The following is a 72,089-nucleotide window of genomic DNA, read 5'->3' on the forward strand; positions in this document are numbered from 1 at the left end:
AGGTTCAGGTTGGTGAGGCTCAACCTCAGCATCCACTGTTTCCTGAGCATCTACATATTCTTCCAGTTCCGGTGGAGAATCCACATCCAAGAGATAGAGCTTTTGCTAAACACATCTATGGCCCCGAGACCATTTCTCATCACAATTATAACAAAGCCCTTTGTCTCGCCTAACTCGCATCTCTGTTTCAGACAAGTGCTTGATCGGAGTAGTTCTGGGAGCTGGTATGACTGGAGGGTTGTGAGAACCTGTATTTCTGAATGGAACAAAATTAGATCTGGAGCGTTGTAGAGCACTAATCTTGTCTTCCGCTAACTTAGCCAACCCAAGGGCTTCCATCATTGTAGTAGGTCGAAACATTTTGACTTCTGAGCGAAGTGCATCCTTCAGACCACTGACAAAACAACTACGGAAGAATTCATCAGACAAGCCCTCTGTGTGATTAGCTAATTTTTCAAACTCTGTCTGGTATTCTCTTACAGTGCCTGTTTGACGCAGTTTAGTGAGTGCTCCTGTGAAATCATCAAAGGAACTAGGGCCAAAGCGCTCCAAAATGAGGGTGCACAATTCGCTCCACGTTGGGCCTACATTAGCCTTGATGTACCAACGGAACCATTGAAGAGCTTCATGTTCCAAATGAAAAGATGCAAGGGAGACTTTGTGGTTATCCAAAGTATTATGCAAGCTGAAATACTGCTCTGCCCTATAGATCCATCCAGTCGGATCAGAACCATCGAAGCGTGGAAAATCAAGCTTTGGTCCACGGAAATTGCCAGAAGAGGACCCAGTATCTCCTGAATGGTTTCGGCTCATGGCTGACTGCTGAAAGTTAAGACCCAGAATTTTGTCATCCAGATCTTGAAGTCTGGTTTTGAGGGATGCAATTTCCTCTTCCATGATTTTTGCTCCTATACGCGTAACAACCATAAAACAAGGTTGTTTTTTTTTTTTTTTTTTTGAAATGGGTAGAAGATGAGAAACAAAAACTTTTTTAGTTACGGCAAACTTGGATTTGGGTAAAACTCATATAGGAAATGGGTGTTCGACGGGTGGTGGGAGACTATCTGGGGACAAGGGAAAAAGAAAAATGAGGGTTTCAAGGGTAGGGAGGCGAAATGAGGCGAACAGTCCAAGAGGGATAAGGGAGCAAAATGAGGAATTGAATCTTGTGGCTCAGTTTGGTGGCGATTGGATGAGAGGTGAAAAAGATAGGGCAAACCCTAAAATTAGATAAATTTTACTCTTTTTTTTTTTTTTTTTTTTTTTTTTTTTTTCTGAACAGTCGACTTAGAAAAATTCACTCACAGACAGAACAACTGAAAAGAGTTATTGCAATAACAAGAGATATTAGAAGTGAGAGGAACCTGAAGGCCACGACAGAAAAAAATTTGATGTAATTTCCACCCAGCGAGCCCAAGAGAGTGCTCTGATACCAGATGAGAAGAACCTCCTTATAGCAATATCGTGAGAATGCTCGAAATAACAGAATACAAAGTGATAGCAGAACTCAGAATAAATCTACTGGTCGCAGGCCACTTCGAGGGGGTAACCTCCTTTGAGCAAGCTCAATACAATAAATTCGTCCGTACCCATCAAGGGCCTCAACCTATTCTTATATACTGGGTACGATCTAGAAAAGTAATACTACCTATAAAATAAAATAAAATAAAATACCTATATAATAATAAAATAAACTAAAATAAAATACCTATATAATAATAAAATATAATAATAAAATACCTATATATATAATAAAATAAACTCACGGGACGACTTACAAAGCATATGCGTCCAACAACTCTACTCTAACAAAATAAACAGAAGGAACACACAGGTTCCTAACAAAATTCTATATGCCTTTGAGGTCTCATTGTACCCAACAAAGTATCCCCTCTCTGCAGTCTGATCTAACTTTGTATGTGTATCTCTAGGAATATGGCAATATGCCAAACTCTCGAATATCCTGAAGTGACTAACATTTGGCTTCTTCCCTATGAAAGCCTCCTCTAGTGTCATCTTCCCTAGCACCTTGTGTGAAACTCTATTCTGAATGTAGATTGCTGAATTACACGCCTCTATCCATAAGTAACGAGGCATGTAGCATAGCTCTTGTTGCCTTCGATATAGAATGGTTCTTCCTCTCAGCAACTCCATTCTGCTCTGGATTGTAAGGAACAATCCATTCTCTCTTGATTCCTTCTTTGGTGCAGAACTCCTGGAAGACATTTCCTTTGTACTCGCCTCCATTGTCTGACCGAAGAACCTTTATCTTCTTTCCTGTCGAGTTCTCCACAAGAGCCTTGAACTCTTGGAATCAACTGAAAACCTCATCCTTAGTCTTCAAGAAGTATATCTAGGTCTTTCTAGAGAAATCATCAATAAAAGTAACATAGTACTCATATCCTTTGAGAGATTTCGTCGACATTGGTCCACAAACATTTGAATGTACTAGATCAAGAACACCCTTAGATCTGGTGTCACTCCTTGGAAAAGATGCTTTCGCAAACTTTCCCAACACACATCCCTTACATACATCGTCATGCTCTGTGCTTACCTCTGGAACACCTGTCACCGTCTCACGAAGCAATCTAAGTGCTCCATGATGAATATGGCCCATCCTCCTATGCCATAGCTCTCCAAGATCTTTAGGATTACTGTTGCTCATAAGTGCCTTAGGAGTATCAAACTGCAATCTATAAAGGTGATAGTTATGGGTGATTTCCAATCCTTGTGCTTAATCAACACATGTGTCCCTCTAAAGAGTACATTATACCCCCTATCCTGAACAAAAGATACAGAAATCAAATTCATACCTAAGCCTGGCACATATAACACATCATGAAGTGGAATTATCTTTCCATTCTCCCTCTGAAACTGAACAGTCCCTTTCCCAACAAGGTTGAGTTTGGACAAGTTTCCCATAGAAATCTGGATGTTTGTGTCCTCCTCCTTGTAACTAGAGAAGTACTCTCTAACTCCTGTCATATGAAATGACGCCCACTATCTATATACCAAACACACTATGAGGTTGAGCTAACCATACAAGCTATGAGTGCAAACTCATCTTCCATTCTACTGGAGAGTTCTTTCACACTTGCTGAAGCTGCCACCTGCTTCTTGCCCTTCTTCCTCTCTGGGCAATCACTGACATAGTGGCCAAACTCGTGACATCCAAAGCACTTGACCTTAGAAAGGTCCTTCTTCTTCTTCTCACTTTGTGAATTTGATTATTTGCTAGATCCCTTCTTTGCTTTCCCTTTACCCGCTAGGGCAATGTTCTCTTGTTCCACCTTATTTTTCTGACTCTTGTTGGCCCCATTGACAAAACTTAGTCTAAACTCCTCCTGAGTGAAATTAGTCCATAGTCGATCCCAACTCAGTAAAGTATCTCGTCCACTGATAACTTGAACAAAGACACTCCATTGTTTAGTAAACTCATTTAGGGCTATTCTCACTAGCTCGTCATCATTAGGGCTATCTCCAACAGCTGCTAACTCATCCTTGACAAGTCTAAGCCTAGTGAGGTAACTTGTGACGTCTTCTCCCTGATTCATCTGAGTATTCTTTAGCTTCTCTCTGAGAATCAACTTCCTGTTGGTGGTAGCATTCTGGTACAGATTCAGAATGGCGTCCCACATCTTCTTCGCTGTATCTAGCTCCGAGATATGTGAAACAATATGATCCTTGACACCATCAAGGATTATCCTCCTCTCCTTGGCATCGTCCTTCCTATCCGTTGATACAGGTACAACACTGGTAGCATAATCCTTGATACCATTCTCTTCCAACAATAAAGAAATTTTGGCCTTCCAGACACCAAAATTTGAGGCACCATCCAATCTATCCTGATCTCTCAAACCAGCTGAAGCCATCTCAAGGATTTAAAGCAATAATAAATCTAAAGAGATCAAAATTTCTTTCCTAGGGCAAAACTCTTCTACCCTTAACAATGCTCTGATACCATGTGAAAAATCGACTATTGCAGTCACTGATTATTAATCTCCTATCATAAACGATTATTAAACTGCTGAAAATAAATTCTCAGCTAATATCGAAAAATAACACAACTGCAACTTTACTTATAAAATATGGAAAAAAATAAACAACACAATGAACACAATATTTTCGGACAAATTGTTCCTGGAAAAACCCCTAAGGGAAAACCAGTTCTACAGATGAGGAATTATATTAAACTTCAGAAAATTAAGAGATACAAAATTTCTTGCCTTTCACTGGCAGAACTCCGACAACCTCCTAATTTCTCCCGTTGATATTCCCCACTGCTATCCCCACGCTAACACTGCACCCTTGTTAACACTGCAAGACAATTTGCTATCATTGCAAAATGCTTCTCCAAAACTTGTATCTCCAAATGACCCAATGACCCCTTTTTATACTACCTTATTGGAAAAACCAACGACTGAGATTAAATCAAACCAATGGCGGAGATTAAGACAACTCGATATCCAATAATAGAATTGGTTGCAAGGTGTCCAAAAGAGAATCACTAAAATTAGTAAATAATTATCCTTGCAATAACCATTTACTAATTCTCGGCAAGTGGACAAACAGTTGTCCAAACTACCCATAACTAATGCTGCTATACATAGATAAGGACGAACAGCTGTCCAAGCTACCCATAAATACTATTGCTATTTCTGGGTCAGAAATAACAGATGTCCAACTAACAATAATTAACATTATCAACATAAATAAACTTGCTGATACATACTCTCTATAGTGAAAGATCATGAGATCTCACTTACAAGGTTGAGGCCGTGGGTAGGGAGAAGATGTCAAGGCCCGTTATCTTCTATGACAGGCGGCTGTTGCAGCAGCCTACTATATTGCTCTGCCTGCTCATCATTGTGTGGTTCCCTGTGGGTTTTATATTGGCATGCCTCTGCATAGATGCGGGCTCCCTCCTCCCCATGTCCATTCAATTCCTTCGAAAGCAAAGCCCTCAATCAAACCTGCGGACACCAAAGTTAGCAATATGGACGTCAACATAATGTGGTCGGTTGGTCTTCCCAATATGCTTGTGTGGAGTATCTCGAAGCACTGCCCTTGAAACTGTACAGAATGTCAGAAAACCGCCAAATGGAGACCAAAGCCAAGAAGAAAATCCAAGCTCTAAAACTACGAACTTCACAGGCCCATAGCAACACCAGATCTGGTAGTTCTGAAAACTGCTTTAGGTTCCCTCAAAGCTCTCTGGAAAGATTTCTTATTCGGTACCAAACCTCTTCCAAGAGCCACAAAAATGCCGAAACAAAACCGTTTGGATAGAATCAATACTAGCGAAGAGGAAGAAGAATGAAAAGGCTTAAATGGAAACTTTGTTACAAGTGTCCCAAGAACAAACAGCTATGATACCACTGATCTGAATTATTTTAGCAATTCAGAGGACAATACCAAAAAAATAAATATTGGTATTGTAAATACATAATAAATCATATGAAGACTTCTATTCAGTCATAAAATTTCATACAATTGTGGACAATCTCGTAAGTGAGATGTATGCCTACAAATCAATCCAGATTGAACAAACTCGTGGACTCATGGAGGAGTTGTGTGTCTGACCTCATAAAAACTGGGCTATCCCATGAATGAGATGTATGCCCACTGCCCATGAACTCTGTATATAAGATCTGATAAAAATTGGCAATCTCAGCAAACAAGTTGTCTCTCCCTATCATTCTCTTGTTTAATTCATCTTAAGCCTCTTTATACATCTTCATGGAAGTTGGAAGGTTGTTACTTAATATTGGGCAATCCCGTGGTTGAGATGTTTGCCCATGAACTTCGTATATAAGATCTGATAAAAGTTGACAATCTCAGCAAACAAGTTGTCTCTCCCTATCATTCTCTTGTTTAATTCATCTTAAGCCTCTTTATACATCTTCATGGAAGTTAAAAGGTCTTTATTTAAATCCTCACTAGAAATTGAATGGACAATTCGAAAATTGAAAAGTTCTTACTTAATATATTATGTCAGCTTAATTCTGATCAATCCATCTTGTCATCTCCGGGTTACCCAAGATTAAAATATATCTTGTTTCGAGGACACATAGATCTTGTTGTGATATAACCTTAGGGGAACGTACAAACCAACATCTTATTTTCAGTTGTGACAGATCCGCTCATATAGATCAGTTAGGACTCTAATCTAAGATAATTGAAGTTAAAAAGAGATGAGATATAATGATGGTCAAGGACGATCAAATCTTGATAGTGGCATCAAAAAGCAGGATTTTCTTTTGCATTGAAACCAATTGTTACTGCTCATGCTCCCTACAAATGTAGATTAGTGCTCTCTACAGTGGAATCAAATGAATCTAGATTAGTTGTATATATATTCAAAGATTGGTGATGTATATATATCAATATTTGTCCACCGCCTATCAATATATTTCGCTGGTTGATTTGGCTATCGCTGGTACTTCCCTTTGGGAAGAATGACACTGATGCATGTGAGACATTCAAGACAGAGGAGTACCAAATGAAAGGTAACTCAGATCAAGACAACATAGAAAAGTTGGATAGTTTTAGGGGGTCTTCACCTGCTGACCATCTTCATCAAATTTTTAAACACGGCAGAATAAGATTAAATGGCCCCTCACCTTCCTCTAGACGCATCCTATGTAATAAGCAATTAAGAAACAACAACAGAGCTCTCCTCATTTACAAAACATAATGTGATGGAATTCATAGAAAACATTTTGACTCCTTATTTGGATCAATGAAAGCAATTATCACTTTTGAAGATAGAAGTTCCAATTTATAGTGCAAACATCACAGCTCCAACCATCTGTCGTTAGACTGGGATTGTCCTAGAGCAATGGATAGTTGATATTTCATTTCTCAAGCGATCAGATTACTAGGAAAAAGGGTGATTCAGCATCTATGATATTTAGACAATGTTTGGAGCACCAAAGAAGATATTTAAAATATTGATTGAAACATCTAGACATAACAAGTGATGGTCAATTCATAATTTCTGTCAGAATACAATAACATGACATAGAATAAAGATTCTCTTGAAACTGAGGAATAACATTGGGTAATTACAGGACGTTTTCACTTGATACTCAGGACGGTAAATCTAAATGTAGATAATTTTTGTATCTCTGGCCACATGGGTATGTCAAGAACAAACTTCGGGTTTGAAAGGTTGAATTAGAACAATGTGCGAGAATGCAGCACTATGCACTTTAAAAATAGATGCTAAGCATATAGAAGCAAGAGTACAAGCAGTCCAAGCATGGGCATAGGTAGTAGCAAAATGAAAAGAACCAAAACAATTTTAGTGGAATTAAATGAAGCTGAAAGGAAATATTTGTCTTAACTACATTACACTAGGACTATGGTAGAAAGCATAAATCCTCAAAGAAATTAACTGCAAGCACTCGAACATGAATTCATAATTCTATAATACAAACCAGTGTAGACATTGAGATCTTTCATCACAATCAATAGAGCATGAACCATTCCAATTAATGTAATGCACAACTCTGAATTCAAAAATACCTTAGGAGGGGAGAAAAGGGTGTACATACCTGAAGGCATTGACATCTTTCACTGCCTCCTTTCTACATAGCTTTAACAGTCGATCTGCATAGCTTCACCAACAACAACCTGCCCTGCTTCTTTATCGCCTTTCTCTGTTCTTCATTATTAACAATCTACAGCTGCTTCTATATCTTTATTCAAAACTACTTTAGGAGGGGAGAAAAGGGTGTACATACCTGAAGACATTGACGTCTTTCACTGCCTCCTTTCTAGCTGTAACAGTCGATCTGCGTAGCTTTAACAATCTCTCTTCCCCTGCTTATTTATTACCTTCCTCTGTTCTATCGGCCATCTACCACCTCCCTCTGTTCTTTATCATCAATTTTTACCCGAATTCAACATGTCAACAATTAAAAATCTGCCCAAACTTCTTTATCATGAACACCCTCTGTTCTGTGTGCACATGTCCTCTCTGAACCACAAATTCATCCCTCATATGTCTAGGTACTTTTCTTTCTTTCTACCACAAATTGAATTCAGCCACTCATTGTAAACAACAAATTCAATCTTAGAAAATTTGGTGGAACCTATTTTTAATTGTGGTTATAATTTGTATTGAATGATATGAAAATTGACAGGCTTAAGAGAAGCATTGTGTCTTTTATATATATTGACTGATCACTTGTGTTGGGGTTGAGGAATTTCTTCCTTGGATCTAGTGGAATACAACACCAGAACTGATTTTTTTTCAGGTTGATCAGAATTATCCTCTCAGCTCAATATCTAACAGTAGACTCCAATTGTATTATTACATTTACAATTCTTTCAAACAGGTTCTAAGAGGATCTAAGTCTTATGCAAACATATTTTATGGAAATGAAACTTATATAATTACATTACTAAAAGATCAAACATAAAGTAACAGTAATACACAAGAAGAATATTTATTTGAAAGAAACCTTTCTTTTGGTAATTATTTAGAAATCTAAACTTAGTTTGCAGATTCAAGTATACTTCCTCTTTTCTCTTCTCTCATGAGAAACATCCCCGTTATCTTCTCTTCCCATTGGAATCTTTATGCCAAAAAGAAACTGCTCTATGGAATAATTAGTACGTATATCACTGATAGGTTCAACCTCAAAATTTAGCATGTTACAATTATCCTCTTTCATTTTGTCCCGAAGACAAGATTTGACTTCAGACAATGGGACTTCCATAAGGCCATCAAGTTCTGTCCGACTGCAAAACTCGGAGGCAAGAGCCAAAATCACGACAATTGCTTGCCAAAGTATTGTTAGATTCCTCAATCTCATGATCATTATCTGTTACATCTTTATCCTCTGCAAAGATTTCCAAGAATTCCTTAGCCCTCACCTTAACATCATTGTTATCCACTAAGCTTTCTGTAATTTGAACACAAATGTATTTCTCAACATCAAGATCACAATCATCATCGCCAAATACTTCCATAATTTTATCAGCCCTCACCTTAACATCACATTTCTGCATTCTGATTATAATCATAAGAGCTACCCGCCATCTTATGGTTAATGCCCATAATATCAATCTGAATATCCTCAATGCTTGCAAAAATTTCCATAGATATACCAGACCCCATCTTTTATTTTTAATTTTTTCATTGTGATTCCATCATTCAGCCACCAATCCATCATCATCCAGCCTAGGATCATTCATCCTATTATTTCATTGTGACTCTATCAATCAGTATTCAGCCAACAACCCATCATCATAGTAGTATCACAGTCCACATCCAGCCTAGGATCATTCATCCTATTTGTTCCAAACCTCTGCTGCATCTCCTTCTCTTGTATTATATCGCACTATTGATGTCCAGAACACAAATCACTCATTGGGGTTCCAAGATTCAATGCATCAATTATCAGGGCAGTTTTCTCAAAGGCCATAAATATACATGTTATTGCGCCACTTGATGTACTATAGATCAATTCTGCCAATCAATCTAAGAGAACTTGATGAAACACATTTTGAATTGTGGGTTTATTTTTTTGTGACTAATATGAAAAATGACAGGCTTAAGAATTATTTCATATATACAGAATGATGAAACCAATGGTAGGGGTGTAGTCTGCGACTCCCATTTTTCCCAGCAGAACAAATACATTACAAGATTAGACATAAAAATTGAAAAGGTTGAAATCACTTTTTTCTCCAATGGTGAAATATTATCAGGCGTATTAATTTTCTTCACAACGGTAAAAAGATACGAAATTAAGAAGTTCTCGTTTCTCGTAGATTGCAATTTTCTTGAAAACATCCATTCATCTTTGCCTCCTTCAAAAGATAGAGGCTTCAAAAACCACTCCTTCCTCTCCACAAATTGAATCAACCACTCGATCTAACAATTCTCCATATAATTTGAGTGATGTGTTTCATAACCCAGAGAGGAATTTGAATTTGATTTTACCAAGAGAAGAGATTCAAAAATAGACATGCATCATATAAGTGGGCAAACATCTTGTTTTTCCAACGGTAATATATTCAAATAAGACCAATCAATTAAGTGCGTTGATTTTCAGTTTGAAAGTATGAATCAAACATGACATCAACCCTCACAATACTACTTTAGCTAACAAAATTTATGTAAGAATAATTGACCTTTTGATTAATAATCGTATCTTTTAAGCTTCTTTCTTTTAAATAAAATGGGTAATATTAGATTATATTTAGTCTTCTCTATCTTGTCTATGTTGTGATTAATATGTTTTTAGTATTTGGAGCACACTTTTTTTTTTCTTATCTTTGCCTCATTTATCATTATTTATTTCATTTATTTCACAAAATGAGTAGAATTGTGTGTCTCATATATGAACTTTAATTTGATAAAGAAATAAAATTGAGAACAAGTTTGAATGTGATACAGAAGTAAAACACAACGGAAGTAAACACAATAGCAATAGGAACCAACAACAGCAAGAGATAGATTATAAAATTCTTCTATTTAATTTATCAAATGAAAAGTACATACATTAGCTCTTCCTGCAAATTTCTTCTCTTCGTAACTTTGTATCCAGAAACTTTGTTTTCAAGCTTGACTTAAACCAAATCTAAAACTCTATTTATACTTGCTAAGACGGTCTACAAAAAATTCTAGATTATTACAAAATAGGAAAAACAACTTATAGAATACTCTAGATCAATATAGAATAGGGAAGAATGACCCCACAATGATCTGTACAAATTCCAAGAAAATTATCTTATCCTAATGACGAAATCAAGATAAATTTCTCAAGTCGGCTCATGCATAAAACTTGACCTAAATACATAAAACATGACCTAAATACTTTATATTAAACTTTGACCTAAATACTTTATGTGGGTGCTCCTGCACCATTGGCCTAAATATATAAAACTTGACCTAAATACTTTATACAAAACTTTGACCTAAATACTTTATGTGGGTGCTCCTGCACCATACTCCCCAGGAAATTTCATCTCAAGCCCACTTGAGATGAGCTCTTGTAGAGAGGTACCTTGCTTCTTGATATCTTGTTCAATCATCCACACAACATCTACATCCGAATAACCTTTGAGTTTTACCAAATACTAATTGGACTCCTTTCCTCTTCGCTGCTTAATGACTTTGGTGTCAAGTATCCTGTCAAGTTGTGGTGTCTGCTTAAATGGTAGACGTTGAATGTCTTCTGTAATAGCAATCTGTCCTATATCAATTTCTTCAATGGGTGCTTTGAATGGTGTGAGGTCTGCTATGTGGAAGATGGGAGAAATGTCAATCTCAGGTGGTAATTGAATCTCATAAGCATTTGGTCCAAACTTCTTTAATATTTGGCAAGGACCTAGTTTTCTCAACATAAGTTTGGTAGATTTACCTTTTGGTAGCCTCTCCTTCTTGAGATTTGCCCATACTAAATCTCCCACTTCAAATTCTGAGTGTCTGCATTTCTTATCTGCATGCTTCTTATACTTGTCAAAGGTTTTTTAAAGTTGTGCTTTGAGTTCATCATGGATTTCTTGTATGGCAGTAGCAAATTCTTCTCCTTGGCCACTAACTTGTTGCTATGAACTCATATTTCTTAACTCAAAAATCCCTCTAGGATGAATTCCATATACCACTTGAAATGGTGACTTTCCTGTACTTCTATTGATGGAGTCATTATATGCAAATTCAGCTTGGGGTAGGATTACATCCCATTTTGCTGCATGTTGTCTTGTGAGTGTTCTTAACAAATTGCCCAATGTTCTATTAACTACCTCTATTTGGCCATCAATTTGAGGATGGTAAGCTGATGAAAATGATAAATTGGTTCCAACCTTCCTCCATAAAGTTCTCCAAAAGTGTCCTATGAACTTCACATCCCTGTCTGAAACTATATTGAGGGGTAGCCCATGAATCCTTATGACTTCCTTGAAAAAGAGATTTTCTATATGAGAAGCATCATTGGTTGACTTATAGGGTAAGAAGTGAGCCATTTCGTTGAACCTATCTACTACAAAAAATACACTATCATACCCCTTTTGTGTCCATAGCAGCCCCATTACAAAATCCATCGTTATGCTTTCCCAAGGTCTAGATATTATTGGTAAAGGTTGATAAAGCCCAGCATTTGTAGTCCTTCCTTTGGCCCTTTGACAAATCATACATGTTGCCACAAAGTTTCTCACATCAGTCTGAAGTTTAGGCCAATAGTAGTACCTTCTAACCAATTCTAAGGTTTTATCCAAACCAAAATGTCCACCCATTGTTCCACTGTACTTCTCTTTGATAATGTTTTTCTTTATAGAGCACCTGGGTACACATAGTTGTCCTCCTTTGAAAAGAAGTCTGTCTTGTATCAAGAAATCAGGAAAATCAGCATGGTATCTCTCACCAAACTTCATACATACCTTGTAGATGTCATCAAAATTTAGATCTGCTACATACATGTCCTTGAGTGCTTCAATTCCCACACTTTCTAGCTGTATCTGGGAGACAATTAGATTCCTTCTACTAAGAGCATCGGCAACCTTACTTGATATACCCTTCTTATGCTTGATGGTGAAGGTAAAGGTCTGTAAATACTCCATCCATTTCATGTGCCTATGACTTAATTTGTCTTGGCTATTTAGAAAACTAAGTGCTTGGTTATTGGTATACACAACAAACTCCTTTGGCAATAAGTAATGTCTCCACCTTTTGAGAGCTTGAACCAATGCATACATTTCTAAGTCATATGAAGAGTATTTCTGCTTGGCTTCATTGAGTTTTTCACTTGAGAAAGCCATTGGTTTTCCTTCTTGACTAAGAACTGCCCCTATAGCAACCTTGCTAGCATCACATTCTACTTGGAAAACTTTGTTAAAATCAGGTAAAGAAAGAATTGGCTGCTCACTAACCTTTTTCTTAAGTAACTCAAAAGATTCATTTGCTGATTGACTCCATGCAAACTTACACTTCCTTCCTCCTTTAATAGTTTCTAACATAGGAGCACATATATGACTGAAATTTCTTATGAATTTCCTATAAAATGTAGCAAGACCATGAAAGCTTCTAACATCTCCAACTATTTTTGGAGGTGGCCAGGATAGTATAGCACTTACCTTTTCTTTATCCATCTTCAAGCAACCTTGGGAGATCACAAAGCCTAGATATGTCAACTCCTCTTGCATAAAAAAATATTTTTCCAAATTTATTACCAATTTCTCCTCATGAAGTCTTCTCAAAACCATGTCAATGTGCTCTAGGTGTTCTTCCTTTGTCTTGCTGAAAATTAATATGTCATCTAAATATACTATGAAAAACTTGCCATTGAAGTCCTTGAGTATTTCATTCATAAGTCTCATAAAGGTACTAGGAGCATTAGAGAGTCCAAATGGCATTACCTTCCATTCATATAATCCATCATTGGTTTTGAATGCTATCTTCCACTCATCTCCATCTCTTATCCTTATTTGATGCTACCCACTTTTTAAGTCAATCTTGGAGAAATACTTTGCACCTCCCAAACAATCAAGCAAATTTTTAATTCTTGGCATTGGAAACCTATATCTGATTGTAATCTTATTAACAACTCTAGAATCAATGCATAACCTCTAGGTTCCTCCCTTCTTGGGTGCAAAAATAGCAGGTACACCACATGGGCTTAAGCTTTTCGTAATCAAGCTAGAATCGAGTAACTCCTTTACTTGTCTGGCAATCTCTTCATTTTGTTGTGGTGTCATCTTGTATGTAGCCTTATTGGGTAAAGTAGCTCCAGGAATGAAATCAATACAATGACTAATGTCTCGTATAGGTGGTAAAGATTTTGGCATACCTTTTGAAATCAAACCTTCATATTTATCCAAAAGTTCTTTCACTTCATTAGGAATTGCCTTCTTTGTTTCAACCTCATTTCTATCTTTTCCAATGAGTTCTTGTGGTTGTGGGTTAGGCATCAAAAGAAAACAAGGCTTATGTTCATCCTTCATGTCTTGTAAGAATTCTTTTTTATTATCCATCATAATTTTGGCTTCCCTCTCCTTATTTTCTTCCACTTCCTCATGATCAACAAATCGAATCAATCTAATCACCTTTCCATCCTTCTTGATGGTGTATATATTGAGTTTTCCATCATGTTGTGCCTGTAAATCATACTGCCAGGGCCTACCAAATAATAGGTGGCATGCATCCATATCAACTATATCACACAAAATTTTGTCCTTATACTTTCCAATCTGAAAATCAACCCATGCTTGCTCATTTACGAGAGTTTGTTGACCCTTCGTTAGCCATGAAACCTTATAAGGAAAAGGATGAGGTATTCTCCTAAGTTTTAACTTCTCAACCACCTCAAGGGAAACTAAATTCTCAGTAGATCCTGAATCAATAATGACTTTACATACCGTACCTCCACATTTGCAAGCAGTCCTAAAGATAGTTTTCCTTTGTGGTGGTTCCATGGTAGTAGGCACTTTCAAAAGTGTTCTTCTCATCATTAAACTTTATCCTCTTTCAGGTACACTATCTGAGTTAGCCATCTCTTTCTCTTGGTAGTCATCATCTTGTACCAAATGTGTTCTTCTTTCACCTTGTGAACTTGTACTTGCTCTATTCGGACACCTAGATGCATAATGTTCCTCCTTATTACAATTGAAATAAATAACTGAACTTGCCCTTCTACCACCAAATCCACCTCTTGAATTTCCTCTTCTACCTCTAAAGTTACCTCTGAAATTTCCTTCACTTTGACTGGCTTCTTGCTTTATCTCCTTATGATCTCCATGGTTTTGTCCTCTTCCTTGGAATTTTCCTCTCCCCCTTTGATTTCTTCCTCTTCCTCTGCTATTTTGTTCTTGCCTCCTTTTCAATTTGGCTTCCACCTTCAATGCTAGTTGATAACATTTTTGTACTGTATCTGGACATAATAAATTAAGTTCTTCTTGAATGTTCAACCTCAATCCATTGAGATAACTAGCAACTTTTATACTTTCACATTCACTCTGCTTTGACCTCAGGCTTAATTTTTGAAATTCTTTAGTATAGGTAGTGACATCTAGCTCCTTTTGTCTTAAACTTTGTCTCCTTCGATGAAGTTGGATTTCATAATCCTCAGGTAAGTATGTTTCTCTCACCTTGGCACACATCCTTTCCCATGAAGTTATCATGTTCTTACCTTCTTTGACCCTTTCTCATTGAATGAAATTCCACCAAGTGAGGGCTGGTCCCTTCAACTTTGATTTGGCAATTTTTACCTTATCCTTCTCTACTATATTTTCACATTCAAAATGGTTGTTCAAGGCTTCTATCCAATCCACAACAACATCAGTATCCATCTTTCCTAAGAAGATGGGTAGGTTACCTTTGGCATCCTTCTTACCAACTCTCTCAAGGGCTTCTATAAAGTATCTATGGTGTGCAGGTAAGTTAACCACCTCCTGCTCTGGGGTATCCTCTTCTTCCTTTTGCTCTGAGGAAACCTTTGCTTTCTTTTTCATCTAGCCCTTCATCTTCTCAAATTCATCTAATAACCATTTATTGATTTTCTCTTGTTCTTGCATCTTCTTTGCTAATTCAGCATTGGTGACCATGTTTGATGTTTTAGCTTCTGACTCCGATCCAGACATAAAATTTAATTGCCTCAAGAGCTTTCCCCAAGCTCTGATACCAAAAATGATGTAGAGGTAAAACACAATGGAAGAAAACACAATAGCAATAGGAACCAACACCAGTAAGAGATAGATTATAAAATTCTTCTATTTAATTTATCAAATGAACAGTACATACATTAGCTCTTCCTACAGATTTCTTCTCTTTGTAACTTTGTATCTAGAAACTTTGCTCTCAAGCTTGACCTAAACCTAAACCTAAAACTCTATTTATACTTTCTAAGATGGTCTACGAAAAATTCTAGATTATTACAAAATAGGAAAAATAACTTATAGAATACTCTAGATCAATATAAAATAGGGAAGAATGACCCCACAATGATTTGTACAAATCCCAAGAAAATTATCTTATCCTAATGACGAAATCAAGATAAATTTCTCAAGTCGACTCATGCATAAAACTTGACCTAAATACATAAAACTTGACATAAATACATAAAACTTGACCTAAATACTTTATATAAAACTTTGACCTAAATATTTTATGTGGGTACTCCTGCACCAGAAGGCCTCTTATAGGCCTCTTATATATTTCATTAAGGTCTTTCACTCTTATATGTAATTTTTGCATTTGTTTTTGGTAGGTTCATTTTTCTGCATGTATGGTGGAGGGGAGGTTCCTTAGTAATTGATGAGGTAGATAATTTATTTATTTATTTTGGAGGGAAGGAGAGGCATGGTTTTTAGGTGGAGAGTAGTAGTGCGTGGCAATAGTTTTGTATGTGATTTCTACTCTTTTGGTGTGCATGTAATTCCTAAGAAGAAATAAAAAGAATATTATATTAGAGAAATAATTTTTGTATCTCTTTATTGTTGTTGTAGATCAATTATTAAACACTATTGTGATTGTACTTTTTCTTGTGAAGTGTGCTTATGTATATGACCAAATTCATGAGTTAATAGATGATTCCTTTTTGTAAAGTTCAATGGAGAAAATAAAGTTTTATATATCTAATTTCATATCTTCTTCATTGCATTTATTTATCAGTTGACATTGTTATTTTGGATAGAGTATTTTGTTTAGTTTTTTATTGCATCAATCATAACAAAGGTAAAAGATTTTGAGTATGTAGGTGGATTCACTAGAGGATGGCAATTTGTACCAAGAAGTGTTGTAAAAGTGTATGTAAGAAGAGCCCCATGTTGTTGGGGGTAGAGTTAGAGCTAGAAGTAGAGGAAGAAATTCTCCAAAAGTTACCTATATTTATAATGTTACAACCCTCAATAGGAAATTTGAACCCAGACATGAAGAAATCAAAAGAGTGTTTTCTTAGAAGAGAGCACATTAATGTGAAGAATTCCTTATAGAGTCTTTTGTGTGAAACCCTTGCATTTTTTCATTTGCCAATTTCCTCATGATAGAGACAATATCCTTATTAGTGGATTTGGATTGGTTGTTTCCTTGGGGATTATAATCTGAGGAATGTGATAAGAGGATACCATAGTCATAATAGAAAAAACATTAATTCTTCCAAAGAAAAATTAAAGGCATTATCAGTTACTATCTTTTGGGGGATGTCAAATTAGACAAAAATATTTTCTTTTAGAAAGTGATAGACAACTTCAGAAGTAGTTTTCTTCAATACTATAGCTTCTACCCACTTCATAAAGTATTGCATGGTTGTTCCAATATATGTGTGGCTGGCACTAGATGGGGGATTTAGAGGGCTCCATTGTTTAAAGGGTTCATTTATGACTACTACTCTCAAAGGTAGAGCTTTTGATTGTGGCTTACAAGAGAATAATTTACATTTTTCATAGTTTTCTACCCATTTATATGCGACCTTAAACATTCTAGGCTAATAGTATAGTTTTAAAGAATTTTAAAAGTTGTCACAATTGATGAATAATGACCACCATTGGCTTCATTATGAAACACCTTCAAAAAATTCTCTTGTTGGCCTTTATCATCACAACGTAAACATATTCCACCAAGACCTTTTTTACATAAGACACCATCTACAATTACATGTTTGGAAGATTTCAATCTTAAATTCATACTTTCCTTGGAATTAATGTATTTTGGGCATTCCTCATATGTTATGTACCAGAGAACCTCTATAAACCAATAGTCATGTAAAGTGACCATTAGAGCCAAAGGTATGTTATCCTCTTCTTCTTTATTTTTTGCAATCTAATAACATAACCCTTGTTCATGGCCTAGTTTAGTAGGTTTTATATCAAGCTCAAATTGTTGTATTTTAGATGTTTGTACTTTTCTATTATTGATCCCCACTTCTTGTTGAGTTAGAATGCTTGTGGAACTAGGAACATATTCTACTGAGTGAGAATGTAAAATGTAGTACCTAAAATGTTTGATGCCCTTCACCACCATAAAGTTTTGTTTCTCAACCAAGGGATAATTCAGCTCATGCTTCTTGAGAAGTATGCTCATGAATGTGATAGGGGCTTCTTCATTTTCATCATTCTTTTGCAACAAGATATCAAACATGGCATTCTCTAAAGCATGGCAATATATAATGAAGTTCTTTTTGAAATTGGGATTGATGCTTGAGCTACAGGCTCTTTCACAGTCAACCCATTGAAAATATTGATGCTTTCTCATCAATCCAACCATATGCTAATCTCATTATGGTTTTGTTAAAGTAGTGACAAAACACACAATCATTATCTAGAAAAGAATAGTGCAAGTCAAGTGCATAGTGTATGTTGAGCACAAACCTCCAGATAATACATGTAAAATAATATGACAGTTAGTGTTGAGCACTAGTACATGTCGAGTAGTTAGTTTGTGCCAAGTCACTCAAGTGCCGAGAAAATAGTGTGTGCCGAGTGATTCAAGTGTCGAGCAAGAGTAAGTGTCAAGCCATTCAAAAGTTGAGTATAAGTATAAAGAGTATAGTGAAGGCCAAGCATCAGAGTCTACTGATGTTGAGTTACCAGTCTTTGACATAGATGTTTGTTATGGCACAAACTTCTATGTAAACCATTTTTGCTCAACATGAACATAAATTTTTGATATTAGGAAATAAGGATCCAGTCATATTATGAATCCCTATACCAATACATTTAGCCAATCAAATAAAGGAAAGAATTAGGTGGCAATAAGGATCAACCATAGCCATTGATTATGACCTATCCCATCTCCATAATGCCTACTTAGAGAGGTGAACCCTAAGAGGAAATAATAATGATGCGAAGAGAAGTATTACATGCACAAGGAGAGGAATGCTAAGAGTATAGAGAGCATTTCATGGTGGAAATGATGGCTAAGTTATGGAACTACAATGCAGAATCAATTTGAGAAGAACATAGATAAGAAGTGAAAGCATATAGAAGATAGATCTGATCAAAAGGATCAAAAGATAACTAGTAAAGAGGAGATCTAACATCAAGCAACAAGGTGCTAACTGAAGGATCAGATGTTGAATCATTTTGACAAACTTGTAATACAAAGTAAATCTCTTAATAGAGTAGTTAGGTAATAGAATTTTGTAAATATCCTAACAAAGTACTTAGCTATAAGTTTAAATCCTTTAGTCATGATGAGAACTAATAGTCTTGTAAGCCTTTAATAGGGAAGACCTTTGACAGGGTAGATCATAGTTTGTGATCAAAACTTTGTAGCCATAATTGGACACACTTTACAACTACAATGGTGAAGATTTGTGGGTGTCATCCCGACCCAAATTTTACATTCTCATTGGAGAGTATGTAGGTAACCAAAATCTTATGTGTTATGTGTTGATTTTCTTTATTCTTTGGATGTGATGCATGGTTACTTATTTCAGTTTACATGTTAAGTTATGAGATGGATGAATGGTGAAATGTTTTAGAGGTAAAAGTTTTAAGTGTTGATCTCCCCCCACCTCCCCCACACTCTTAGAACTTACTTTCCCATTATTATTTCCAATATGTCTTGTGATCTTGGAAAAATCTTGTATGAGGCCTTATTTACATGCCTAAAATGGGACTTAACTCCACTTCTAGTTGATGACAAGAATAGTTGTTGGATAGCTCTTACCCACTCAAGATCTATTTTGATTCCTTCCCTTGACACCAAATGACCAAGTAATTTTCCTTTAATAACACAAAAAATGACATTTTAGGATTCAAGGAGATAACATGATCCCTAAAAAATTGTGAAAATACTTAAAGATCTTTAAAATGATTCTTTGCCCTCTTCAAAAATATAGTTAAATCATCTAGATATACCTACAATTTTTTTATATCTTTGAGATGTTCAAAAGACAAATTCATAATGCATTGGAAATTTGCACTTGCATTAATTATCCTAAATTATATTTGGTTGTATGAAAATATTCCCCGTAGTATACTAAAAGAGATTTTGTTTTGACCTTCCTTACCAACACATATCTAGTCATAATTGAAAATCTATCTAACATTTATGAACTATAAATTGTCTATAGAATGTGGTCCATCACTAATCCTAGGGTAGTTATCTTTTAGGCAAGCCTAGTTCAAGTTACAAAAAATTACACAAATATGTATCTCACCATATTTATTATGTACTCATATGATATTAGTCTCCTAGGTTGAGTGATGTACATGATATATTGTTCAAGATTTTAGCATCTTGTCCAATTCTTTGAAAATAGCATCAACCACTTTAGGATTATGATTCTTCAACTTCTACTTAAAAGGAGTTACACCTAGTTTGAGAGGTTCATACGATGTTGGAATTTCCCTTCTCTAAAAAATTTAAGGTCTTCATAAGACTAGGAAAACACATCTTTATAAGCTTGCAATAGTTCCATCAATCTACATTTTTCCTCTAATGAACAACGATTTCCCAAATTAACTAACTTTGGGTCTAGTTTTCTCCTATTTTCATCTTATCAAACTCACTAGAATCACAAGTTTCATTCTTTCCCAAATAATAATCTCATTGATCAAACATTTTTTCCAAAGATACTAAACCTTTAGGAATTTGGTTACCCTTCAATTGAATATAATTTTTTCCTTTAACTTCCTCGTGATCAGGGGAAATTCATAGAATTTGATTATGAACCTTTGAAATAGGTTGTTAGAAGCATATCTCTACCCTTATACTGATTGGATTTTAGACTAGATTGTGTTTTGAAAATAATAATAACTAACACAATCAAATCTAGAAGCCAATTAGTATACTCATAATGGATTGTGGAAATTTGATCTCTTTGATATCAATACCCTATAAAAATGTATTAATTTGTTTATCTTTCATGGAAACCTTGTCAACTTTGTGTATTGTCAAGAACATTAGGTCTATGGACAATATCCACTCTATATGCCCCATCTTTAAAGTAGGGATGAGAGATTGTACTAAAGCTAAGACTGCTAAAGAATCTTCCATAGTATTTAGTTTCCTAGGTATGGCTTCAGTATAGAATTCTTTGAATCCCTCTAGTTCATCCTAGACTCAATTTTGATGATTTTTTTAGCTTCTCTTTTTTACTACAAAAATAGTTTGGACCTTTTTTACAATTAGTTCAACATCAATTCTAACTTTTACCAGCTTGGTAGGCCTCATTTTACACTCTTCTAAGCCTATCAATAATTCGTTATACTTTGTTATGTTATTAGTGTTACTGAAATCTAATTTAAAGGCATGTGACATATTCTCTTATGTAGGTGATGTTAATAAAAACCTCACCCCAAATCCTAGTAAAGAAAAGCTTTGATCAATTCTATAGTGCATAGAGGTCCTTCATGACCACATTCTTTCCCTTCTATATCTTTTTTTGGTAGCATTATTTAGTTCTCAATTTCACACTCTTGACACAGAACTTGTGGTCAAGGATCTTCAAAGGGAAAAATCATGTGCTTAGATTTATCCTCAAGCTAAAGTACAACCTTTTTTCCTATGGGGGTGGTGTCTTGAGACCAATTCATTTTGATTTCTCCACCCAAATCCTTGAAAGCTATTCTTCTCAACAACATACCATAACTAGTCAACATGTTGGCAACCAATATGATCAAATTGAGCTTATTTCTGGTATATGGCACTAATGCCACCTATGCATCCTTTACTTACTCAAGAAAAGGTATATTTTAGAATCCATAGAGTAAAATATACCAAAAGTCTTTAGAGGTTAGTCCAAGGCTTTAGCCACAAAACAAGGTATGAATTTGTTGGAAGCACCAAAGTCAATTAATATAAAGTTGTTTAGTTTGTGACTATGAATGAATAATGGGACATGGAAAGGCTCCAAATTAACACATGGAAAATGTTGGGGTTCAATAAGAATTTTCATTTTAGTTTCAATGAAAATTTATTTCTTGGAGGTAGAAGGTTAGGAAGGATTTGAAAATTAAGATTTCATCATATATTTACCAACTTACTCTTTTGAACTATTACCTTTCACATAATCAATTAGTTTATTTGATTCCCTAGGATTTGGTAAGATGTATTCAAAAAAGGAAATTTCAATCTTAGAGGATTTTTAAAACTCTACAATATAAAGTGAGGAGCTATATTCAAACCTTTGAAGTAGTTGAACCTTGGCTACATATTAATCTTGAACCTTTGAACCTCCATTAGTTTGAGTTACTATCTCCTTTTATTTGTTCACATATTCAGGGGAATATATATAACCAAATAGTTTTGGATTGTGTTGGATTCTCATCAACACTACGCATGAGGGTTCCTCCAAGGTCACTGATATATATCCTCCTCTTTTTGAGTCCAATTCATATTCGAGAAAGTAACTTACCAGAATTCCATGTTCCTAAGGAGGGCTCTCATTTTTAGTTGGTTCTTATATAGTTTCCATTTGGCTATTCATCTACACATATCTTATCACCTCTAGACATGAACCACCATTATGTCCATCTATCAAATGAAAGATACACATGTTGGCTTCCCCTACATTTGGCCTGATTACCAACTTCTGTTGTGTTGTGGTAATTGTAGTTCTCTTCCAGATGAACTCACATTTTAGTTTGAGTACCTCCTTGGGATTTCATGATAAGGTTGATTTTCTAGTACATTAGTTTTAGGTAGTTGTATTTTTAAAGAAATAAAATCATGCATTAGCCTTTGCATCATAGCACAATAGGTTGTAGATGCTTGGTAAATAGGTGCTTGAACCTCTTTCTTCCACCTCCCAATAGTGATGAGCTCATCTTCAATTTTAATAGCAAGGGTTTGGTCCATTTCTAAATCTGACACACTTTACCCCCATAAGTGAAACCAAAGTTTGAGGCATGAAATTTATAAAGAAGTATTGTTGATTCTTGGTGTTAGTCTCTTGGAATTAGTAATTCTATTGATAATTTTATCATATCTAGTGATGATTTCCCACATGGGCTCATATTTCCTTCTTTAATTGGGTGAGTTGAGATAGAAGTGCATGTTCATCTTCTACTTCTTAAATTTGGGTTCAAATTTTGTGTTCATATCATTCTATTTAGTAATCAAGCAATTAGGTAATTAGAAAAACCATTGAATTGTACCTTTAGTGAGAGTTTGTTTAAATAATCTTGCAACCACATTGTGATTTTGCATAGCCAATATGCCACAAGAAACATTCAAGGTATCTAGGTGCTCATTAGTGGTCATCTTTCCATCCCCACTAAACCTGGGTAATACTTCCCTTGCACCTTTATGCAAAAAATTAAGGTTAGACCCTAGGTTAAGAGGTCTAATTATGGCTCCCCAAGGTTGTAACATTGGCATGATAAAATTAATTGGTGTAAGGTTAATTATTGAAAGTTGGATTTTTTCATGTAAGGTAAAATCTTGAGGAATAAGGGACAATGTGTATTTAGGAGAGGGTGGTCTACTCTTAGATTTTCAAGAGATATAGTTTGGTATAGGACCTGGACTTTTCAAAGCCTTAGTGATAGGCTCCACTACACCTATTTTACTCAATGATCTAATGCATCTCCTAGACTCTTGTATGAATAAAATATAATGTAACTTTATGGCACTAGATAGTAGGACATTTTTTGTTTCTAGGGATTGGAGGTGGATTTGGTGCTAAGTTTAGTGCCCAATTCTAAGATTCTCTTCCCCTATTCGTATATAGTAAAAAACTCAAATTAATTGTGCCAATGTCTTCTTCTCTTTGTAGAACCAAGTTTTATATAGTCCTTAGGGCTTCTCCTAAGACACCAATATAATGTTTAATTTCACTAATAATATCTTCTTATATGTCTTGGAAGTTTGAATTTGGTTGAACTATAGGAAATATATTTTCATGGGGAGGAACCAATTTGTCCCATGAAAAAGTGACTATTGATTTATAAATTGACTTAAAATCTTTCACAATAGAATAACCAAAAATCTATTGGTCAAAAAATTTATCCTCACATAGTTGTTTCCTTTAGATATCACAACAAATATATACCCTACATGAGGATGAAATTCTAAACCAATAGTTGGGTTGATCTCCCATGATTGTACCCTTTTGATTTTGAAATAGAGTATAGCTCTCTTGTAGAATCTTAAATGAACTATTATCTTTTTACAATATTTTTAACTAGAAAATAGTTTCCAATAGTGGCATGTTGTGATGGTTAAGTTATTGAGTTGTTATCCTTGCCATCAAGGTTCAAATCTAATGGGGATGAGGTCCCCCATTTGTGGCCTTGCTAGTTCACAGCTCCAAGTTAACGCATTTGCCTCTCTTTAAAAAAAAAAAGAAAACATTTAAAAAGTGATAACATCCATTCATTATCATGATCTTGAATGTTGAAAAAGGATTTATTATTACCTAAAAAATATAATCATAAAATTCAACAGACTTGACAATCATATATGCATTCAACCATAAATACTAAGATAATCATTCTACATCATATGTAAAAGTGGATTGATAACAAAAGAGTACCATCACAAGAATAATGAATTCCAATAGAATTTTTGAGATTAGCCATAAAGTTTTATCAATTCTAAAGTAAACATAAAAATGTAACAAAAATGAAATGTGCGAGTATAAGTGATAAAATTGTCAACCTCACAAAAATCTAAAATAGCCATCTTTATAGCCTCCATAATATAGTTTTGAAACAATCTTAGTAAATATATTCCCCATAAGAGTAATACAATTGGTTCTACTAACTGATATTAACTATCTAAAAATAGTAACCTTCCTAATGAATAGTAATTGGGCCTCTATAAATAATAAATATTCTTCAAGTTTGGGTTGTCATGGAAGAATCATATAGGTTCTGTTGGTTTCCCATGCCATGAATGTTTCTCTATTCTATGTGTGTTGCAAAGAATTTCACAATCAAGCTTGTTGATAAACATTTGTCACTATAAAAATGGCCCAACTAAGTGTATGTGGAAAATTGTTCACAACAGTTGGATAGGCCCTTGGTATTCGGCCTTCCTTTGTGTTTAGAGGGGCAACTCCCTCATATGATATAGTTTGAAGTTTTTAAATAAAAATGAAACCAAAATTTAAAAGATGAGAAACCTAATGACGATGAATGCACTACATGACTTCACAGCTTTCTTGAATTAACATAAATTGGCTAATTACAATAATCAAGATCTATGCTTGAAGGTTACTATTAGTATAATGCTAATTCGATAATTCATGAATATTCACACAATACCATGAAAAAACCCATTACAAAAAAAGGATCAACATCGCAACTTTTAGATATGTAGAAAAAGAACTCAAAATGTGTTTCCTTTTATTTCTTTGCACCAAGGACATAAAAGAAATTTCTAATCACAAGAATAAAATTTGTACACACTTTCCAAAAATTGTCTTGCTACAAAAACTTTAACATAGTGTCCACTTATTTCCAAATCCAAAAAGCCCCTACAAATCCAAAAGTGACTCCTTTCTATAGACATAGAGGTTAAGAACTACCTCTTCGTGGTTAAGAACTGCCTCCAAAATACATAATTTGGGTGAGGTTAATTAACCTCTACAATCTTTAACCCAAAATGATAAAGATCATTGATTAGAGAGATAGAAGGTGAAAACCATTACATCACATGAAGGGTAAGGTGTTTATAGAGCCTTATTATGGATTCAATATCTGTGTACATTGAAGACACTTTGCAACTATTTCATAATCCTTTCTGGAGTTGACAATTACCCTTATGGGACTAAATATTTTACCTGAAAAGAAAGTAATAATACATCCAAATAATTTACTCTTTGAAGAAATTCAACCAAATTTCACTAAAATGGTGTTGATGCTATCAAATTGTTGTATTGTATCTTCTTCAATCCTACCACTTTTTCATATTCAATATGTATCATGATGGAACATTAAATCGAGATGAACTTTATGGAAGAGCTCCCTCCTTGGGTGGAAAATCCATCACGATCTGCATCCTGTGGTCATGATGCTTTAGTGGGATCATCATTTCTTTCTGATAATATTTTGCAAGCTACAAATCCCCAAGACCAATTGGAATAATTGTAGCATTCGAACCACTAGAGAACATGCAATCAACTTCTCCTTGAATGATGTGATTTTTAGTAGCTATGAGACAGAAATTTCTTGTTGCACAAGCAATAGATATAGAATAGTTTGGACCCATCCATCCCAAATCCATTACCATCATTACAAATCCCATATTTTTTGTTGCAAAAGGTACACAAAATGGATTCATTTTCCTACAAGAAATCCTTAGTGCTTCTACTGCATCATTAAACACCTTCATTCCACCCATTTCCAATGCTTTCTTTCCAGAAATAAGCATGTAAAGCATAGATTTATCCATTTTTTTTTATAGTTTTGGTGCAACCCAACCATCTATTGAAATCTATTGTATTTCACCTACTATTTTAGTTGGAAAATCCTTGTAGTCAAAGCTCTTGATTTCATTGACACTACTTTCCCCTGAAGAAGATTGTTATAGAAAGTATCTGGATCATGACCAAGGGAAGTGACCACACCCATTCCAGTCACACCAACCCCTCTTTTATTGGTAATAATTTTCTTTTCAAAAGCATCCTTCACAGTTTGCATAGCAATAACCATTACTCTGCCTGTTGCTCTTACTTTCTACCATCTCCAACCAATCTTTATAAGCTTGGATCCAAAGAAGCTATCTTGTAGAGTTAAACCACAGTGGGTAATCAGACTTCCTCCTACTTTGGTATGATCCTTACAAAGTACAAACATTGACCAATTTGTTGATAACTGTCTGAAGTGATCAATTCCCCTTTTGACTCTCCTTCCATAGTATCTCTAAATCATGGTGGAACACCATGCTGCAGTTAGAGGCATTTGAATAATTTACTCAATTTGAACCACATATAGAATCTTTCACCTTTTGAGAAAAGAGGTTAATAGCCATCTTAGAAACATGTATTTTGGACTCGAACATTAACCTCTTTTTAAAAATATTAATGGTTAATGATTTGGTTTGGAATACATGTTTTGACCCCCAAACCTTAACCTTTTTAAAAGGTTAATTTTGTAAACTTATCTTAACCTTTTGATGGAGAGGTTAATGGTAAGATTTTGATTAAAAATACATATTTTGGTTCCTTCCATTAACTTGTGAGAACTTTTGACTTAGAAGCTGGATTTTGAAATTTTGAAGTGCTGGACAGAGCTGCGTATGAACTAGAGATATTTGGAGGTTTAAATTTCTTCAAAACTCTAAGAGGAAATGACCATTTTAATGTTTAAAATGAGGCATATTCTAAAAATAACCATATCATCAAAAAGGCAGGAACTTAGGCAATTTTAATATTTGGGCAACAACTAGATCTATCTAGGGACAAGGACTTTATAAGGATGAAGGTTAAATCCAAAAAAATTAGAATAGTGCCTTATCCATTGGGCTATAGAGTCACACGAGGAACCACTTTACAAAAGAGGGAATGAACACCAAAAATGGGACAACTAAAAGAAAGACTAAGCGCAACAAAACAACACAACAAAAACTCCTAACTAGACTATGTACAAGGTAGGTTTCCCTACCTCCAGTGACTCAAAGTACAATCATGCAAATCCATTCACTGGTAGGGGAAAATAAATACCATGGCATGCTAGCATGTGGCAACTTTTAGGTTCCTATGGACTCAAGTATAAGTTCTCTTTTTGAATTCTAATTTTGAGATTGCTAGTATGCTTCACATCACTTGATAAAGAAATGTATCCAAATAACCATGTCTCATAAAAAATCTCTAACTTCGGAATCAACTCTACTTCATGTTTCATGCCATTCACGACTTCATTTTCAAAGACTTAAAGTATAAGGCTCTCAGGTTCCTAAATGCATTTATGATCTTTTTCTCTACTTGACAAGCCCTCTACTTGAAATTCTAGTTATTGGTCATCATGAATTCCTAAACTTATTTGTGACACCAGAAACTCTTTCTTTTCCACGAGAATAATTTTATTTGTATTCTCTATCAAATTATTCCAATATTAATGCACATCCTTGTCACATTGAATCTTCCCATAATGTATTTATTCCTCTTCTTCCATCAGATCGCTCAAAGAAGAAACAATCATCTTTTCAATTTTGGTGTGCACATTCTCTAATGAGTCTATCAGATCAGGAGAATCGATCATTAGTTGATATTGATGTAAGGTAAATTCTTTTAAAAGAGCATCATCATCTATGCCTTCATATTCAAGTTTTTCAATCATTAGATCACAACACATTTCTTCAAGGCCAAGTACTTCTCTAGTGCAAGATACCATCACAATGTTTTCTTCATTGCAGTCTCCACTTGTGAACTTGAATGCTTCAAATTCAAGTTTCATGCATGACAAAGAGTGAGGAACTGATGTTTCATCTTCCTTTACTTGAAACTGATCTTTAATTTCCATGTCCATTGTACTTGTCACTAAATATTCATCAATGTTTACACAAGCTTGGTTCAATGATTCTTCTTGATGACCATCTTCACAAAATGGGAAAGCTTCATATTCCACTTGCATGTAACCTTGAAAAGGATTTCTTGACAACTCATAATCTCTCCCTTGAGAATGATCTTCTACTCTTGTGATGATCATACCACTTTCTAAAATCTCCTCAACATCCTCAAAAGTAAAGACTTCAATCTCACGAGTTAACGGATATGTCTGCAAGATTTCACTTGAGGTTATCTCTTCATCAGTGGTAATGGTAGAAGATTGTGAAAAATATTCTAAAGAATTGACTTCAGCAATAGAGTTCTCATCATTAATGATTAGGGGTCATCATTTGAAGCATTGAGGCACCAAGTAGGACTAAAATTAGTATTGAATTTACCTTTATCCATATTTCCCTCATCTTTAATCATATGTTGTGTAGTTCCTTGAGAAACATTTGATATTTCCTTTTCTTTCTCATTAGGATTGAGATGATTGAATACAATGTTTTAGGTATTAAAATCTTCATAGTGATGCCCTAATACATTAGGACACCCTTCTTCTCCTATAGATTCCATTTATTGACCCTCTCCTTGATTAGACATAGAATCCCTGTCTTCTTTCATGCATGAAGATTTAGATGAGTCCTTTCTAACATTTGGATCAAGAGATGTTGTGCTATCAAGAAAATAATTCTTGCATGGGTCTTCTTTCTCAAGTTCTCGCAGTGTTTGAAGTAAAGAAGGATGTACTTTGTTAGGATCCAAGTGTGCATTTCCATAGAAGCTTTTTAAAAATTCAACCTAATTGGGATCAATGGAAGTATGATTTTGATGAGAAATAGGTGCAAGCATTGGGGCACCTTTTTTACCACCATTATCCATCCTCAATTTACATGAATCACTTTTCTTATCAAGTTCTTCATTATAATAGCACATGGAACTTCTTTTTGAAAATGGTTTTTCTTTGTGAGAGAAAAATGAATTATCTTTACCATCTTCTTCATCTATCCTTTGTAAAGCTTGGAGCAAAGATGGATGGATCTTTGTAGGATCTAGTTTCTGTCCATCATAGAAACTATTCAAGAAGTTAGATTACTTGGGATCAAGGAAAATATGATTTTGTTTAGAGACAGGTGAATGAGAGACATTCCCATTATTCTTCATTGTTGATTTAGATGAAAGGCATTTTGCGAAGAGACCTTTATCTTTATATGTTAAGCCTTTTTCAAATAAATAATCATGATCATGAGAAAGAAATCCATAATCTTTTCCATAATCTTTTTTGTTCTTTTAAAAAATTTGTAGCAAGGATGAACCATTCTAGGATCTAGCCTCCTACTACCACAGAAATTCTTCAAGAAATTTATCTATAGAGGTTCACTAGGAATCTATTTCTTTGAGTATGAAAAGTATTCCTTGTCACTATCACTATCACTACCACTTTCCACTTTCCCTTTGTACCAAACCATGTTTTGAATTTAGACCTCAAATAGAATTGACAATATTCAGACTTCAAAATAGAGTCACCAACCTTTAATCAAAGGAAGGTACCTTTATCAACTAGCTTACTAATTATTATTTACTTGACCTTGGATGTGAACAAGATTTTGCCTATTCCTTCTTGGAATAACAACTTTTCTTTCAATGACTACAATGTCTTGACCAATAGGAGCTCTTCGCAAGATTCCCCCAAATTCTTCTTCTTCTTCTAGAAATTGATTTACTTGATGATATTGCTAAGAACTTCATCTATACCTCTAGGCTAGAGTGTTCAAATGTAAAATAATATTTTCTTATGTATCCTAGAAGCCAAGATTTGGTTGTAGAACTGGAAGCACATTCTCATGTGGCAATACCACATTGTTTCATCACAGTCGACTAATTAATCTTTCTTGTTTTGGTCCCCAATAGAATCACCAAAAATCATTTGGTAAACAAATTTGTCACTGTAAAAATGGCCCAATGAGTGTATGTGGAAAACTATTCACAAAAGTTGGATAAGCCCTTTGTATGTGGCCTTCCTCTATGTTTAGAGGGGTAGCTCCCTCATATGATATAATTTTGAAGTTTTTAAATAAAAGATGAGAAAGATCATGATGAAAAATGCACCACACAACTTCACTACTTTCTTTAATTAACATAAATGAGCTAATTACAACAATCAAGATCTACACTCGAAGTCTACTATTAGCACAATGTTGATATGATAATTAATGAACATTTGCACAATACTATGAAAACACCCATTTAAAAGAAAGGATCAACATCTCAACTTTCAGATATTTAGAAAGAGAACTCAAAATGTGTTTCCTTTTATTTCTTTGCACCAAGAACATAAAAGAAATTTCTGACCACAAGAATAAAATCTATATACACTTTCCAAAAATTGTCTTGCTACCAAAACTTTAACATAGTGTCCCCTTATTTCCAAATCCAAAAAGTCCTCTACAAAGCCAAAAGTGACTCCTTATATAGACATAAAGGTTAATAACTACCCCCAAAATACTTAATTTGGGTGAGGTTAATTAACCTCTAGAATATTTAACCCAAAATGATACAGATCGTTGATTAAAGAGATGGAACATGAAAACTATTAAATCACATGAAGGATAAGGTGTTTATGGAGCCTTATTATGGCTTCAAGATCTGTGCACATTGAAGATGCTTTGCAACTATTTCATAATCCTTTCTAGGCTTGACAATTACCGTTATGGGTCTGAATATTCCAGCTGAAGAGAAAGTAATAATGCATCCAAATAATTTACTCTTTGAAGAAATCCACTCAAATTTCACTAAAACAATATTGATGCTATCAAATTTTTGTATTCTGCCTTCTTCAATCCTACCACTTTTTCATATTCAATGTGTATCATGATGGAACATTAAATCCAAATGAGCTTTATTGAAGAGGTCGCTCCCTAGGTGGCAAATCCATCATGATTTGCATCCCATGGCCATGCTGCTTTAGTGGGATCATCATTTCTTTCTGATAATTCTCTACAAGCTAATAATCCCCCAAGACCAATTGGAATAATTGTAACATTAGAACCACTAAAGAACACTCAATCAACTTCTCCTCAAATGATGTGATTTGCAGTAGCTATGTGACATAAATTTCTTATTGCACAAGCAGTAGATATAGAATAGTTTGGACCCATCCATCCCAAATCCATTGCCATCATTGCAGATCCCATATTTGTTGTTGCAAAAGGTACACAAAATGGATTCATTTTCCTGTAAGAAATCCTTAGTGCTTCTACTGCATCATTGAACACCTTCATTCCACCCATTTCCAATGCTTTCTTTCCAAAAATAAGCATGTAAAGCATAGATTTATCTCTATTTTTTTATAGTTTTGGTGTAACCCAACCATCTATCAAAATGGTCATATTTTACCTACTATTTTATTTGGAAAATCCTTGCAGTGAAACTTCTTGATTTCACTAACACCACTTTTCCCCTAAAGAAGATTGCTATAGAAAGCATCTGGATCATGACCAAGGGAAGTGACCACACCCATTCTAGTCACAACAACCCTTCTTTACTTGGTAATAATTTTCTTCTCAGGAGCATCCTTCACAGTTTGCACAACAACAACCATTACTCTACTTGTCGCTCTTACTTTCCACCGTCTCCAACCAATCTTTATAGGCTTAGATCCAAAGAAGCTCTGTTGTAGATTCAAACCACAATAGGTAATCAAACTTCCTCCTACTTTGGTATGATCCTTACAAAGTAGAAACATTGACCAATTTATTGATAACTGTCTGGAGTGAGCAATTCCCCTTTTGGTTCTCCTTCTATAGCATCTCTAAATCATGGTGGAATACCATGCTATAGTTAGAGGCATTTCAATAATTTACTCAGTTTGAACCACATATAGAATATTTCACCTTTTGAGCAAAGAGGTTAATAACCATCTTAGAAACATGTATTTTGGACAAGTGGGAAGATTTACTTTTTTTGGGTGGTGGGGCGGTTGTGAATTAGAAGTAACTAACTTTAACCATTTTAAAACCTTTTAACTAATATCATCCACATACATCTAATTCATCTAATAAACATGAAAGTAAAGACATGCATGAAAATAGATAACACACAAATTTGGTAAACCAAAAACCCTCCAAAATGAGAAGGTAAAACTAGGGTGTTGATGACACCCACAAAATATCACTACAACAATATGTGACTATTCAAGGTTACAATGTTTGATCACTTCCAATGGTCTGCCTGTAAAAGGCCTATCTTGTTAAAGACTTTACACCCTATCAAAAGTGACCTGGTTAAAGTATTTCACTACCCTACTAAAAGTAGGCCTGGTTAAAGGACTTTAGTACATTCACTTGGAATGCCACCCTATTAAATGATTTACAAATGGCTGCTAGGCCAACCTATAGGATTTCCATATCTAATACAATTGCTAGAAAGTATTAGAAAGCCTTTGACCTGATAACTTTGCAATCTTCAATTGCTGATTCCAGATCCTTGTTCTGCTCTGTCTGCTTTGATCCTTACATGATCTGATATTTCACTCTTCGAGGTTTTGATACTCTGTTCTTGATCAACTAGATTCTACAATGCTACTTTATGCTTCACTAAGTATTTTTACCCTTCTACACTTTGCTATAATTTACCCATACACTTCTCTCTCATGCATCCTCATTCTATACATAATGGGTTATCATCCTTCTTTTAAAGATTAGGTATGAATCTATTATCAATATTAAATCTTCATTTCCTGCTCATTTCTTGCACTTTTCCTATTGGTTGCATGCCTTCTCCATTTTTCTTATTAGCTGCATGCTGATTACATAGGTAATGCAAAAGATTTGATCTTATCTTCAAGATCCTTCGAGATTCATCCCATGTCAGCTTTAAAAATGATTTACATCTGAGTTTGTGAAGACATAAACTCATATGTTAATTTTGTGTTACTCAACACTTACTAGTTGCTGATGCTTGACACATATAGGAAAAATGGCTCACTCGGCTCCTATAGTAATTTTGTTTCACTTCACATTGTTAGATTATGGTGACTGATCAGGAAAGTATTGTACATACTTCATAATTAGTGGGGTTCGGGTCATCGCCTTGATAAATTTTTTTGGTACGATTCGCCATTCGTAGAAATTTTTTTGGTACTATTTTCCATTCATAGATTTGCCACTAAAGTTATGGCTGACATATGGCTGACATGTTGTAACCCTAAAATAACATAAAATACTTGTATAAAAGGGTTTAGGGTTAGGTATTTTTTCATTATGTTGTGATGCAAAATTGGTTCTTGCGGCGGTATTGAGCTGTAAGGGATTACGAATTGTAATCAAGTTGTAATCACTGGATTGTAATAAGATTGGACTTGCTATTTGGTGGACGTAGCTTAGGGATTGGGTGAACCATGTTAAATCTTGGTGCTTTGTGTTCATTTTTGTGTGTTATATTATTTTTCTGTTATTGGTTATATTTGCATGTAGTTTTTATTTCTGTCCGTGGTTTATCCTAACAAGTGGTATCAAAGCGAGGTTGTCTTTCAGTTATCCTCTGTAGGAAAGTCTCATGATTAAGTGGGAGTCTCACGGTTGAGTGAGAGTCTCACGGTTGAGTGGGAGCAATGGCAGATGAGGGTAAGCTGAGGGTTGACAAGTTTAATGGTTAGAACTTTTAGTTATGGAAGATGCAAATGGAAGATTATCTTTATCAGAAGGATTTATGGAAGCCATTGGAAGGCAAAGCCAAGAATCAAGGAACTATGTTAGAGGTTGAATGAGATCTTTTGGATAGAAAGGCACTCAGTAGCATTCGGTTATGCCTGGCACCATTGGTGGCATTTAATATTACAATAGCAAAGATGACAGAAGATTTGATGAAAACCCTAGCGACACTGTATGAAAAGCGCTTTGCTTCAAACAAGGTATTTCTCATGAAGCATTTATTTAATATGAAAATGGCAGAAGGTGGATCTATTGCAGATCATTTAAATGAGTTTAATACTATTACTAGTCAATTATCTTCTGTGGATATCAATTTTGATGAAGAAATTAGGGCTCTCTTGATTTTGTGTTCTTTGCCTAAAAGCTGGAATGGCTTGGTAATGGCTGTGAGTAATTCTGTTCTTGGATCTAGTACCCTAAAATATGATGATGTGATTGGTGTTGTTTTGAGTGAGAAAACTCGTAGGAAATCCTCAGGTGGATCTACATCATGAAGTTCTTTGAATGCACAAAGTAGGGGCAGAACGGCTGAGAGAGGAAGTAACTCTAGAAATTGTGGGAAATCAAGAGTGTTGAGATAATGGGTGTTGCACACATTGGATAATATTGTTATTTTACTATTTTATTTTTTGTTATGTAATGGTGTGCCTAGATGGATGTGCAACATTTAAAGATTCCCATAGAATATTCTTGATGAGTTGTATTGTAACATTGTGATAATATTTCATATAATTATTTGATATTGGGGAAAAGAATTAAATGCCCAATATTAAATGTGGGGTCAATGGGTTAGGTAGCACATGGTTTTAGCATATGGTTTATGTAATACCACTTAGTGGTTTTGTGGGACTTGCTACTATATAAGCAGCCACAAGGGTAGTTGTTGTAGACAAGAGAGAAAGAGTGACAAGGAGAAGACAAAAGGCAAGAGTCGAGTGGGACAAGGCTTGACAGGTTAACCAAGGGAGCATTTGTGAAGGTTGAAAGCATGGCATGGGATGTGTGGATTCATGCTTGTTCACATAGTTTGTTCGGTTGTGGCTATGGCCATGAGGGCTTCCATGGTTGTATGGAAATGGTATTTTTTGCTGAATAATACATGATGATGGATGCTTTTGGAGGCTAAGTTTTTCCCTCAATGAGGGTTTCCCAGGGTATATCTTGTGTCACAATTTTGTGGGTATGTTGTCTATTCTCTTGCATGTGGATTTTAATTTCGTATTTATTTTAGATCTATTATGAGTTATGTGAAAATGGTTATATTCTTTGTTGCCAAGTTTCCTTACAAGTGGTATCAGAGCTATGGTTTTATTGTTTATAACCCTAGATTGAATTCATGGGAATGCATGAGAGGATAAAAAAAAAGGGGCAAGATATATGAATAATTATTGCAGATCTGAGGGTTTTGGATTTGCTATTATGATGGGATGTTAAAAGATTTGGGCATGTGAAATTGTTGGACAAAAAGATTTTTTGGATGTTTCATTTAAATGAGGGTTTTGGGGGGTAGCTTGTTAAAATGACCTCTTAGGTAAAAACAAACCTCATCATTAGATTCGGGTCAACATTTCCATAAATTTTGATATATAATATGCCCTAGTTTGGCCATGTTTAGAGGAAATGAAAGAGTTTTTTGGTTTCAGCCCATGATGGCCATCAAATCTAATCCCGTCGAAATTTTCGTCACAAAAAAAAAATTAAAAATGAAAAATCGTACTGAAAATGGTAAAAAGATTGTCTTAGTAAAACGGCCATAACTTTCTCTCAGAATATTGGATTTCAGAGTTCTTATAGGCGTTGGAAAGCTAATTCAGAGCACTACAAGATGGTGTAGGTTTGGTTCCATGATTTTGAAATTTTGTTAAGTTTTCAGAGCCCTAAAGTTAGATGTTGTTTATTTTGAGCACAGATTAGGGCATAACTTGGGCATACGGAGTCAGATTTTGGACTTCGAGTAGTCAACGGAAAGCTCTTGAAGAGCTATACACATTGGTTCAGATTTGGTGCAAGTTTGACATGATTTATTTGTTGATATATTTATCTGAATAGTTTATAGGTATATTTTGACTATGGTAACATTGTGAGTTTATGGCATTGGAAATTTAAGATTTGATGTCATTGTATACTCAGTTCATATTTCAGATTGGTCTCATGATGATATGGTTATCAATGTTTGAGTTTGGATATGCATGATGACTTGTTGGGTCTACAAGTTGTGCAGTGTTTTAAGTGGTCTATACTTACAGATTGCATTTATGGCTTGGTTATGGGTTGTCTTTGCCCATTGATCTTTCATTATTGATGCATATTTAGATTGGTGGCTTGGATTTGGCTTGTCTATGCCCTAAGCCACATGATTTGCTGATTTTTTCTTCATGTAGAAGGGATGAGATGTTGTTACCAGGTATAGTCATGGTGGAGGATTGTGGTTGACTATGCTGACAGGTTGGACATATTGAGAGCCAGATGCTCGGTTCATAGATGTGATCATGGTGTCATAGATTTTGGCATGACATGATTGGTTATACAGGTACATCCTTGATGTTCATTAGCTTGGATTTTCTGATTTGGTTATGGTGGTATATCTTCTTGTTTGAGGATCATGGTTATTTGGTTTCTTTTGAGGAGCTCATGATGTGAACTTTGAGCTCTTTGATGGTTTGATGCCTTGGTTGATTCTCATGGTTAGAGGATGGTTTTTCATCATTATGTCATGGATAGCTTGGATACATGGTTTAGTGAGAGCTTGTGACAGTGATGGGGTGACAGTGCAGGATTAGTTCTTGGTTTGGTTTATATCTTCTTGGTTTGGAGAGGATGGATTTTATGATGCCATAGGTGACTTGGTACCACGGTTGAGTGGGAGTTGTTGGCATTGATATATTTATTCAGTGTTTTCAGATGTTGGAGGTTTGTCTTAGATCCTGTTGCTGCAGAATCATCTTTGACATTTGCATGGTGCACTTGTTATCTTCATGGTGTTTGAAGATGGTTAGATCTTAAGGACTCATGGAGTTCTTGGTTATCTTCATGGTGTGTGGAGATGGTTCTTCCTGGTATGTGGAGATAGTTGCATCTTGAGGACTCACAGAATTCTTGGAAAAGGTGTGGTTTATGCTATTATTTGGCATGTTATCCTTGGTATAAGGATGGTTTCATTATTATGTCATGGTATACTCTTGATACGCATTTAGAGTTGTGACATGTTATGGTGTGTTCATGTGGAGCATGTTATCTCTTTAGTTGAGATGGTAAGATCATGTTGTCATGTTTATGTTCCTGAGGCCATGGTTGAAACTTGGACATTGATCTTGGTTTAGTTTCTTGGTATTGAGTACACTGATCATAAGCTGGATACTTCATGATATTGCTATGTTACATTTGGAGTTGGCATGGATTGATTGGTTACAGGTGCTCATGGATACTTAGAGACAGTGGTGATGCTGATTTCTCTTGGATTAGAGAAGTATTTGTTGAGACGATTGATGGTTTCAGCAGGAAGTCCGAGGGGCAGTCACCTGATATGGACTTGAGAGGAGATTGTTCTTAGATGAGTCTTGGTTGGAGACTTGGGTATCTTGATGAGCATTCTCATTCCCCACTCTTGGTCTACTCGGCGGTTTGCTACTTGAGAGGTATAGCCCATTATTTTCTCTCAGTTGCATTATATTTATGCTTTTCTTTCATGGGTATGGATCTTGAGCTATGGTACATGAGTTAGTTCTGGAGGGTTCATTTGAGAGATGGTTAAGTATTGGTTATCTCCATGTGCATATGTTGTTATGTTGGTTGAGTTTGGGAGATGGTTTTGTATTGGGCATTTTCCTTGGATTAGGAATGGTTTTATTGAGTTTGATCTTCTTGTGAGAGGCTTACATTCATGATTAGCTATATGGTATGGTTTGGGTGTTGTTGAGGCTTCTTATTGGGGTTTTATGGAGGAGATCATACTTGCATAGTTTACATCTAGAGGTGTGTGTAGAAGGACATGATACAAGTTATGATTTGCATGGTTTCTCTGGTCTTGGTTATCTTCCTGGATGTTCAGTTTTTGCTTACATTGGATAGATATTGTGATCACTGGTTTGTGCTCATGCATGTCATGTGAGAGATGACATGGTTATTTCTTTCTCTTTCCTCTATTGGTTGTGGAGAATTTGGGAGACTATTGGAGACTTTTTATGAGAGTTTTTTCTTGTAGGATATTGGATTATGTATTGTGGATGTCCTTGATACTACATGGATTCACCTCTTTGAGATGTTGTAAGTGGATTGGTTATAGATTTGACATTATCTTTTGCAGTGGGAGCTTCTTGGTATATATGTGGCAGGTATTGCTCTTGAGGCTTGTGATTGTAGGTTACAGATTGGATATGTCAGTGATATGAGATTCACTTGTTATACCTTTGAGGTATGGATAGTTGGATGGGTTTGGCACTTGCTGTGGGTGCTATTTCAGCTATGGATATTTTGACAACTACGGATACATGTGATTACCTTTGGATCAAGTTTTTGTGCTTGGAATTTCAGTTGGTATAGGATTTTATGATCTTCTAATGTGACAGGTTGGGTGGTTTTCTCTTTGGATGGCTTCTATGTATGTCCAGTGGCAATGGCATAATAGGAGGTGAGATCATTCATATTCGAGATGCTGGATACTTTGATTTTGTTGCGGGTACCAGGATGGAGCACTTGGTGTATTTTGATCCATGATGGTGGATGTGTTGGGAGAGATTGTTCCCTTGTTTATTTATGTGGCTACAGATTGACCCTATGCAATGTATACAACAAGTGGGAGATTGTTGAGATAATGGGTGTTGCACACATTGCATAATATTGTTATTTTATTATTTTATTTTGTTATGTAATGTTGTGCCTAGATGGACGTGCAACATGTAAAGATTCTCATAGAATATTCTTGATGAGTTGTATTGTAACATTGTGATAATATTTCATGTAATTATTTGATATTGGGGAAAAGAATTAAATGCCCAATATTAAATATGGGGTCAATGGGTTAGGTAGCACATGGTTTTAGCACATGGTTTATGTAATACCACTTAGTGGTTTTGTGGGATCTGCTACTATATAAGCAACTACAAGGGTAGTTGTTGTAGACAAGAGAGAAAGAGTGACAAGGAGAAGACAAAAGGCAAGAGTCGAGTGGGACAAGGCTTGACAGGTTAGCCAAGGGAGCATTTGTGAAGGTTGAAAGCATGGCATGGGATGTGTGGATTCATGCTTATTCACATAGTTTTCTCAGTTGTGGCTATGGCCATGAAGGCTTCCATGGTTGTATGGAAATGGTATTTTTTGCTGAATAATACATGATGATGGATGCTTTTGGAGGCTAGGTTTTTCCCTCAATGAGGGTTTTCCAGGGTATATCTTGTGTAACAATTTTGTGGATATGTTGTCTATTCTCTTACATGTGGATTTTAATTTCGTATTTATTTTAGATCTATTATGGTTATGTGGAAACTGTTATATTCTTTGTTGCCAAGTTTCCTTACAAAGAGGAAAGTCAAAGGGGAAGAGGTCTCAATCGAGAGGACCGAACTACTGTTGGTACTGTGGGAAACTAGGTCATAAAAAGAAAGATTGCTGGAATCGAAAGAAAAATGAAGGAGATAAATCAGATGGAGACAAGGAGGAAAATGTGGTAAGTAACAAATGTGATGAGGATGTGTTGCTTCTGTCTTTAGAAAGTGTTGATGATTCATGGGTTTTAGATTCTAGTGCTTCATTTCATGCTACACCTCATAGAGGTTATTTCATTGATTATGTCAAAGGGGATTTTGGGCTTGTTTATTTGGGGGATAATGAAACCTGTCAGATTGTTGGAAAGGGAAAAATTAAGATTAAGTTGCAGAATGGGAATCATTGGCTACTACATGAGGTAAGACATGTTCCAAGGCTGAGTAGAAATTTAATTTCAGTAGGGCAACTCGGTGATGAGGGTTGTGTAGTTACTTTTAATGATAAAAATTGGAAGGTTTCAAAGGGTTCCCTTGTAGTAGAAAAAGGTGTGAAAGTAGGCACCTTATATCTTTGTACAGGTCATATTGTTCCTTCTACTTCAATTATTTCAGAGAAAAATGAATATTCAGGAACAATTGCTACAGTTGAGCAGGGAGAACAAATAGCTACTGTAGATTCTGATACAACGCTATGGCACAACAAACTTGGGCACATGAATGAGAAAGGTATGAAAGTACTTCATTCAAAGAAAGTTTTACTAGGTTTGAAATGTGTTAATATAGATTTCTGTGAAAGTTGTGTGTATGGAAAACAAAAAGAAAAAATTAGAGCTTGTGCATATAGATGTATGGGGACCAGCTTAGGTATCTTCCCTTGGTGGCTCTCATTATTATGTTACATTTATTGATGACACAACTAGAAAAGTATGTGTTTATTTCCTTAGACATAAATATGATGTATTTCAAACTTTTAAGAAATGGAAATGCTTGGTTGAAAATGAGACTAGTAAGAAATTAAAATGTCTCAGATCTAATAATGGTGGTGAGTATTGCAACCATGAATTTGAAGATTATTGCTCCACTAATGGTATTCGTAGACAAAAAACTATTACAAGGACTCCATAGGAAAATGGAGTGGCTGAACGCATGAATAGGACTATAATGGAGCACGCAAGGAGCATGAGGTTGCATGCTAGGTTGCCCTTATACATGTGGGTAGAGGCTATCAATATTGTAGTATATTTGATTAATAGAGGTCCCTCTACTCCTTTGGGCTGTGGTATTCCAAAGGAAGCATGGACTAGTAAGAACATGAGTTATTCTTTTCTCAAGACTTTCGATTGTGAAGCTTTTTCTCACATAGACTCTGAAAATAGAACCAAGCTAGAAGCTAAATCAAAGAAATGCGTCTTTGATGGATATGGCATTAATGAATTTGGTTATAGGCTTTGGGATTTTGAAAATCATAAAATTATAAGAAACCGGGATGTCATATTCAATGAAAAAGTGTTGTACAAAGATCTGTTGCAGCAACATGAGAAGAAAGAAGATGATTATGTAGTGCTGGATGATACTCCAAAAGCTGATGTTCCAGCCATTCCTCATGAATGTTAGATGGTCAACGAGGAAAATTAGACCTCCACAAAGGTTTTCTCCCTCTTTGTATTCTATTTTATTTACTAATGCTGGTGAACCTGAAAGTTATGATGAAGCTGTGCAGGTGGATGCTAAGATTCAGTGGGAGTCTGCAATGAAAGATGAAATGGACTCTTTGCTGAAAAATAAAACATGGGATTTGTGCAAGTTACCTGCAGGTAAAAAGGCTTTACAGAATAAGTGGGTTTATAGGTTGAAAGAAGAGGAAGGAGGTAAGAAAAGATTTAAGGCTAGGTTAGTTGTAAAAGGATTTGCACAGAAAAGGGAATTAATTTTGATGAGATATTTTCTCCTATTGTTAAAATGACTTCTATCCATACTGTTTTAAGTCTTGTGGCTACTGAAGATTTGCATTTAGAGCAGCTAGTTGTTGAAACAACCTTTCTTCATGGTGATTTGGATGAAGAAATATATATGGCTCAGCCATAGGGTTTTGAGGTCAAAGGTAAGGAGAACTTAGTGTGCAAATTGAAGAAAAGTTTATATGGCTTAAAGCAAGCACCTCGGCAATGGTATCTAAAATTTGACAATTTTATGCATGAGCATGGATATAATAGGTGTCATTCAGATTACTGTATTTATTTTAAGAGGTTGGATGATGATAGCTACATTATTTTATGTTTATATGTTGATGATATGTTTGTAGCTGGGTCTAACATGGATCATATTAAGGGGCTCAAATGCCAGTTAGCACATGCATTTTCTATGAAGGATTTGGGGGTAGCAAAACAAATCCTTGGTATGAAGATTTGCAGAGATAGGAAGAATAAAACATTGACGCTATCTCAGGCTAATTATGTTGAGAAGGTGGTGCAACATTTCTCTATGGAAAATGCTAAAGGTGTCAGCACACCTTTACCTGGTCATTTGAAATTGACTAAGGAGATGTGTCCTAAGACACATGAAGAGGAGGATAAGATGTACAAGGTACCCTATGCTTCAGCTGTAGGAAGCTTGAATTATGCTATGGTATGCACTAGGCTAGATATTGCACATGCTGTGGGAGTCATTAGCAGGTATATGAGTCATCTAGGATTTGAGCATTGGAATGATGTCAAGTGGATTCTCCAATATTTGAAAGGGACATCCAAAAAGTGTTTACACTTTGGGGGCTCTACTACTGATTTACATGGCTATGTTGACTCAGATTTGGCAGGGGATATTGATACCAGGTGAAGTACTATAGCTTATGTCTTTACTATTGGTGGGGCAGCCGTGAGCTGGGTTTCTAGGTTACAAAAGATTATTGCTTTATCCACTATAGAGGCAGAGTATGCTGCTACTATAGAGGCAGCCAAGGAGATGATATGGCTTTAGTTCTTCTTGGATGAATTGGGACATCCTTAGAAGGATAATTATTTGTTCATAGATAGTCAAAGTGCCATTCATCTTGCAAAGAATTTAGCTTTGCATTCTAAGACCAAACACATACAGTTGTGATACCATTTCATTCGGTCAATTTTGGAGGATGGACAGTTAAAAATGGAGAAGATACATACACATGATAATCCAACAGATATGTTGACAAAGGTTGTAACAAGGGAGAAGCTAAACTCCTCTTTAGCTTCAGTTGGTCTTTTTGACTAAACATGAATAAAAGAATAGTAGAGTCTAGGGTGGTTTGATCCAGTGGGACCCCCATGTGATAGTGGTATTGCTACAGGATCAGTCTCCAAGTGGGAGATTGTTTTTTAGTGTGGAGCCTGATTAGTCCCCAAGTGGGAGATTGTTAGATTATGGTGACTGATCAGGAAAGTACTGTACATACTTCATAATTTTTGGTATGATTTGCCATTCGTAGAAATCTTTTTGGTACTATTTTCCATTCATAGATTCACCACTAAAGTTATGACTGACATATGGACGACATGTTGTAACCCTAAAATAGCATAAAATACTTGTATAAAAGGGTTTAGGGTTAGCTATTTTTTCATTATGTTGTGATGAAAAATTGGTTCTTGTGGCAATATTGAGCTGTAAGGGATTACAGATTGTAATTAGGTTGTAATCACTGGATTGTAATAAGATCAGACTTTCTATTTGGTGGACATAGCCCAGGGATTGGGTGAACCATGTTAAATCTTGGTGCCTTGTGTTCATTTCTGTGTGTTCTATTTTTTTTCTATTATTGGTTATATTTTCATGTAGTTTTTATTTATGTCCATGGTTTATCCTAACAGACATCTATACTCTACTTGGCATCTATACTTCACTCAACACTTGAAGATTACTCAACACCTAAAGTTCACTCAAAACCTATTGAATTCTCTTGCTTGGCACACACTGTAGTTCAACTTTTGTATTATACTTAGCACCATCTTGAGAATTGGTTAAGTGCGTTGACACTCAATTGTCAAAACCAATCTGAGACTAACAACATTAATCTCTTTTTAAAAAGGTTAATGGTTAATGATTTGGTTCAAAATACATGTTTTGACCCCCAAACCTTAACCTTTTTAAAAGGTTAATTTTACAAAATTATCTTAACCTTTTGATGGAGAGGTTAATGGTTAAGATTTTGATTGAAAATATGTATTTTGGTTCTTTCCATTAACGTATGACAACTTTTGACTCGAAAGCTGGATTTTGAAAATTTGAAGTGTTGGGGACAAACCAAAGATATTTGAAGGGTGAAATTTCTCAAAAACTCTAATAGAAATGACCATTTTAATTTTTAAAATGAGGCATATTCTAAAAATAACTATATCATCAAAAAGGCGAGAACTTAGGCAATTTTGATATCTGGGTAACAAAGTTATAATGAGATAAGCCAATTTGGACAATCCTTTGATTCCAACCTTCTTTGTCCTACCTCACTTGAGTCACCTTATTGGTATTTATATCTATGTAATCCTAACAAATCATCATAATGGACTCTATCTATGCCACTCTTGAAAAATCCTCTATGTACAGAGATTTAGTCTCCTTCATGAATGCAATCTTATCCTTGAAGGACTTAATCATTTATGTGGCCTCTTCCATGGTTTTACCATCTTCTTTAAGTAATTAGAAGTCAATGCATCTCAAGTCCTTTTTCATGGTGTGCATCAATTCCTTCAACTCCTTAAAAAATTTCATTACTCTTCATGTCCTTTTTTTATTAATGAATTTTTCCATTCAATATTCTTATTTGACACATAAAGTATGGTTTCATCAAATCCATTGACTGTCTTTTCTATTAGGAATTTCATTGAACCATATTTTTGAAAATCTATGATTCACATAACCACTACCATCCACTTCATTTTTTTACTTATCCCACTTGGCCACTTTCACATCTAAGCTTTTACTAAACTATATTGCATTGTCATAAACCTTTGTGAGACTTTATATATAGTTTAAACCCCTTTAATGATAGAGTTCAACCACTCACTAAATGCATTTTCTCTTAATTTATTCCTCTATATCTAATCTAGTAGTTGGTGGTTCGGTAGTGAATTTGGGTCAAAATAAAGTGGCAAATACACCCCAAGTTGAGGATTGGGATAATGGATTGCATCTATGTATTCTACCATATGATTGACTTTTTTTGTCAACTATCTTTTTTCTTTTTCATCCTTCTAAATCCTCATTTCATTCTCTTAGTCGACACTACCAAGTTCTTGGCATTTTGAGGATCTAGATATCTTGCCCATGTTAAATGTTTCTACCCCAAAATCTTGATTAACATATGTATCAATAACTAGTTTGGCTATTGTTGCAACCCAATAACCAGCTTCTCATTAGCTTCAGTCATAGTCTTCATCTTTATCTTTTTGTTCCTCTCTACTATCCCTAAGTATTTATTAAACAAGTCTTTGAGAGGAGTTGAGATAGGAAGTATCCTACATGTTTCTTATTTATGGATGTTTCTAACCATTTAGGAGACATGAGAATTCCTTTATCCTTAGGCATTTGTACTTCTTATTGATCAATGACCTTTGCAATATTGATGAGGGCACAACACAAGACAAAATGAACATGATAGGAAAAGGGGAATATTATTATTAGAAGTGATATGATATTACATTTAGTACAATGAAAATAGACTCAATGATGCACCCTAGGGGCTTATGATGTAGTCTGATTCTGGAGAAAAATACTCCTCACAGTATCTTTTGCCAAACTCCACCAAAATTGGCATTTACAATGCTAGAAATGACCTTAAATAACCCAAAATAGGTTTAGGGTTAGGAATAAATTTTAGAATATTCCATTTGGCATCCACTACCAAAAAAGAAGTTTCTAGAAAACACGTTAGAAGTCGATGCAAAATTAGAAGAATCCAAAAATGGTAGTCCAACTTCTGGGAGGCATAACTTTTGATCTAGGACTCCAATTGACGAACCATTTACATTTCATAAAGCTCTCCAAGAATTCTATATCCCTATGGACCAATTTTACTTGTTTCCCATTTTTTGGGCTTGTACAAGGCAATTTAGTGCCTCAAATATGACTTTGAAGAACTCTTATGGGGTCTCCATGTAACTTAAAATTGTAATAACTTTCAAACTATAAAGCATTTTGACTTGATTCTTTTTCTCGAGTTCTTTAAATTAAAATTATAATCATCCCTCCAACTTACACCCTCTAACTCATCATAATTATGGCTCAATTACAAAATAACATATTTTCTACATTGGTACATATCCCAAGGTGCTCAAAAACACTAACCCAACAAACCAATAGTGGAACAATGAGAATTGGAATCTCTATCCAACCCAAATGGGTATCCAAAAATGAAAAACACATTTAACAAAAAGTAACACTAAGCATATTTTTGGGTGGTATAGTATTGCCCTTACACCACTAGATGGTCTTGCATCAAATATCTTGAGAATTCACAATAGTTCTTCTAGTATTTCCATCTTACCCATAGTATTTATTGCATCTATGATATTTTCAACTAGCACCTTAGAGGAGTAACCCTCCATGCTCTTCAATACTTCATCAACTCTATCTAGTTCAACAAACTCTAGACTACTAGTATGTTTATCTCTCTTCTTCTTGATTCAAGTTCTAGTTACATGAGTAGGAGATAGTTTCATCAATGATTTATTAAGTATTTTTATGGTGTTAATTCCAGTTGAATATCCTATTGACTTTCATCATCATAAGTGTTGTTAGTAATATGAATAGGGGATTTAGAAATATGGTACAAACTGGCACTTGTAGAGGTTATGTTTTCATCTACTAGAACTCTCTCTAATAATGTTCCCTTAACCATATTTATTTTCTCTTGGTGACATTAAGGGTTTATACCTAGATACTATTATCATCCTTCCTATCCTAGTCTATCTTAGGGATGGGCTGCATTTCAACCTTTTTGTGGAATTTGGGGTTTGTCACTTCCTAATTCTCATCTTCTTAAACTAGATAGTTATATTCATTTTCAGCTTCATAGACATATAATATAGATGAGAATAAACCAAGACCAAATTCTCCTTGTCACTTCAACTTCATTAGGATAGTTATTCTCATAATCCTCATGTTGTGTTATGTGTTGGGAGTCCTTCAACAAGTTTAGATTTTTCATAACCTCCACTATCAAATTTTCTCCTAGCCACATAATATTGAAGGTTTAGCTTCTAAATTTTGAGTTTGAAGATTCAGAGCATTTGAAACTTTAAAAACTAAGTTCTACCAAGAGAACAACTCCAAAACTTTTACCCTCTTTGAACCTTTTATCAATATTGGCCAACTATTTATATAATTCAATTAAAACATTGCTATCTAAGGTATACCTAGTAATTTTTAATGGTTTCCCCTAAAAATTTCCACATGAAATTAGATCAATCAAGAAAATCATATAAAATATATTTTAGAAATACTAATTAGGTCCATGGCTTCATCTGACATCCAAGTTGTGTTGATGTTTCCCTAAAACTTGCATGTTATTCTCCTAGCAAAGATATCATTTACTTTTAACAAATCTTCTATATATCTTTTCTCTTGAAGGTGAGGGTAGCATTAATAAACCTTCAATATTCTAATTACCCAAGATTTATGACATGTTCCTTACCATTATCTTGTGCATGATAAAATGTAAAATAGTTATGAGGACATATAAAAATTGTGCAAATAAAAGTAATTCCCAAAGAATTCATGCAACCTATTTGTTGTCACTTGTCCCATATTTAGGAATTTATGCCCTCCCAATAATAATTGGATGAAAAGTAATATATATAGTCCTCACAATATAAAGAATATGGATTTCCATCAACTTGTTTGAGTGGGATAACTATGTCCCTGACTCCAAGAATCATATGTCCTCTAGTGAAGGGCTTGGGAAACCTAGAACCCCCTTTGCGCAACTTTAAGAAACAATTCTGAGCTATAACACTTATGTAGATGGTTTTAGTTTCTTAAAAGATGGAATATGAATTGTAATCAACTAATTTCATAAGGCTCTTTATCAAAGATTTTCATTGCAACTATCACTGTTTCTCTGTCCATTTTTACTAGCTCCCATCATCTTTATGGATACACTAGTTCTATGAGTCATGCCTATTCATACATTCCAATACTAATTTAGGACATGATGCTACTATTAGAAATTATTTGGATTAGACCAAAATGCTATTAATTATTTTCTCCATAATTAAAACTTTGAGAGGATTCTTTACCTTCTCATGGGATTCCTATGATTTGGCTTGTTCCATCAAAGTATCACTTAAATATGGGAGAGTTCTTATTAAAAAGATTTGTGTCCCAATTTAGGAAGAAGGAGCCTAATAGTTTCACCACAAATATCAAAAGATTACAACATAAAATAAAAATACAGTAAAACAAATGATAGAGTAGGTAGATTTTTCATTATAAATAACCAACAATTGAGGAAATGGTACTACAACTCACATTTGGGATTCATCCAATCTTTTTATAATTGTAGAGACTTCCTGTAATTATTTGCACTACCAACTATCTTGTAGCCCTTAGCCTTATAATGACAAAAATTTTACTTTCTTTTTATTTAATGATGAAACAACTAAGGCCAAGATATATATGGTAACAACTTATCCATTCATAGGGAGATAATAATAGAAAAGATAGTAACCTGGTAGGGTAATTAATAATATGTCCTTTCACACCATGAACTCACATTCCAATGATTTTTTTACAATGATGAAATTTACACTTACAATTTATTAAAATATTTCCCCCATGCATATTTTCTTGAAAAAACTTCTAATAATTACCTTCATGATCCAAATACAAGAAAAAGTTTGAACCATGAACCTTTTGGGAAAGTTATATTCTCATGGGTTCAAGATTAATATCTATTGGCAACAAGCTAATACAAAAGACAATCTAGGACTCAAGACATATGAATAGATAACGTTCTTACAACACTGGGGACTTTGAGCATGAACTTTGAACCTTTTTACAAATTACTTGGTCAAAGTTTACGTTCAACCAAGTCTCACATGGGGTGATTAACCATGCCACAATTCATAGGGTATTTTGTTTGTACCTTTCCTTAGTTAAGCCATGTTCAATGTGTAGACTATAGTATTCACCGTTTCTCTCTAGAAAGTTTGAGAAACACATTTTTTTAGTATTAACATTCTTTCACAATCAATAATTGACATGTTTACCCATTCAATGATGTCATTCTATTGAGGTGTCCTAGGAACTACCATCAATCTTATGATTCCATGTTCCTCCTAGTATACAATGAATTCATGTGAAGTGGACTCACGTCCTCTCTCTAATCCAAGAAAGTTCTATTTGAAACTACAATTAGAACAATTGTTGTATTGTCATTGATGTCAAATCTACTAATGAGACATGTTTCTATCTGATCTAAATATCATATCTATTTGATTGATGGAGAGAATTTGAGAAGTTTCGCATAACAAAAGCTCCTAGAGGAAAGGTTCATTTATGAAGGAAGCTACAATGGACATTTGATTAGTTAGACTTTGACAAGACATAGTGATTGTTTAAATCATGTTGATAAAGGAGAAAATAGTAATGTTTAAGTCTTAATAGTGCAAGCCAAGATAGATCACTTATGTAAGGCTTGGCAGAGCAACAAAGTAAAAGATCAAGTAATTTTAAAGTCTATGTCAAGTGATGCTAGTGTCAACCGAGCCATTGTACATTTTGAGCAAAGTTAGTGTTGGCCAAGCATCAATATTGATCGAGTGATAGTATTGGTGCCAAGCTAGAAGCTCTATAGTGACCAAGAAAATAAATGATGGCCAAGTGTTAGAACTTAGTGTTGGCTAAATAATAATATTTTAATTATTTGTGAGAAATCATGATTTTTAGCTTATTTAGTTGATTTATTGGGATATGGAAAGCATGTTGAAGATAAGATTGATGATTTGGATAATTTAATTCAAGGAGAGGATTAGGTAAGATATCTAATGAATGAATTCAAGGAGAATTTTTAAGAAAAGAAGTGGGATGAATAGATACAAGGAACCTGATAAATCAAATCAAGAATCGTAAGATCTACGATGATTGTGAAAATGGAAAAGGACTAGAATTACCTATTTAAGGAGGTACATAGACAAGTTTCAGAGAGAGTGAATGAGATATGTGAAGAAGAGAAAAGAACAAAGAAGTTATGCGCTTTTCTAGTGAGATGGAATAGAGTTGCTGAGGTTGATAAGAAAATCTAAGAAGAAGGCTTAAGTTTGTTGTAAAGAGAAGGGTGAATTCTTAAAGGGTTGCCAAGAAAATTAAGGGAAAAGGTGTCAAGGAAGGCTTATCAGGGAATAAACACATGAACTGAACAAAGATCTAAAACTGCAAAGTGAGTTTTAATCATATAGATCAAACCCTACTATTATTTTTGTAATCATTGTAAACAATTTGTATTGAAATCCTTCTAATCAAAGGTTGACCTACCATTCATCAAGGACTTAATAGTCTATGTAAATCCTTTAACAAGGTGACATTCTAATGGAATGATGTAAATTACTCTAACAAGGCCACTCCTAACAAGGTGATTTAATCCTCTAACCATGTCACATTTAACAGTGTGTATTGTGAACTTTAAACAGGGTTGGTTCCTAACATGGCTCACTTCAAAAGAGTGAAAAAGTGGTGACATATTGCCGATGATTTTTCCCAAATGGGGTTTCCATGTTAAATCCTAGTGTCAAACTTGTGTTGAATGTTTTATGGTGCTTTACACTTACATGTTTACATTCAACAAGTCTATTGTATTAGGAAAATAAACTACTAGTTAATATTGTTATTGAGTTTAGAGTAGATATCGGGTTGTAGTAGGATAAGTAAGATAGAAAATTATTTAAGTATTTGATTGTTCAATTGGTACTAATGGACCTTGAGTAATTGATTCACTCCCCCTCTTAGTTATTCTAAACATTCTAACAATTTGTATCAAAGATGTAGTTCTTATTAATAGAAGTTTACTTAAAGCTAAACATCATGACTCACAAAAGGGAGGTACCAAAGTTGAACAAGGACTTTCCTGCATGGAAAATGCTGATGAGGTTAAATATAGCCAGTATTAGTGATGTTGTAATAATTTTTTTGGAAAATGAATATGTGAAGATATAATTGTTCCTCTTAGTACTCAACAACTGAAAGAAAAGAAAGAACATAATCAGGAAATGTTGGAGATTGCTTCATTCCTAAGCTATGTCAAGTTTGATGATATAAAAAAATGTGATAGTGAAAAATAGATGTGGAACAAACTAAAGACTATACATGGAGGAGATGACAATGTCTTGAGAGCCAAATCAGAGAGCTTAAGAGGAAATTTTCATGAAATGAGAATGACAGAAGGTAAGAACATAGTATAGTATTGCACAAGAATCAAGGAAATTGACAATGCTATTCGAGGTGCAAATGGAGAGATTAAAGATGAAACAATGGTAAGAAAGGTATTAAGAACTCTACTTCCTATATATGTCATTAGGGTTTCTGCAATACAAGAGCTAAGATGCACTCTAGATAATTTTTTGACCTTGGAAGGTGTAATTGGTAGACTAACTACTTTTGAGATGTCTAATTTTGATAACTACACACCTACTACTATTGAATATTCTTTTAAGTCACAATTGGTTCTTAGAAAGAGAAAAGGAAAACATGTAAAGAGTGAAAGTGGAACTTCTAATGATGAGCTTGATGAACTTGAAGTACTTATTGCAAAAATATTTGGAAGAGGCAAAGGTAAATTACCTATAATTTTTTACATGTAACATGGTTGCTCATGTTGTTGCAAGCTGCCCTAACAGAGAAGACAAGGATGAGTGAAAGGAAAGAAAGTACAAAGGAAGGAGAGATGTCTGAGTTTACAAGAAGAACAATGGTGATAAAGGTAATAAATCTTGTTATATTGTTGAAGAAGAAACTAACAATGAATTTGAAAGTAATGATCATGAAGTTATCTATGTTTCTATGAAAGAAGATTTTGATGAAGATGAGAGAATTTATTTAATTTCTTATGTGAACAAAAGTGATAGATGGATAATTAAAAGTGGTTTCTCTAATCATATGACTAGTGAGAGAAATAAATTTGAGGATATTGTACCATACAAGGGTGGTTGTGTTAAGTTTGGTAATGATATTCCATGTGTTGTGAAAGGTTAAGGTGCACTTCAAGTGACTAAAAAAGTCGAGTGTGACAATGTTTACTAGGTGGAAGGACTTAACTATAATCTGTTAAGTGTTTCATAGTTATAAAAATCATGGTATAGAGTTGAATTCCATCATAGAAAAGCCAAGATATATGATCCTAATGGAAAGCTGGTGGGAAGTGGTGATCAGAAAAGAGGTAACTTGTCCTATCTAGATTTATCTAATGAGACATGTTTGTTTGCACAATAAGAAGATGTTTGATTATGACACAAAAGGTTATGTCATGTAAAGTTTGATAATTTGGTGAACATTAGTAAAATGAAGAAAATAAGAGGGTTTCCATAACTAAAGAAGCCTGACAATGCTATGTGTAAGCAATGTCAATTAGGAAAAATGACAAAGTCTAGTTTCTAGAGCAAAATATACACATCCAGTGATATTTTGGAATTGGTTCATACTGACCTATTGGACCTATTGATGTTCAAATCTATTATGGAGCTAAATATTTCATTTTGTTTGTTGATGATTACTCTATGATGATGATTGCGATGTTTCTCAAAGCTAAATCTAATTCTTTTCAGTTATTCAAGTGGTATTTGGCTAGAGTTGAAAAAGAAAAGGGGAAGAGTTTAAAGTTTTTGAGATCTAACAGAGGTGGCGAATTCATTTCCAATGAGTTCAACACATTTTGCAAATGCAAAGGAATTTAAAAAAAAATCAACACCAAGGACCCCTCCTCAAAATGGGCTAGATGAAAGGAGAAATGAATCAAAAATGGATTGTGCTAGAAAATTTATGATGGAGAAGAATGTATCATAGAAATATTAGAGAGAAGATATAAATACTATTACCTATACCTTAAATAGAGTACAAGTCACTACACCTTTTTAACTATGGTATGAATATGCTCCTAATGTGAAACATTCAAAATATTTGGAAGTAAATGTTACATATTTAAAGATAATACGAATGGAAAACTTGATGCCAAGAGTGATAAATGTATATACGTAGGATATTCCACCAAGAGTAAAGATTACAAGTGTTTAAACTCTAACACTAACAAAGTTGTGGAAAGTACAAGTGTGAAAATTGATGAAATTGGAGAAAGAAATGATGTTGAATTCAAGAAAGAACTTGAAGATTATAGTACATTCATATATGTGGATGATGGTTCTCCCAATACTCCTACTAAGAAAGAAAAAAAATATGTAGTTTCCCAATAGATAAGGAATGATGAGGTGCAACAACAGGTTGTCAAGCAGTAGGCAGTGGGCATCAAGCAACATGTAGAAGATGCCAAGTAACAAACAAATAATGTTGACCATCAAATAGACAATGCCAAGAATTCTGAACCATAACCATCACTTGAACAAGAAAAAGATAATGAGCCTGAGATTATTTTTCAAGATGGATTGTATATATTGAAGAATAGAGAAGGAGACCACCTATGCTAGCGAAGTATGTAAGAAGACATCATAAATCTGAACAAATTATTGCGGATGCATAATATGGTGTCATGAAAATAAAGAGACTCATGACATGCTTACTTTGTGAATTTGAGCCTAAATTAGTGAAAGATGCTCTAGACAATGAAGATTGGATCCAAGAAACGAATGAAGAAATTGAACAGATTGAGAAGAGTAACACTTGGACCCTAGTGCCTAGACCAAAGGAAAAAATAATACTTGGAACAAAATAGGTTTTTAGGAATAAGCTAAATGGAAAAGGTGAAGTTACAAGGAACGAGGTTATACTTGTATGCAAAAGATATGCTCAAGGAGTTGACTATGGAGAATCTTTTGCTCCTGTAGTAGGACTAGAAGGAGCCAGAACTTTGCTCACATATTTAAGCTACAAAAAATTTAAGGTATGAAAATGGATGTCAAATCCATATTTTTGAATGGTATACTTGAGGAAGAAGTGTACATAGAACAACCTAAAGGATTTGTGGACCTAGACAAGAAGAATATGGTATGTAAATTGAACAAAGCTCTATATGGATTGAAACAAGCTCTAAGAGCATGGTATGAAACACTACACAATTACTTGGTGAAGATTGGTTTTGAAAAAACAAATTATAACAATAATCTATACTTGAAGACTAGTAAGGACAATGAGGTACTACTATCTAAAATTTTTGTTGATGACATAATATTTGAAGGAAAATAAGGATTATGTAAATCATTTGCTAATGAAATGAAAAAGGAATTTGAAATGTCAATTTTTGGAGAAATCAAATTCTTTATTGGTTTAAAATTAGTCAAATGAAATCTAGGATTTTCATTACCCAATCCAAATATATCAAGGAGACACTAAAAACTTTTGGAATGGGAGAATCAAGATCAGTGAGAACATCCATGTCTATAGGACATAAGTTATCTAAAAATGATGAGTTAGTTGATGTGAACCAAACACTATATAGATCAATTATTAGAAATTTGCAATATGTTATTCATAGTAGACCTAATATTGCATTAGTTGTTGGCATAGTTTCTATATTTTTAGAAAATACTAAAGAGAACAATATGATGGCAGTAAAAGGATATTGAGATGCTTGAAAGGTACAAAAGATTATGGACTAAATCACAAGAGAAGTGTAAATTTCAATAGAATGTATTCACTAACTATGACTTGGAAAGAGATATTGATGATAGAAAAATCACTAGTGGAGGTGCATTATTTTTAAGAAAGATATTGGTGTGATGGACAAGAAAGAAACATAAATGTATTTCCCAATCAATAGTTGAGGCTGAGTATGTGGCAATTGTAGTGAATTGTTCAAACATTATATGGATAAAGAAATTACTAAAAGAAATGAAAGATGAAATTACAGATCCAATGGTTATCTATTGTGATAACACAAGTGCTATAAGCATATCAAAGAATCATGTGATGCACGTAAAACAAAGCACATTGCTATCAACTATCACTACTTGAGAGAACTAGTTCAAGACAAAGAAGTGAAGTTAGAATATGTACACACCAAAGTGAAATTTTTTACATATTCACTGAAGCCTTACCTAATAGTTCTCAATAATATCTTAGAGGTAAACTAGAGGTGATTCCCCTAAGCAAAGCTACTTAAGCTATAAAGAGACATTGCATGAAATGTGCTAATCATAATATCTATCAAATGTCCTAATTAGAATATCTTACACATTGATAGAGACAATTCTAACTTAGGAGTTGCCTAAGGTAGTAATGAAGATGAAGAAAAATATTAGTCATAGATAGATGATAGATGACATATGATAGAATTCATACCAGACACATAAATATCTACATAATCAAGATGTATGAAGAATATGAAGCATGGAGAGATAGTATATTTGGCATTGTTGTCAAAGAGGGAGAATATGCATGACAGATGTAAGAGGGAGAGATTTGAATAAAAATAATAATGAGATTGATGTATAAAATTCTAGAGGGGGAGTATGTATATGAGTAATAAGAGAAAGTCTAAACTTAAAACATAGAGGGAGTTTTTGAGATTGCATGAATGAGAATCAAAATGAAACTAAGGATATTAGTCACTCGTGGAAGTGAAACATGTTGGATTGCATGGTAAAAAAGAGGGGGATTGTATTTATATAATAAAATATATGAGGTATTTCCATCAATGCCAAAGAGGGAGATTGTTGGAAACTACAATTGAAATAATTGTTGTATTGTCGTTCATTGTCAAATCTACTGATGAGACATGTTTTGATTAAGGAAGATAGGTTTTAATGGGGCCCTAAAACCCTAAAATACTAAAAGATTAACATATATAAAGTGTTTAAAGAATCAAAAATGTAAAAGCCATAGTTTAAAACAACCCTCCACTTGAAAACAAGATAAAACCAGATAAAAATAGGGAAGCAGAGCAAAAATCTAGGAAAGGCCCAAAAGCTAGGAGATCAACTCAAGCAATTTCTTTGAGGATTTCCACAACTTGAATCTCTAGCTTAGACATTCTTCCAATCACCACTTTCAAGCCTAAAATATCTTTATCAGGTTCCTAGATGTCCTTTTTCTTTATGCTAGATCTAGTTCTCTTCCTCAATCCATCCTCAGGAGACTTATCTTTGTCATTGTTGGGAGATTAGTCATCCTCCTTACCTACCTCATGTTCTTCAATTTTGTTTATGAGAACCTTTATATTATCATTTGATGTTTTTAGAATGTTATAGCTTTTCTTAGCAATTTTTTGTAGAATGCCGTCCATGGTCTAAACTCTACTCTTCACTTCCTCCACTATGTTTTCCATATCCTTTACCTCCTTAGATTTATTGTTCTAAGTGTTGCAATTATCCCTCTCCAATATACCCACCCTATATTTGAGCTCCTAGATTTCATGGTAAGTCCATTTAGTGGTTTGATAACTATCAATAAGATTGTTTTTTGAATTGTTAAGCACATCCATCTTAGGGTTTTCCTTGGTGTTGTCACTCAAAATAATAAGGGAAGGGTCGATCAACTCCTCCATTTGAATTTTCCCTCCTTATTCTCCTTAACCATAGTTTTAATCATCTCTCTCTTAAGCCCTATCCTTTTAGAAACATTATTGAAATTCCTCCAAACCACATCCTTGTCTTTGCTCGAAATTATACATGTGCAGTGGTTGGACCCAAATTCCTCAATATCCTACTCCTTCTCTTCCCCACTCCCCCTCTTCTCTTCTTCCTAATTGCTATCCTTCCCCTCATCTTGCCTTTCCTCCTTGGACTTGATATCTCTCCCTCTTTTCAACCTCCTAAAAGGCTTACCCCTATAATCCTCCACTCTACTGGTAGGTATCTTAATAGTAATGCTTCTCTTTCCATCTATCCTCTCCTCATATCCCTCCTATTTGAGAATAGTATCTTCCTCCCGTTTAGCACTATCACCCTCCATTTCCATGCCCTTTCCTCTCTCATTGTAGTCTCTATCAGATAAAATATTGATAACCTATTTAGGATTAATATTCTCCTTTTTCACTTTTTTATCCATTTTGATTCTCTTTTCCCCTTTTTGTGTTGTGGGGTCACCTCCTCCTCTATATCTAAATGCATCTCTTAGCTGTCCTTAGTATCAGAAGGGGTATAATCATCTCTCGACACATCTGAGTCCTCCTTATCCTAATTTCCCACCTTCTTATTCTTAATTTCTTTCCCCAAAGTCCTAGCCTTAAAAAAATCATAGATTGATAAAAAAAGCCCCTCATGGAAGGAAGGATTACCTATGTGCTTCTCCCTACAGTAATTGATATTGTCATTAATAGATGAGTATAGGAAAAAAGGAATAAAAATCTTCACCCTATATTAGAAATGGTAAAGAAGCATGAAATTATAAGTGTAGAGGTGGTCAAATCTCATATCAAGGGAAATGTGTTTGATGATAACCCTTAACACAAACCTCCACAGTGGTTTTATAGAGATTGACAGGTAGTAGGTGCTTTTCTTCACTAGCATCTTTTTTTCCTCGACAGCCTTAGTAAATTTGATCGTCGTCTGCCCCAAAATCCATCTATCCATGTAGAACTTCTTCCCAATAATAGGTATTCCAATCGCTACAAAGATAACCTCCTCTTTCACTATGAAATCCACCCCATCAATCTTAACACTCCCTCATTCCATCTCTTGATCATGCTTTACATAATAGAGGGTTTCCACCCATAAAGCCTTTTAATGAAAGTGGTAATGTCACCTTTTTTCAAAATGTTCCACACCTTAGAGTGCCAATGCCACTTCTCTACTATTAGGATTAACCTCAGACATAAATTAAAATTACATGCAAATATAAACAATAAAAAAAAAAATTACAGAAAAAGAACACAAGACACCAAGTTTTAACGTGGTTCACCCAATCCTTGGGCTATGTCCACCAAACAACAAGTTTGATATTATTATGATCCAGTGATTACAACCTAATCACAATTTGTAATCCTTTAAAACTCAATACTATTGTAAGAACCAATTTTTGCATCATCACTATTGAAACAATCCCTAACCCTAAGCCCTTTTATACAAGTATTTTTGCTACTTTAGGGTTACAACATATTAGCCATAAATTGGTGAATATTAGCCCAAACTTTAGTGGAAAATTGGTGAATAGTACCAAAAAAAATTTGGGGCTATGCCTTGAACCCCAAAGAATTTATGAAGTATGTACATTACTTCCCTGATTAGTCACTACAAACTAACATCTGCTTCATCCTCAGGTTCCCTCCTATGTCTTTCCCCCACCATGTTTTCATCCTCTTTGCAAGTTTTTCTTCTGGTAGTGATACACTTTGAAGGTTGGTACCAATTGATATGAATAATTTTTGCAAAACTCTTTTTATCCTTATGTACTTGATTCCCAAATTTGAGCCCCAAAGTGTGATGATGGAAAATAATAATGAGTTTTGTTCTTTGGAAATAATACTTACACATCATATTTCAGCTCATTTCCCATAACACATAAACTTTCATAATTGACTTTTAATGTTTCCCAATCTGCCTAAGATCCTCTCCCTTTCTATCAACTCTAGGATTTCCAATGGAATATTATACCCCTTAATCCACTTCCTCATTTCATCATTCTTGACTTCTTAGTTGGCCAACCTATCAGTGACTTGATTAGCTTCCCTATACTTATGATCCACATATATATTATCAAAAGACTTAAGGATCTAAATGCAATCTTCATTGATATTCACTATCATCCACATAGGCTCATACTTCTCATTAAGATAGTTAATGATATTCTCGAAGCCTCCTTCTAGCCATAGATTTCTGACTCCTATGTCCCAAGAAAGTTTTATTGTTTGATGTCCCATAGTCACCTCCACACAGTGGTTAGTTTGTACAACCAAAGGAGCCACAATAGCAAAAATTCCTTTTCCCTAGGCATTTCTGATGATTCCACCCACCCCAGCCTTACCAAGGTTTCCTTTAGAAGCTCCATCAAAATTAACTTTACACAAACCATCGGGCACAAGAGTCCATCTGTAGTCCTCCCTCTTATTTTTGTTAATTTCCTTTGTGTTGAGAAGAGGGTTATGATCTTTATTCGTAGTGAAGTTTTATATCAGAGTGTTGAGACTTTTTTGAAAGACAACTTTAGCATTAATTTCTTGCTCCCTTAAGATCTAAATATTATATCTATTTGATTGATGAAGATTATTTGAGAAGTTTCTCATAACAAAAACACCTAGAGGAAAAGTTGAGCTATGAAAAGGAAGCTACAATGGACATTTGATTAGCTAAACTTTGACAAGACAAAGTGATTGTTTAAATCATGTTGATAAAGGAGAAAATAGTAATGTTCAAGTCTTGAGAGTGCAAGCCAAGATAGATCACTTATATAAGGCTTCACTAAGAAACAAGGTAAAAGATCAAGGAATTCTACAGTCTATGCTAACTAATGATAGTGTTAACCAAGCCACAGTAAGTGCTGAAAAAAATTTAGTGTTGATTGAGCATCAGTATTGACCTAGTGACAGTATTGGTGTTGAGCTAGAATCTCTATAGTGATAGAGAAAATCAATGATGATCAAATTTAATAAATTAATGTTGGCTGAAGAACAATATTTTAATTGTTTGTGAGAATTGACTCAGTTGATTTCTTGGGACATGGAAATTCTTTTGAAGAGAAGATTAATGAGTTGAATCATTTAATTCAAGGAGAGGATTAGGTAAGATATCTAATGAAAGAATTGGAGGAGATTTTTATAGAAAATAAGGGAGATGAATAGATACAATGAACCTAATGAATTGAATTGACAACCTTAAGATCTACGATGATTGTAAAAATGGAAATGAAAAAATAATACTTATTTAAAGTGATACAAAGATGAACTTTAGAGGTTTTGAATGAGATATGTAAATAAGAGAAAAGAACAGAGAATTTGTGTGTGTTTCCAATGAGATGGAACAAATCTACTAAGGTTGATAAGAAAATTAATGATAGAGGTGACAAGGAAGGATTATTGGGGAATCAGTGCATGAACTGAACAAAGACCTGAGACTACAAAGTGAGTTGTACATGAACTAAACAAAGATTTGAGACTACAAAGTGAGTTGTAATCGTACAAATCAAACCCTATTATTTTCTTTCTAACATTGTAAATAGTTTGTATTTAAAACCTTTTAATCAAAGTTTGACCTAATGGTCATCAAGGATTTAATAGTCTATGTAAATCCTTTAATAGGGTGACATTCTAATGGAGTGATCTATAGTCCTTTGACAAGACCACTCCAAAGAGGGTGATTAAATCCTCTAACAAGATCACATTTAATAGGGTTTTCTCCTTATAGGACTTACTTTAGAAGAGTGAAAAAGTGGTGACATGTTTCTAGTGGTTTTTCCCAAATTGGGTTTCCACATTAAATCCTATTGTCAAACTTGTGTTAAATTTTTATGATGTTTTACATTTAGCAAGTCTGTTATATTAGGGAAATAAACTACTAGTTAATATTGTTATTGAGTTTATAGTAAAGATTGAGTTGCAGTAAGGTAAGTAAGATAGAAAAATATTTAATTGTTTGATTGTTCAATTGGTTCTAATGGACCTTGAGTAACTGAGTCACCCCCCCTCTCAGTTATTCTAAACATTCTAACAAGTTCAACCTCTTATTGTCTCCCTTTTGACTCTAACTTTGAAGATCTTGAACATGCAAAAAGATTTAGATTTACATTTTAGGAATACAACCCACATCATTCTGAGATAAACATCTACAAATAGAATGAAGTACTTGTCTCCATAAAATATTTGAGTTCCTATAGGAACACACAAATTGGTAATAACTATGTCTAGGATTCCTTCAAATGAATGAGTCTTACTGATGAAACTAGGACTAGTTAACTTACCTAGATGACATTCCTTATACATTACATTGTCTAGTTTTACTAGGTTAGGGAGACTTCTCACTACTTTCATCTTACTCACTTTGACAAGACTATCAAAGTTAATGTGATAGAACTTATTATGTCATAACCAACAATCTTCCAATTTAGCAAACACATAACTCTTAATAGTAGAATTCAAATGGAATAAGTTACCTTTGGTTTTTTAACAATAACAATCACATCTCATGACTTTTGAATGATCCTATACATTCCTTAATGGAAATCCAACATACATCCTTCCTTATTTAATTGAGAAACACTCAATAGATTTTAGCTCAAGACTTTAACCCAATAAACATCATCATAAATTGTTTTATTATTTAGGATAATAGAACCTTTACCTTACAAAAAACATGGACTATTATTTCCAAAATTTATTGATCCTCTGTCATATTTGTCCATTTTGATGAACTTTCTTTTATCATTGGTCATGATATGTGAGAAATCACTATCAATTATCTGGTCTCCATTTTGATTCATGCTAGAAACCAATGTCTTCTTATCACCATTAGAGAGATATTATTTTACAACAACAAAAACAATCTCATCTTATTCTATTTCATCATATTCCACATCAATAACTCTTTCTGTAAGATAACATGCCTTATTATTGTTTTCCTTTAATTTTCTATTATTTTCACTATTTTCCTTGCCAAGCAATTTGAAAGCATAATGTTGTATCTTCTTGCATAAGAAGCACTTAAAGTATGGTATACATTTGTTTTTGTTACTTCATCTATGTAGCCTCCTAGAAAGAAACACTTCAAATTCCTCCTATTCTTTTTCTTCAATAAAAAAAGATTAATGAACATTAGAACAATGCACATAGAATAATGTTTAAAGATATGGCTTCTTGGATAATGAGACTCTAATAGAATACTAAGGTAATATATTTCTAAGTCTTTCAATTATCACACCATCTTCCTCAAGAGTACCTCTAGAACCTTTGATAGTAACAAAAACATCCTTGATCCTTTCTCTATATTTTTCAATGTCCTCTTTCTCCATCATCCTCATTTCATGGAACTTCCCTTTTTGACTTTCTACCTTATCATTTTTACACATATGACTCTCCACCATTAATGCTCTCTAGTTTTTGTGACATGTAATAAGTGGTCTCTAGTACTTGGATGCTAATGTATTCTACATCAAACATGGTGCTAGCTATGGCTTCCATAGTAGTTGTATGCTCCTTTATTTCCTTCAACCAATCTATATCAAGAGTTCCTATGGAAAAACATATCATGTAACCACATGATTCTAATATTGCTTATCCATACCTATGAGATAAAGCTTAATGTTGCCACACCACACTAGGTAGTTCTCTCTTGTGAATTTAGGAACTTTCTTCCTTATCATTTTGGATATTTCCCTTAAGCTATTAAGCTTCACAACATAGACCTTTTCTCTCATATCAATTGTTAGTCGTAAGGAATTAAATTATTCAGAGGGGGTGAATCGATAATCAGCCAAATAATAACCTTTTCAACTTTATAAACCTTTAATTAATAAAAAACTTAGTAGAAGAAAATAAAGGCATCCACAAATTTGAAAGATAGATTTTGGTGCTGCGAAAAACCAACTTGGATCAAAACAATAGAGGGGATTAGTACCCACAAATTGTGAACTTTTCTAAAGTACATCTTGTTAGGAGCTTAACCATATTAGAAGTTCCAAAGATACTGTTATGTCACCCTATTAGGTGATTTACCTCTAGACCTATTAGGAGAATTACCCTATTAGGTGTATCCTTGTTAAAGGACTTTAAACACTACCTAAAGTCTTACATTGTTAAAGGATTTACAACAAAGGACCTATACAGATCCACTTGATTAAGGGATTTAGACTATTATAACTATTAGGGAAAAACAAAAGTAATAATCCATTTAACAAAACTAACTTTACCTTACCATATCTATTAAAGCTCAAACTCACTTCTCAATACACTCAAATTCTTCCTAGTTGGATCATACCTTGCACTTCTTTACCACAATTGCTTGAATGTGATCAATAATGTGAATTGTTCATGCTTAACTTCTATTATACCAATTTTCTAATTACACCACCTTAATAAATTCCTAGACATGTTATGATTTGGAATTCAAATATCCTACTTAGATCCAACTACCATAATAAAATATATTATGCTCAGCAACAGTGTTACATTGTCATACTAACTAATTCAGATGGAGTAGCTATGTACAAGGTGACCAAAAAACTAAGATTCATTAAATCCAAAATTAGAATATAGAACAAAAGTGACTTTAGAAATATTTTCCAGACCAAAGAAAGGGTTATGAAGGAGCTTGCAGAGGTTCATGAAGAGATCCAGACATGGGGGTATGATGAAATTAAGAGGAATATAGAGAAGGATATCCTTGCTGATCTTCAGAATATTATAGGGAAGGAGGAAATGTTTTGGAGGCAGAGGTCACAGTCAATTTGGCCCAAAGAAGGTGACAAAAACATGAGGTTCTTCCACCTTTCCAATATGAAACATAGGGTGGCCAATATAATTAGTTAGATTAAAAAGGGAGGTGATTTTATCAGGGAAGATAACGAGATAGCTGAGGAGACCATCAAGTATTTCTCCTCCATTCTCACTAAATATCTCAATTTGGCTAAAGAGGATCAAAATATTATCATTAATACTATCCCCTTGGTTATCAATGAGGCTCAAAATAGGGCCTTACTAGCTATCCCAAAAATGGAGGAAATTAAAGAGGCAATTTTTTCTTTGCCTACTAAAAAGGTCCCTGGTCCTGATGGATTTCCCACCTTTTTCTTCTAGATGTACTAGGATATTATCCACTATGACCTAGTCAAAGTTGTTCAGGAATTATTTGGTGCTAATAATCTACTTAAAGAAATTAATGCTACTTTTTTGGTTTTGATTTTGAAAGTCATAGGGGCTGATTATTTTGGATCTTTTAGACCTATTAGCCTCTGCAATTCCCTCTATAAGATTTTTGCTAAAGTCTTAGCCAAAAAATTTATCAAATTACTTCTTGGGATTATTGCTCCACAACAATTTAGGTTTGTGCTTGGTAGACAAATTCTTGACTCTATCATGGAGGTCCATGAAGTTATTCATTCTCTGGAAGCTAGGAAATAGGAGGGCTTCCTACTTAAACTTGATCCTTCTAAAGCTTATGATAGAGTGGATTGGGGGTTTTTGGATAGGGTGTTGGAAGCTTTTTGGGTTCAATTCCAGAGTGAGAAAGTTATTTTCTCAATTGATCTCCTCCCCTAACTTTGTGATTATTGTTAATGGTACCCCTTCAAATTTTTTCAAATCTTATAGAGGTCTTTGCTAGGGGGATCCTTTATCTCCTATTTTTTTCATCATCCGTGCTGAAGGTATGGGAGGACTTATTAATTCCAAAAGAAGTAGGGCGGACTTGGTGGGACTGACACCTTCTTCAGGTCCTCTAGTCTTTACTCATCAACTATATGTGGATGATATGATTTTGGGAGGTGAAGCCTTCATTAGAGAAGCTTGTAATGTCAAAGGGATTCTCAACACCTATTCCAAGGCCTCTGGTTAGCTCATTAATTGGGATAAGAGCTTGGTTTTTTCTTCAATACTCCCTTTGATAGACAGAGTAAAATTACTAACATCTTGGGCTATAATATTGGGACTCTTCCCTCCATTTACTTAGGCCTTTCTTTGGGTACCAAACCACCTGACTAGTTTTGGGACAATCTCATTGATAGGTTTAATAGAAAATTGGCAGGTTGGAAAGGTGTTATTCTTAGCTAGGCTGATAAATTTTTATCAATTAAGTCTACCTCCAAAACTTTCCTACTTATGCTCTTAGTTTCTTTACTATCCCCCCAAGGTTGCTGAGCATTTGGAGGCCATTCACAGGAATTTCATGTGATCTAGAACCAATGAGAACAAAAAATACCCAAGAATAAAGGGGGCCTGGGGATTAGAAAGCTGAAATAGATTAACAGTGCACTCCAAGAAAAAAAAATTGGAGAATCTTCAATTTTAAAGGGGAATGGAGAGATATTATGAAGCTCATGTACATGGAAAACCTAAGTCTTATACAATTTAGTAATAGAGTTGTTGATCCTAGGGGTTGCTCTCAGTCTCTTTACTATCCCACCCAAGGTTGTTGAGCATTTGGAGGCCATTCATAGACATTTCATGTGGTCTAGAACCAATGAGAAAAAAAAGTACCCTCTGGTGGCTTGGGAGAATATATGTAGACCGAAGAATAAAGGGGCCCTGGGGATTAGAAAGCTGAAATAGATTAACAGTGCACTCCAAGAATTTTTTTTTTGGAGAATTTTAAATTCTAAAGGGCAATGGAGAGATATTATGGAGCTCATGTACATGGAAAACCTTAGTCTCATACAATTCATTAACAAAGTTGCTGATCCTAGGGGTTATATTATTTGGAATGACATTCTGAGGAATAAGAGTTTCATCTTTGACAAAGCTAAATGGAAACTTGGCAATGAAGAAGACATCAAATTTTGGCATGATGACTGGATTAGTGTTGGCCCTATTTGGGAAATTGAACCTTTCAACAGATGGGCTAATGTTTGCATTAATAGGTTTGGGGGCAGGGTAAGAGACTATAGGAATTAGAATGAATGGATTGACTTGGCTAAGATATCCTTGGACCTCAATGTACTCATGGACCTGATTAGACATATTCCCTTATCTCACAAGAAAGACACCATCATCTTGGGAGAGACTGTTCATGGCATTTACACTATGGCCTTGAGCTATGAGAATCTTCAAAATTTTGGTCCTCCCCAATGTGGGCCAAAGCCTGGTTCTCAAGGCTCACTCCAAAGATCAACATCTTATTCTAGATTATGCTTCAAAATCCCATCCTAATAGTGGATAACCTCACAAAGAGGAGAAATATGATGCCTAACAAATGCATTCTTTGTAAAAATCAATGTGAGAGTGTTGATCACCTTTTCATCCACTGCCCTTTCATTAACATATATGGTCTCTTTTCCTGTCCTTTTTTAACATATCCTAGTGTTTTCCTTCCAACATCCTTGATGTGTTTGAGAAATGGATCCATGGTATATTTAGGTGTGATGATAGGGTTTTGTGGAATTGGACCCTACCCCATGTTTTCTTGGGGGTCTGGAAAGAGTGTAATAATAGAATTTTTAGGGACAAGGAAACCAAGGCTGAGGCTATTTTCCACAAATGCTTTAATTCTTTGATGGAGAATTATTCTACTATCAAAGGTCCTATCCCCTCTATTGGCACCAAGGAAAATAATAAAAAGCAAGAGGGATGGGTGTATATGGTTAATGCTACCTAAGGGATGGTGTAAAGATAACTTTGATGGGGTGGCCAAAGGCAACCCGAGAAAGGCTAGAGCAGGTGGTGTTATTAGAAACAACTTTGGCAAAGGTATTGTTCCAGTGGCTTCTCCTCTTGGAACTCAAACCAACCATTATGTAGAGGCTAAAAGAGCTCATTATATCATTAAACTAGCTAAAGATATGGGTGTGAAAAACTATGGCTTGAAGGTGATTCAAAAGACATTATAGGTTGCCTTAAGGAGAAGAACAAACCTGCCTAGGCAATAGGGAACATTATAGAAGAATGCATTCTTCTCCTCAAATATTTTGAAGAAATTCATGTGGCACATGAGTACTGTAAGACCAATCAAGTGGTTGACAGCCTGGCTAATTGGGCTATCAAGTAGAATGGGATGCCAAAGTGGGCGGAAGGCAAAAATATCCTATCAAAGATTAAAGATATGATTAAATGGGAAAGGATCCTGAGAAGATTGGGCATAATTAAAAACCATTATGATACACAATATGACTTGGAGGAGGGTGAGAAATTTGATGTATAAATTAATTATGATAGTTAGTGCTTTATGGAGAATGTGCAAAAATGTAATGTGGAAGTACGATATCAGTCATACTTCTCACATCAATCATCTCTGTCCTCTTAATTCAATGATAGACTTTAGATTTCTGGACAATAAAACTAATAATAGACTCAAGAAAATGAGAAGCTCATTTACTTTGAGGGGTTGTGATACTAGGTTTTAGGTTAGACACAAGAGCAAGATGGTTGGGAAAAATCATAGGAGGGAACTAGAGGATTAAGCCTAGAAATGGCGTAGGAGGTCGAGGGTCTAGGAAATTTTGAAAAAAGGGGATCTCACAACTTTTATAAAAAGGCTTCATGGTTCAAATCTCTCAGTCACCAAGGCTATGGTGAAAAGCTGGAATGAGGGTATTGTGAAAATTGATGGAGTTAAATTTACTGTGACAGAGGATGTTATTTTTGCAGTCACTGGTATTCCCATCATGGGGAAGAAATTTTACAAAGACTAGAAAATCTTGAGCCAAGTGGTGGTGGAATTTACTAAGGATCAAGAGGAGAAGAAAGCTCTTGTGAAGAGAGGTACCCATTATCTCCCAAGTTCCATAAAGAGGCTATGAAGGTTTTTTTTAGGGGCTATTATCAGGTATATTACCCTTGATACTAGATTTGATTAGCTATGCACTTATCACTTCATGATTTTAAATCACTTCAAGTATGGGGTCAAAATTTTTATCCCCTTTTATCTTTACTCTTCAATGAATGATAATATAAATGAATATCAAGAGAAGCACACTAGGAATCTTTGGCTCCATGAGGGGCTTTTACTTTTAATTTATGAATTCTTCAAAGCTAGGACATTTGGTAAACAAATTAAACCTAAAAAGGATGGGAACAAGGATAGAGAGGAATCAAAAGAGTTAGAAGATAACTATCTGCCATCAGACACTGAAGATAGCTAAGACATGCACACAGAGTTAGATAAGGATGATACTCCACTGAGAGGCTTTGGGAAACACAACACTAAACAAGATAATAAAATAGATTCCACTCCTCAACCCAAGCATGACCTTGATTCTACCTCTCATAGGGAGTATAACAAAGGGGTTGAAGGAATGGATATAGGGGAAGAGAGTGAGGAAGGCACAGAGGAGAATAGAGAAGAGGAGGGTTTGGAGAGGAAAAAGGGAAAGAAAATAATCACTATAAAAATGCCAAAAAATAGAGAGGATTTTGAGAAGACTATCAAGGGTCAAAAAAGGAAACATCTTGAATCTAGGAAGGAGAAGAAAGGGGTCAAGGGGGATGTATCAAAAGGTAGTGAAAGGGATGATCAAAATCAAGGCTTTGAGGACTTTGGCACTAGTTGATACAAGTGATCAATTATTGGTAGAGATAGAAAGTTGGTTTGGAGAAATTTTGAAACCACCTTAGCCAAGATGGGGTTAAACAAAGAAATAATTAGAACTCAAGTTAAAGAGGATGATGAAGGAAAAATTCTAATGGAGAAATTAATTGATTTGACCCTGATTATTTTTAGTGACATTGCTAAGGAGCACTAGGATATGGACGTCATCAACAATGCTAAGAACAAAGTGATTGATAGCTTCATTACTACTAAATGGATCTTCCATGAACTCCAAGACCTAAAGTACAAGGTGTGCATCCTTGAAAGAGAAAAATTCAGCCTAAAGAATAGAATCACTAAAGAAGAAATAAAAAAGGATGACAAGGTGCAGGAAGTCACAAAAAGGGTTGAAATTATGGAAAGCTCCTTGAGGATTATTGTGGAAAAAAGCTACAATAACCTTAAGGAAACCAATGAAGACCTCAAGATCCTTAACACCAATATGGAGGACTAGAGAGCTAGCAAGGATGAGGATCCAACCTCCCATAGCACCAAGGAAAAGACCCCAGAGGATTGCTCGAGGAAGCACAAAAGATCCAACATGAGGAAGAAAGATACTCTAGATCTTAATAAAGAGCATTAAGAAATGAAGGAGGCGGTAGGCAAACTTTTCAAGCTCAAAATTAATGCAGCTAAGATGTTAAGAGAGATTTCCTAAGTGACTTGGCTTTTTTTGGGGTGGCTTGACTTTTTGTCCTTTCTCCCTAGCTTTTCATTGGGTGTTGTCTTTTTGTAGGGAGATGTTTCTTTTGTTTTCTTTTAGTTACTGTTGTTACTTTAAGGAATATTTTATGACTATTCCTTTTTTTTGTATGGGTTTTAGGGCCTTGTTAAATTCTTTTTTCCTTAATCAAAAACTAATTCATAGACTTCTATATCAGGGGTTAAAAACATTTTGACCAACCACTTGATTCCTCTAGAATCATCTCTAAATGTTGTTCTCAACTACAACTGTAGAATATTCGCCAATCATCTTAATCTTAATAGTAGCGATCACCATATAAACTTCAAGAGATATCACTAATTCTCTCTTAATGATCAGACACATTGATTCATACCACAATACTCTATTAATCATAATTATGCATGGAAACATACTAGGAATACTAAGTTAATAGTTGGCATTACTAGAAATACAATAATTGATCATCATGCAATTAAATATGTAATGTGACATTAGAAAACATCACTAATCATCACACCATCAGTTATGCCAAAAAAGTAGACTACAAAATTATAATAACTAGTCATCCATGGTATCAAATTATTTGCATGAATTCTTAAGAGCATTAAATAGTATAGAAAAACACATGTTTTTAGCCTTAGAGAAGAGGAAATAGTATGTGCAAAAGATCTTATTTGTAGAAAAGGAACTCTAGCCTATCCTACTCTACTAAATGATGTAGAGAGGCTATGCATAACCATTAACTAGTTTGAAAAAACATTTTCCCTTTCTCACAATATATTCCCATGCATTCAATTTTTCTAGAGAAGATAATGGAAAGAAGATGACAAATTTTAATGAAATTGAATGCTTCATGTTCCTTTCTTATAGAAACCTTGTCTATGATTTTTTATTCTAGTAATTGCATTAGTTGATTTAAAATATCTTTCAATCCTTCCTTCTAATGAATTGCATGCATGAATGGAAAAAAAACTTGTCCTTAAAATATCTTATTGGGTAACCCTCTCTTGACCTTAAACATCTAATTGTGCAACCTTTTTAAACTTTTAAGGTCTCCAAATAAGTATTTTCTTTGAAATTTTGTGTATTGGAGATAATAAATGCATTCTCCACCTCTTACAATAAATATCTCATCAATATATTCATTGAGGAAATATCATTTTCTAGGACTTGGAGTGATGGTTCTCTAACTATGGATTTTCTCAAGAAAAATAATTTAGTTTTTTACGATCTTATACTTTGAGGAGGGGAGAAGGGGCTTGAGAAATGAATCCGTCATGAGGAACTTATAAATGTAAAAGTTTTCCAAACTAATTTCCCTAGTTTATGGTTTTGTGTAAAGTAGAACTAAGAAAACTTGTGGTGGAGGAGCACCTAGGTAAGGCTACATTATAAGCTAGGGTTCCTAGTCAAGTTTTGGCTTGTCGTGGTCTTAGCCAAGCCACTAGTGCAATAAGGGGGGTATTTAGTCCTAGAGTGTGACTTGATCATTAGGAGGTCAAATTAGGTCACTGGAAGAAAGCAATGTTACTTGTTTTTTCAAAGGTGCTAGGTATTGTGCAAAAGTTGTCATTGTTGTCAAACATGAGATTTGTACATTTAAAAGGCTAGATTGGAAAAAGAAGGGGTAGAATATTTGTTTCATGGCCTAAGTAATAGGGATAATTTTAAGAAACCCTCCTGAAAAAATGCCTAAAATGCTAGGGAATCCAACATTTTGTGGGTGGGAAAATTTTAATGCCGAGGGTGATTTTTTTGTCAAATGTAGGGAAATAAAATATTATATGTTGGCAATTTTTTTCTTGCCCTAACAAAAATGATTTTAAATGTGGCGAATTAAAGATTTTTCTTTCTAACAAACATATAAATGATGGCTATTTTTTTCCTTACCAAAAATGAGATTGTAATTTTAGAGGCAAATTACTTGTTTTGTAGAAAATAAATAATAATGGTCTTGGCTAATCTTTAGTGGTAAACTAATTTTTTTTAAATTTGAAAGTGAATTTGCAAATGTATTGGCTAGTGACCATTAGTAACCAACTATAATGACTAGTGTACTTTTTAATATTAATAATATTAGTATCATCATTGGCTAGTGACAAACTATACTTACTACTGACTAGTGTACTATCTATTATTAATAACATTAGTGTCACCATTAGTAATTACCAACTTGGCTACCATCACTTTTGTATTTTTAATACATTAGTTTTATCAACTGTTAATCAATTAAAGATCAATGGTAGAAGATTCATTTCAAGGCTAGTTTCTTGAAAAGATCTAGAGCTGCATGAAATTCTCTAGAATGGAGAGACATGGCAAGTTTTGTATGAAAACCATTAACTAGAATGTAGTGAACATCACATTAAGATTAAAATCATAAATGTGGTACTGACAGTTCCAACTATTACATTCCATTTATAGCCACCTTGGTAGGCACTCTGACCATTCAACATTAATGTGAGTACATTTCCCACACTTGAAAATTACTAGGAATATGAAAATAAAGATATTAAAGATCACAAATGTTAAAGAGTTTAATGCAACTACCATCAAGGAGTCTCTTCAATTCCTCTTTCATTATCGTTTCTTAAATTCTCATATCTCAATTCAATTTGTAGAGTTTCTTAGTTTGTAAAGTTTCTTAGAATCTTAGGGTTCTAATTGTCATGGATACACGAATTTGGTTGATATGCACCACAATGGGTCTGCAAAATCCATTTTTGGGCATGATACCTGAGGATATCCTAGCCATGGTTTGTATGGAAGATGCCATAGGTCCTTTTATCTACTATGCTTTGTTCATGGTCCTCAGCCATGAAGTTTTAAGAAATGAGAAGAGGTATCGTGTGTCCACAGATATTACCTCCTGCTTCCTCATGTCTCTTCTCAACCTTGGAGACAATCAAGTAGAAATTTTGATGCTTTTGCATAATATTTTTAATGAAACACTTTTAGGAGATGATGTCAAAAATTTTGTATTGGCCGAGAACTTATTGGGGATGGACATTGGCATCCCTTATGCAAACATAGCAACAAGTGTTGGGATAAAGGCATAGGGAGCATTGTACAAAAACATCCCTTCTTGCTCAATATGAATGAATGCCAATTGACTCACCATCAGAAGTGGGCATGGCTCGATAGGAATTTCCTATGAAAGTGGTTATTGTTGGATGATGTTAGCGACACTAAATTTACATGGATGCATGAGTTCAATGGCATTATCATCTCCAAGAGATTCCTCGTAGAGGGGCTTGAAGAAGTCAAGCCCTCAACCTACTGATGCTCCCTATTCCCTAGTTTGTTGTTCCCTCGTTTCTATTTCCTTAACCCTTGCCCTTGGGGAAAAAAATATTTTTTAAGATATTTGTTTTTCTTACAGATTGGGCCTTGCCCTTGAATGTAAATTATGAAATAGTAAAATCAGGCTGATTTAATTAGCTATTTTGAATATCTATGCTATGAATCTATATATTGTACAATCTCAAATATAATCAATGAAAACAACAGTTTTTGGCTTCTCAAATCATTGTTCCTATTAG

The 72,089-nt window shown here is 34.6% G+C and overlaps 2 pseudogenes; both read right to left on the minus strand.

Moving 5' to 3' along the window:
- Positions 1-25,835: 25,835 nt before the first annotated feature.
- LOC149532910 (3-oxoacyl-[acyl-carrier-protein] synthase II, chloroplastic pseudogene) lies at positions 25,836-26,553 on the minus strand (annotated as a pseudogene).
- A 4,753-nt stretch (positions 26,554-31,306) lies between these two features.
- LOC149532911 (3-oxoacyl-[acyl-carrier-protein] synthase II, chloroplastic pseudogene) lies at positions 31,307-32,308 on the minus strand (annotated as a pseudogene).
- Positions 32,309-72,089: the final 39,781 nt, after the last annotated feature.

This window comes from Cupressus sempervirens, chromosome 10, assembly GCF_028749045.1.
Source record: "Cupressus sempervirens isolate cs-2001-9-10 chromosome 10, ASM2874904v1, whole genome shotgun sequence".
In the NCBI taxonomy this organism is placed as follows: domain Eukaryota; kingdom Viridiplantae; phylum Streptophyta; class Pinopsida; order Cupressales; family Cupressaceae; genus Cupressus; species Cupressus sempervirens.